This window comes from Ipomoea nil, unplaced genomic scaffold (assembly GCF_001879475.1).
Source record: "Ipomoea nil cultivar Tokyo-kokei standard unplaced genomic scaffold, Asagao_1.1 scaffold0146, whole genome shotgun sequence".
Taxonomy (NCBI): Eukaryota; Viridiplantae; Streptophyta; class Magnoliopsida; order Solanales; family Convolvulaceae; genus Ipomoea; species Ipomoea nil.
Genome location: NW_017616574.1, coordinates 1,712,392 through 1,778,856, shown reverse-complemented (window position 1 = coordinate 1,778,856; position 66,465 = coordinate 1,712,392). Strand labels below are relative to the sequence as shown.

At 37.1% G+C, this 66,465-nt stretch overlaps 5 protein-coding genes across 9 annotated transcripts; 1 reads left to right on the top strand and 4 right to left on the bottom strand.

Annotated features, from left to right (window-relative positions):
- Positions 1-10,659: 10,659 nt before the first annotated feature.
- On the bottom strand, positions 10,660-11,733 carry LOC109173976. The gene has a single exon (XM_019323297.1). It carries the CDS (start codon positions 11,731-11,733, stop codon positions 10,660-10,662), a length of 1,074 nt encoding a protein of 357 aa, XP_019178842.1.
- Positions 11,734-18,382: 6,649 nt separating this feature from the next.
- Positions 18,383-23,239, bottom strand: LOC109173061. Of its 3 annotated transcripts, XR_002052840.1 has the most exons (7): positions 23,057-23,239; positions 21,227-21,268; positions 20,278-21,075; positions 20,113-20,200; positions 19,571-19,998; positions 18,674-19,459; positions 18,383-18,561 (listed from the first exon to the last, which is right to left on the bottom strand). XR_002052840.1 is itself a non-coding variant. In XM_019322322.1 (2 exons), exons 1-2 carry the CDS (start codon positions 19,300-19,302, stop codon positions 18,552-18,554), a joined length of 639 nt encoding a protein of 212 aa, XP_019177867.1. In that variant the 5' UTR covers positions 19,303-19,549; the 3' UTR covers positions 18,383-18,551. The 3 variants fall into 3 exon arrangements, 1 of the variants encoding a protein (XP_019177867.1); XR_002052839.1 differs by having other exon boundaries at positions 20,278-21,268; XM_019322322.1 differs by lacking the exons at positions 19,571-19,998; positions 20,113-20,200; positions 20,278-21,075; positions 21,227-21,268; positions 23,057-23,239 and having other exon boundaries at positions 18,674-19,549.
- Positions 23,240-24,080: 841 nt separating this feature from the next.
- Positions 24,081-27,453, top strand: LOC109173966. The gene is made up of 9 exons (XM_019323288.1): positions 24,081-24,159; positions 24,235-24,676; positions 24,762-25,003; positions 25,115-25,454; positions 25,614-25,687; positions 25,775-25,973; positions 26,076-26,129; positions 26,337-26,626; positions 27,449-27,453. Exons 1-9 carry the CDS (start codon positions 24,081-24,083, stop codon positions 27,451-27,453), a joined length of 1,725 nt encoding a protein of 574 aa, XP_019178833.1.
- A 288-nt stretch (positions 27,454-27,741) lies between these two features.
- LOC109173028 lies at positions 27,742-31,892 on the bottom strand. Its single transcript, XM_019322290.1, has 6 exons — positions 31,116-31,892; positions 30,528-30,719; positions 30,195-30,434; positions 29,651-29,868; positions 29,138-29,392; positions 27,742-28,410 (listed from the first exon to the last, which is right to left on the bottom strand). The coding sequence occupies exons 1-6, from the start codon at positions 31,525-31,527 to the stop codon at positions 28,111-28,113; spliced, it is 1,617 nt and encodes a 538-aa protein (XP_019177835.1). The 5' UTR covers positions 31,528-31,892; the 3' UTR covers positions 27,742-28,110.
- A 4,687-nt stretch (positions 31,893-36,579) lies between these two features.
- LOC109173009 (bifunctional riboflavin kinase/FMN phosphatase-like) lies at positions 36,580-46,410 on the bottom strand. 3 transcript variants are annotated; one of them, XM_019322263.1, is made up of 11 exons: positions 46,208-46,410; positions 39,930-40,073; positions 39,197-39,383; positions 38,716-38,846; positions 38,515-38,584; positions 38,356-38,421; positions 37,812-37,966; positions 37,641-37,736; positions 37,190-37,341; positions 37,003-37,089; positions 36,580-36,918 (listed from the first exon to the last, which is right to left on the bottom strand). In XM_019322263.1, the coding sequence occupies exons 2-11, from the start codon at positions 40,003-40,005 to the stop codon at positions 36,775-36,777; spliced, it is 1,164 nt and encodes a 387-aa protein (XP_019177808.1). In that variant the 5' UTR covers positions 40,006-40,073; positions 46,208-46,410; the 3' UTR covers positions 36,580-36,774. The 3 variants fall into 3 exon arrangements, with proteins under 3 accessions (XP_019177808.1, XP_019177824.1, XP_019177817.1); XM_019322279.1 differs by lacking the exon at positions 46,208-46,410 and adding an exon at positions 41,961-42,095 and having other exon boundaries at positions 37,006-37,089; XM_019322272.1 differs by lacking the exon at positions 46,208-46,410 and adding an exon at positions 41,500-41,630.
- Between the last annotated feature and the right edge of the window lie 20,055 nt (positions 46,411-66,465).

Below are 66,465 nucleotides of genomic sequence, written 5' to 3'. Positions count from 1 at the left end.
AAACGGCGTTTGTCACGCCTGATGGTTTATATTGCTACCGGGTCATGCCGTTCGGTCTACGCAATGCAGGAGCAACATATCAACGCATGGTCAACATGCTCTTTGAGGACCTGCTAGGCCGGACGATGGAAGCTTACATTGATGATATACTGGTGAAGAGTCGAGACCGAGCGGACCATACTCGGGACCTCCGACAGTGTTTTCAGATCATGCGGACATACCAGCTTCGTTTGAACCCGACCAAATGTACATTTGTTGTGCAGACCGAGAAGTTTCTCGGCTTTATAATGACGAAGAGGGGGATTGAGCTAAATCCTGCCAAAGTTAAAGCAATCGTCGACATGGAACCACCCACAACCGTTCGGGAAGTCCAGCAATTGACCGGGAGATTGGCAGCCTTAAGCAGATTCCTCTCGAAATTGGCTGAGCGCGCTTTACCGTTCTTTAAAGTGCTCCGAAAGGTCAATGGGTTTGTGTGGGATGAGGAGTGTCGTCTGGCTTTTGATGAGCTGAAAGAGTATTTGATGTCCCTGATCGTGCTGTCTAAGCCCGAACCCGGGAAGTGCTTGATGTCTATTTGGCTGTGTCCAATCGAGCTGTAAGCGCGGTGCTGTGCCGGACAGATATAGAGGGGGTGCAGCGACCGGTGTACTATGTGAGCCACGCTCTCCACGGTCCCGAGCTTCGTTACTCCCAATTGGAAAAGGTTATCTATGCCTTATACAGAGCGGCGAAGAAGTTGGTTCCCTACTTCCAAGGACGAGCTATACGTGTTCTGACAGACTAGCCGATCGGTGCAGTCCTCCGCACCGCTTCATCATCCGGGCGCTTAGTCAAATGGGCATTAATGTTGACACAATATGCGATAGACTACCGACCACGCCCTGCGATCAAAGGCCAGGCTTTGGCCGATTTTTTAGTTGTGTGCACCGCTCGGGATACCCAACCTCCAATTAAAGAAGATCCTGAGGCCGCTTGGTGGTCGTTGGCTACTGATGGTTCAAGTAGCAAGAAGGGAGCGGGCGGAGGAGTTGTGATCACGAGCCCGGAAGGATTTAAAGTGTATTATGCCTTGATGTATCAGTTTTCCCCGACCAATAATGAGGCAGAGTATGAAGCTTTTGTCAATGGATTACAGTGCGCTCGGGATTTGGGGGCTGAGTACATCGAGGCACAGACCGACTCAGCGTTGGTGGTCGGGCAAGTCCTTGGGGATTACGAGGTCAATGGAGAACGGCTACAAGCTTATCACGACTTGGCCATGGAGAAGCTGAATTTTTTCCGGGCATACACTATCCGTCATGTTCCCCGACAGGATAATGCTGATGCAGACATCCTGTCGAAGTTAGCACAAGACGCACCCGAGCATATGTCAAAAATTGCCCGAATTTTGGTGATCCCGAAGCATAGTATTCACCGCCTACTGGTCGCACCTATCAACCGGTTGAGGAGACATGAATTTCCGATTTAATGGAGTATCTGCAACATGACCGTTTACCATATGATCCACAACGAGCTCGAAAGGCAAAGTTGAGGGCACCAAGATTTCAGGTGCAAGATGGCCGGTTGTATAGGTGGTCGTATGGGGGGTCCTTTGCAGAGATGTTGGAATTCCTTTGAAGCTGACTTAGTTATGAATGAGTTGCACTCAGGCATATGCTCGTCACACCAAGGAGGCCGATCGCTTGCCCGGCGTATCATGGTGATCGGGTATTACTGGCCGTCCATCCAGCTAGATTGTGAAAAGCTTGCTAAGAGTTGTGAAACATGCCAGTTGTACGCCCGGATGCCTGGTCGTCCGGCAACCTTCTATCAGCCGGTTATGACCGCCATCCCGTTCGCTCGTTGGGGGGGGGGGGGGGGGTGGATATTTTGGGGCCTTTTCCACAGTTGTCCGGGCGACGGCGTTTTGTCATTGTGGCGATTGATTATTTCTCTAAATGGATTGAAACCGAACCCTTGGTCACGATCACTTCTCAGCAATGTGCCAGATTCTTGTGGCGGAATGTTATCTCACGGTTCGGTGTCCCCGTTCACTTGATAAGTGATAACGGTCGACAATTTATCAGCCAATATTTTCAGAATTTCTTGGCAACGATCGGGACAACCTCAATCCGATCGTCGGTAGCTTACCCGCAGGGCAACGGCCAAGTCGAGAATGCTAACCGAACTATCTTGAAAGGTCTGAAGAAGAAGTTGCACTTGGCTGGTCGTAGATGGGCCAAAGAACTCCCATATGTGCTTTGGACATACCGCACGACCCCTAGAGAGGCAACGTTGAAAACACCGTTCGCCCTCGTTTATGGTGCTGAAGCGCGTTTACCAATCGAAGCATGGATCCCGACCGCTAGAGAACGATCGTTCAATGCGGAAGAGAATGAACATTCTATGGCCGTGGATCTAGATGGTGTGGAAGAAAAGAGGGAGATTGCGGCGAGACGCATGGCCGAGTATCAAAAGAGGGTGAAGAGCACTAAAGACGTACGGGTTCACCCGAGATATTTCCAAGTTGGGGATTACGTTCTACGACGACGAGAGGCAAGTCGACCTTTGGAAGGGGGCATGCTAGCTCAGAATTGGGAGGGACCATACGTAGTCACAGCGGTCGTTCGCCCGGGCACTTACCGGTTGGAAACAACGACCGGGCGAGTGATCGAGGGTACCTGGAATTCTGAGAATCTGGTTTTATTTCGACATTAATGTCGTCTTGTAACTTCGGATGGGGTGGGGGCTCCACCTGCGAGTGGACACGCTCATCTTTTGTTGTACAATGTGTATTACTATGTCCGTCTGCGAACGGGAATAAATTTGTAATGTCGATCGATGATTGGTCGCTCGTCTGTGCACGGCGGCTCGACCGACTACCAATATATGTAAATAGCAAATAGTTTGGTTAAATTCCAAGTTATTCGGATCGTGACTTCATCTGATCAAGATTCAGCATCAACGATCCAGTTGGGCGAAAGCCCAACGACCACAATGTCGCTAAAACTTGCCCGAGTATACCGGGATTAAAAAATTCGGTTATAGCCGATATAGGTTCACCTCTGCCTCGGGACCGACCGATAGGGGTAAAAGCCTTATGGATTTTAACATCCTCTACATTTCATTCGGGCGGATTCTAGCGTCCGGAGTAAAACGCTCATCATCGGCGAACGGTCGTGTCATGCCATCGCTCGGGAGAACAGGCCACCCGGGAGAGCATAGCCCGATCAACCTTCCTTAACTACTCTCGCACTGATTCGTTCCTCATGTCTTCGACAGTGGGGGCTAAGGAGAGTTATTAGGTTGATCATAAAAATCAAATTAATTAGGTTGATCGTAAAGATCAAATTAAAAACATTCATATCGGACGAAGTATAAGAGAAGCAAAAAAGTTCGTTCATTCATAATTTAAAAGTTGCCTGGCACAAACGGGACCGGGCTCCTGATCAAATGAAGTTCAACAAAAAAGAGATATACAAGACTGGTCGGAATCTACACGACCTTTCCTACGTCCTTCTCGCCGGCGTTCACACTGGTCTCGGCTGGGGCGTCCGTGGCAGATGTTTCAGTGGACGGCATCAGGCCGGGGTCGGGAACCTCGTCCAAGAGAGTGGTCAACACGGCCTTTAGGTTGTCACCATCGAAGACCTCCTCCATGATGGACCGGGTTTCCTCCTGCATGGCTCGTTGGCCGGATTTGTAAGCCCAGTGGCCAAACGACCACACCTTCTCTTCCCCGAGCTTATTCTTCATTAGCGCTCGGAAGAATTTGTCAGCTGAGGGCTCGTCGCGGCAAAGAAACTTTGCCAATCCTTCTAAATTACCTAACCAGGTCTTTAGCTCTCCAGCCTCCTTCAGCGCAACCCGGGCGGCCTTCTCTGCGGTCGCCTGGGCCTCCTTGGCCGCCTTCAGCTCTTCTTGGAGCTCGGCGTTCTCGGTCTTACGCCGCTCGACGACTTTCTTTATAGCTTCGGCCTCATTGGCCAGTAGCGCCCGGTATTGGAGGCTCTGGATCGCTCGGGAGACGTGCAAAGTTAGCCGGTTAGCTCGAGTGAATAAAGTTGTAGAAATAAAACCAAAGGAAATAAAAAGACAAACCTCGATCAGGTCTTGGGCACCACGCTCGGCTATCTGCGTCGGCGTCCACTTGCTTCTGTCTTCCCCGACCGGCCGTAGATTGGTCAGTCGGGTGATGAGATCTTGGTCCCCGGTCGGAGGGCCTTGCTTGCGATGGCGCTTAAGGGCGCCCGCCTCTTCGACCTCCTTCTTAGACGCCGGCTCTTTGCCTTTGCGCCCGGCCACTCGAGGGGCCAGTACATCGGTTGTGGTGTCGCTCGTCACCACGGTAGATGCACCGACCGGTTGGGCGGTCGGGACGTCAGCATCAGCGACCTTCTGCTCGGCCGATGCCTCGGCCTCAGATTTCTTTTTTCCGAGCGTTAGCTTAGCTCGGTGGGCTCTCAGGGTGCTGGTAGTCGGAAATCGACTCATCTCTGCAAACAAAAACACAAGGTTAAAATAACAATAATCAGTCGGCAAAAACAGTTGGGAAAATATGCTTAATGTTAGACCTTCGTCGGTTGGCTCGATTTGTGGCGCCGCTACGGCGATTGATACACCCGTCGGCTGGGGCTTGTACTTTTCCTCCTGATCGTATCAAGGTGGTGGCAACCGGGCGTTGTCGTAAGCCTCCCGCGACCGGAAGATTTTGTACTAATAGAACTCGCTGGAGATCCGGAAGGTTGCCTCGCGGAGTGCTCGGGTCTCGACCGGTTGCGCTTGTTTTCTGTAATGGGTACTCTAAGTCTGGTCGACTGGGAGGATCCATGGGTCGTACTTGATCAAGAAGATTCGGCTTTTCCATCCTCGATTATTCCCGGGCAGATCATCGATCGAGCATAAGTCGGCCCGGGATTGAACCACTAGGAATCCGCTCCCATATTTAGCTGCCAAAGGCTTGACTTGGTAGATGAAGTTGAATAGCTCCATCGAGCATGTAACATTGTGCCGGGAGCAGATCTATGGAAAGCATGCCAAGATACGGTGGGCGTTCGGGCATATCTGAGCGGGTAGGACTCGATAATACCCTAGGAAGGCGGTCAAGAGGGCGGTGAATAGGAATGTGATCGGGGCTAGCAGCGAGTCGTAATACATCCCGATCTATTTCCCCTGGTGCCGTTCCTTTATCCCGCCTAAACTTCTACGCGTATCGAATTGTACCCGGCCGCTCAGCCTTGCCGAGATTTTTGCCGCTTCGTTGGTAGTCAGCTGGCATTCTTGGTGGTCGACACTCTCACTGTTGAGAAAGATGAATTCTAGCTCAGTGGCTGTAGTTGCGGTCGGCTCTTCGTCGACCGGGTCAGGAGTTGCTTCCCGACCGTGGGAAGGACCAGGGGCCTCGTGATCCGCCCCGATAATCCTCGTTGGCGTTTCTCGAACGTCCTCGGTCGGAGATTCGCGACTGCTTGTCGAGGTGTCGCTGCTGTTATCGCTATCGCTCGACCCGCTCGAGCTAGATGAGGTCCCCGAGCTAGAAACACTCTGTTGCTCGGAGATTTTGCTCGGTCGTTGGACTTCCTCAACGACTTTGGCCGAAGACTCCTCGATCTCTATCTCTTCGCTCATTTCTTCGACTGCGTCGTCGTAATCCGCTCCCGAGATGTTCTGACTATCCGAGTCTGACATATCCCCTTCACAAAGGAGATGGTCGGTTCAGCGGAACGGGTCGGTTACTTTGGTCGGGGTTAGTAAGTTATCGGGGTCGATCATTGTGTGAAAACTAAAGAAAATAGCTTAAAAAAAGAAATGAAAGATGAATGAGAAGTGGCTTACCAATGTAGTAAAGCTTGTCGGGAGGTTGAAGGCTGCTGCTCGACTGATGCACAGTAATTTCTGATCGGGAAGCTCCGGTTGATTCTCACGGGGTGGTAAAAGTTAAAATGAACCTCAGAGAGGCCTATATATAGGAAAAATTTTGGCGGGAAAACGTGCAAGTGGGAGATTTGACCATTGCAGACCTCGAGACGCTTATGGGATGACACGTGGCATGGAGAATGATAGCTGGCCGGTCGGGATCGAAGCCCGAGTGACAAGGACTTTACATCCTGTCTCGTTTTCTCCCGGTCAGTCCAAAATGCCCCGGGCTGGGGGGGCTCTTGGTAGGATATATCCTGACCGATATGGGTTGGGCTTTTCTTGTTGTTTGTGCAGGATCTTTGGGTCGGGCTTCATTTAGCCAGAGCGGTCGGACCCGACCGCTAGACTGCCCGACCGATATCTTTTCCCGGTCATCGTGCCTTCACCTTATGAAGAGACGAAGAGGATGAAGAGAGGCACGTGGCAGTGCTATGCGTTGACAGAGAGGGCTCACCGGGTGAAGACACGTGGAGGCTACGTGGGTTACATGCCGGTAGGCCGGAAGTTTGTCTCCGGCCAAAGGCTATAAGTACCTACGGCGGCTACAGTGAGGGGGACTTTTGGACGATCAATAGGTTATTTACAGAGCTGCCCGACCGCAGTCAGTCGGCCCTTGGAATAACCATCTAGATTGTACTAGGACCACTTTTGATCAATAAAATTCCCCTTTACTACTATTATTTAGTCTCATTCAGTACTTTGACCGCACTACGTGGATATTTATACTATCAGATATCATATAATACTTATGTGCTAAAATATTTTGTGGACCACGGTCTACACAATTTTAACATTCCATGTATATTAGATACATTTTTTTAATAGATTCAACGAACGATATTTTTGTACTAAAGTCATATTACTTTTTCATTGAAGGTACATCTTTATAAATATAATTTTAGTTGAGGACTATTAAAAATTTACTTGTGACGGAATGTACTTATGTAAGGAGCTGATATACCCATTTTATATTCAAAATATGCTTTATATACTGGCCCACAGTCATTTGGACTTAGGAATTTTGTTTACAATTTTAAGTTGTCTAATCATTTCAAGATTACTAAAGTAAAATTTATTGCTCCCTAACGGTACATTCTATAAAATAATCCCACATTAGGTTATTCTAAATGTACTTGAAAATTATTTTACTTATGTAGTTAAATACGAAACACATTGTTGCCTAACAATATACTTTGTAGTTAGGGTGCACACCATATGGTGGACCATGGTCCATGAATTCATCATCGTAATTATGTTATGAGGGCTGCAATGAAAATTTTACTTTGAAATCTATGTTGTATAATATTGATCTAATTACTTATCTTGACTTACATATATCTCAGAGAATTTAGAAAATTTATCATCAACAAATGTTGACGCTCTCGGTACAGACGAAAGTACTTCAAGTATCCCTAGAAGATTTTCAAATGGAAACTGTTCTACTCAAAATGTTACACCAATGAGTACCATAACAAACGGTAAAATTATTACATATTATGAAGATGCACATTTAAAAATCTTTCAAATATCCATATCTAATTATTTTAGGGTCCAATTCTTGGTTTTTTTTTTTTTTTTTTTTCTCTTTGTCTATTCATAATTTGTGTTTAATGTAAATATTTATCTGTGTAATAAAGGTACTTGCAATATACACTTAAGTGGGCGGAACATAACACAAAAATTGGGCTCAAACAATTCAAAGGTTTTTATTTTGGGAGACTTACAAGACTCAATATCCTCCGTACCAACATCTATATTAACTAGTAACTTTCTATACAGATCAAAATTTTACCTTTTAATTTATTAATGTGAGACCGTAGCTCATTTGCTTTGAACATTGACTATTGGTTTTAGCACCCAACATAAAGGAGCAATGCGACAACTGTTACAGAACATATCGAATCTTAATAGTGGATGCCAAAAAATACTCGACGATACTAATTGTTGGAGTACTAAACCTTCAAATGCTGTAAATAGAGACTTGCTATCAGCGTTTGAAGAAGAATCTCTAGCTGCACCGATTGTTACAACAGATAATGGTTCAAGCGGTAATTAATTCATTCATATATATTTGCTGTGATTAGTTAATTAGATGTTTACTTTGATTATTTTTTAGATTTTAGTAATTATTTTTTCTAAGTCGATATTACTGAATTCTAATCTTTTCTAATCTTTGAAATTGCTTAACTATAAAAGTTAAAAAATTTCTTGATTGACATATGCTCTGAATTTAATTGTTAAACTACTTTCCGAACTTGGACAATGATTACTTAGCTGGTTTTTCAATTTGGTCTACCTATTAATACCCAGTTCTAATCCTTAGGCGATATTAACCAATTATGCTTTGAGTTAATTCCAACCATGGTCCTCTGACTATGTTAATTTTTCACAATTGGTTCTCGAGTTTTAATTTGAACAATTTAGACTCTTGACTTTCGAAATCTTTTAAATGTTGGTTCTTCCGTTAAATGAAAGTTAAGTGAAAGTTTGTTTGAGGGGTAAAGTAGTAATTTCACCTGTTTAGAGTAAAATTCATGATTGCCACTCTCCCTTCCATATTGTATACGGGACATGGCCCTAAATTCACTCTGTATATGCAAGCAACGACAACGACGATGACAATTGCGGCGAGGCATCCAACGGCAGTGGTGATGAAATTTTTTATCCCAAGATGTTGATTAGTTCGCTGCCATTCTTTCTAGCGTTGCAAACAAGTCCAGTCCGCCGGAAATCCCCGACGTCGTCATCCGACATAATTGAGACTAAGGTCCTTCCGCCCGAGAGTGTCGGAATAGAACAGCGATGGAAGATGGTGTTTCGCGTTTGGTGGAAGCAGAGGTTGGCGAATCTGAGGGATGCATTCGCGAAGTTTCCGGAAATCACACCCTCTCTGAACCGGACCAGCATAGTCTTGCATCTGGCGATAGCGTTCTTAGAAGACAAATTCCGGTACTTGTTGGAAGTTTTGAGAAACCAAATTTGGTTTAATCATTATAAGCAGGCAGATGAGGAGGCCAATGGTGGAGACAATGAGGAATATCCAGAGGATGTGGTGAGGACTGAGGAGAATGAAGATGATGGCCGGCGCCACATCCTTCTTGGCCTTCTTTTTATGCCTTTTTGTTAATACTACAAAATTATTTCTTCGACAAATTCCAAAGGCCGAGGATGTTTCAAAGCCCGTGAATCCGCTTGTGTTTCTTCTGGGCTTCATGCTGGGGTCCATGGCAGGAGCATATTATGTTTTGGTTCTGATATATATGTGGCTCAAATATCATATCACTCCAAAAGACCAACCAATATGAGAAATAGCAGAGAAGATCTCGTAGTTTCCTGGTTTTATAGATGTTAAACATATTAAGTTAGAGCTATTGTCGTAATAATAAATGTATTATTATATGAATGTAGCGTGGTGCTTGTTCCTAGTGGTCATTAATATGCTCATGTGTGTCATGTATCATACATGATGTATGTTCTCCCCGTATTGAGCTTCATGTCACAACTCAAGTTGTCTAATTTCCTAGTTATCTCTCCCATAGTATTTTAATCTGCTAGAGTTAAAAACTTTTCAGCCAGTGTGTGTATATATATATATATATATATATATATATATATATATATATATATATATATATATATATATATATATAGAGAGAGAGAGAGAGAGGGGGAGGGAGGGAGAACCCTCTCAAATACAGAAATGCTCATCCCCTATTCATAGGAATATTCGGAATATAATTCCGATCGATGGTGTGTTCAACATGGGGAAGGGAATGGGCGGGTGGTTTGATCCTCTGTATTTGTTGTTCCCTTTTTGTCATGATCAGGTTTGGTGGAGAGGGGAATCTTGTCCCTTTTGTATGGGAAGAGCATTGGGGTAATGGAGGTTATTGGTTGAGGATGATAGATATGAGGCTTTGTGAATGACTGAATCTAGTGATAAAAGATATGATGGCGGAGAGTTGGCCTTGAGAGTGGCGGTTAGCAACAATGGCAGGGAGGCGAGCATTTGTAGAGCTTTCAATTGATTATGGTGGGTAGCGAAGATAAAAATTTTCATCACCACTGCCATTGGATGTCTCGCCGCAATTGTCATCGCCGTTGTCGTTGCTTGCATATACGAATCATAAACAGGAAAGGAAAAAGTAGGATTGGTGGATACCAGAATTGTGTACATGAAATATTGGACCCTAGACAAGAAAATTCGACATTAGGGAGTCCGATTCTCTTATTATTGAAATTCAGAGTTTTCCAATCCGATTTAATTTTTTTTTTTTTTTTGTTATTCCAGATTCTTCTATGCGTGCGGAAATTATTGGAGACACAACTTATTCAATCTAAAATTCGGACGTCAATCGTCCGAATGTATTCATATTATTATTTTTGTTTTGTTCATCCCGACTTCATGTTTGCGGAAATAAATGGACTCCGAAATAAGAAGAAGGTTCATGGTCAGTATGTACAAGGTTCATGCTCAATATGTAGAATGTCCATACTTCATATCATAATTACAATTTAGATGAAAATTTTGGATAATTAAAAATAGAAACAAAGCATTATTTTATTGATGATTCAAAGTAGGACAGTTCGGGGAAGAATGAGTTGTCCTCCGACAATATCTATATCTTCTACTTCGATTTGAACCCAAGTCCATTTCATTTGGATACCTACGTGTTCGGCGCTGGCCTCGTTGATTTGGTTGCCTAGCAGAAATTGGTGGAAGGCAAGTAACTGGACCGGTACACTGAGTTCTTTCGTCTACGGGTAAAAATTACCGGCATAACAGTTCCTGTAGTTTTCTACCGAGTAAACTTCTGGCACTAATGGGCCAAATCCTTGCCCTCGATAATTGCATGCTGCAATCACATGTGCACAAGGTAAGCCGTTGACGTTCCACAAGCCGCAGTTACACGTACGTTCCGTCAGGTTCACTTGAAAGTGATTTTGTTGACTTTGGGAAACATAACCAGTATTTAGGGCAACACCATAGATTCCGAGTTTGTCATTGAAATGTTGAATGCTTGCACCGCTTGCTTCATTGTTTCGAGCTGACAAATCATCGGTAATCTTTGTCGTGAAAAGCAGGCCGTGTTGCTGCATCCCCTCTCCCGCAGTACGCCTGTCGGCAAACATAGTCCGTAACTTGTGAAAAGTCATTCGAACTATTTCCGTGATGGGTAACATCCGACAACACTTTAGTGAATTATTTAGTGACTCATATGGATTGGTTGTCATGATGTCGTACCTGTGACCATCGTCGTGAGATAATGTCCACTTCTCGACATCAATGTCGGCAAGATAGGCGTATGCAGCCGGCCATTTAATTTGGATTGCCTGCATGTGTCGAAGGAATTGATCCCTTTTCATAGCAGTACCAACTTCCCAAACTAATTTTCGTAACCGCCTATTTTTGGTCACCCTTGACATGACATTGCTGTGAATGTGACGTAGGCAAAACCGGCGTTTGACACGGCCCCCCTTCAATTGTTCGACGGAGTTAAACGCCGCATCGATTCCAGCGTGTCCATCCGAGATGATGCACATTGAATTGTGATGTGGAAAGACATTTTCGGCCAATAGTCGAAGAAACCAAGTCCAACTGGCATTATTTTTGGAGTCCACGATTGAATATGCCAGTGGATAGATTTCCTTGTTGGCGGTATATCCGCAGGCTAGTAGGAGATGGCCTTTGTACTGGTTGTATAAGTGGGTACCGTCAACACAAATAACAGGGATGTAGTAGCAGAAATCATCTATTGCGGGCTTGAACGTCCAAAATGCATACAAGAAATTGGCGTACCCTGTACCCCTTTCTGCGTTCGCTGTGCACATGATTTCCACAATGCTTCTAGGGTTGGAGAGTTGCAACTACCGGCAGAATTGTGGTAGCTCATTGTACGAGTGCCGGTAATTCCCGTACTGCATTTCAATGCATCTGTGTTTGGCATACCATGCTTTCCGGTAGGAAACGTAGACACCATATCGTTGTCTCACATCCACTTGGATGTGTCTGATTTTGTACTGTGGATCCGCAGTGATCTTTTGAAAGATCAAATCACATATTAATGAGCTGGTGCACAGTTTGTCCGCGGGCCCCTGGTTGTATTGAACTGTGCACTCGTGGGGCTGAAAGAACTTCGTGACCTGCCATTAGTAGATGCCCCATGTAAATTCTTTGCGGATAATGTCCACGGACAAGATGGTGTTGAGGTATAATGTGTACAGGAGACCTTCCAATTTGCCCTTTTTTGTGATTAGTGACGTAGTCCCTCCCGTGATGCATATTGTAAGTTCCTATAGCTTTTTTAAGTGTCGGAAAATCCGGCAATACCATTCCGACCGCAATAACATTTGTGGAGGGGTCGTATGGAAGCGTTTCATCATTGTCCCTCTCCGTAAAGCCGTATGCGAATGCAGTTGTTGGCGGTGGTATTGGTGAGTGGTAAGACGGGACTGCAGAATCTGGCAATCGTTGACCTCGACCTCGATTCATTTGAGTAGTTACATTCATTGAATCGAAGTCAAATGGAACTGACTCCTGTATGTGTTCGTCCTCTGTACTTCCTGAACTCTCGGACGATATGGAATCATCCGGTTGATAAGTGGTATCACTTTCTGATGAACTTTCCACCATTGTTGACTCAGATGGAAGTTCCTCTGGTGGATCGACATCGTTAACTCCGAATCCGCCACCATAAATATCTTATGTCTGAACGTACACATGTAACTCTCCATTTGGCATTGTTTGTCGTATGAAGTATTTCCAGTCTCTTTCGCGCGCAATGTGCAGTAGATAGTGTGTGCTACCCATTGTAGCATCCACTACGACTCTTCCAATCAGCTCAACATTGTCCTCAATGTTGATTCCCATTGCTTGTCTGATCATTAACTCCATTGGAATGAGTCCAATATTTGATGGTATTGAAATAACTACTCGAGGCTGTAGTGAGTAATTTATCTGTGGGGGTGCCCCACTGGTTTGTATTTCCCCACCCCAAAAACAGAATACATATGTAGATATTGCTGCCATTTTAATAAAATTGGAGTACGAGAATAATGAATTTGGCTCTTTCTAGATATGAGATTCGCAAAGTTTGTTGAAAGAAATGTATTACGGATAGAGAAGTATTGTGGTCCAGTTGTGGGGTTTGCTTTTGTTGTTTTTATAGTAGTGTGGTATGTATCCGTAGTTTTTTTTTTAAAAAAAAAAAAAAGAAAGTTGTTTATGTTATTCGTAGTACTAGAGTCCGAATTTCTTCATTTTAAATGTCTCTATCACCTTTATGATAGTGTAGTCACTATCAGAAATTACTTTTGTATAAAATAAATTTTCACAAAAGTAATTTCGTGAGACACCTAGTGTTGTCACCTAGTGCGAATTTAAATTATTTTTTTTTTCTATTCTGATAGTGTTGCACTATCAAAATTAACTTTTTAGAAAAGTAATTGGAGTATGGAAGGAAATTATGAATGTCACACTCTTAGTCACGAATTTTTGCATATATTTTTTGTTATTTTCGGACTGATAGGGTTGGTTTATGCTTACAAAACATTAAACTTATACACATGCAAAACAACAATGAAGTAAACTGATGCAAATATTTATTGAAATATTATGTTAACTTATTTTGAAAGTAGATGTTTAAATTCTTCAACGATTGCATCCACTTTTATCGCATGCTCGTGATTCTCACGTGCGAGTTCATCTTGCATACGAGCTAAGATTTCCTCATTCGAATATGTGTTTGTATTCGGTACGGTGGAGCTGGAACTTGAAGCGGAAGTAGAACTGCATGCTCGGGAATCATGTCGTTGACTACTTATGAATCTGTTGAAAGCTTGAATGGCTTCATCCCTCGAGTTATATGATTTATACAAATTGTCGCTAAAACGATGCACTTGACTTTTTGCATCCTCCCAATTGTCATATATTCCCGGTTGGCGACCAACAAACACAACATACGTTTTACCCTAATATAATTCATATTCCGGTTAAAGACGGAATTTAAATTAAAAAATAAAAAATAAAACTATAACGTACCATAGGAATTGTTCTGAAGAAGATGATGAATGCTTTGAAGTTGTAGAATGGGAACTGCAATCTGAGCAATTGATCTTCAATCTGAGCACGTAGCGGTAATGTATAGCAGGCTATAAATAAGACTATAAATCAATACGCAAAGATATAGGAAAAGATATTATGACAGAATATATTCCCTTACATTGCTTCTTCAGATTTGAATGTCATGAATAATTTGTTTGGACTTGGAAAGAATATATTCCCTTACAAGGCAAGAATGGTCCATTTCTTCATTTCCAAGACGAATATATTCCCTGATGCTATTGCTATTGTGCATCAGTATGAGAAGACTACTCGTTTAATATGAAATGACTATTCGTAACATTGCTTCTGTAATTTGAAACGAATATATTCGCTGACATTGCATGTTTAAGTTGGAAAGAATATATTCGCTGACATTACTTGTTGAATCGGGAAAAATTTTATTTATTCACTTAGCTGTTGGGTAGAGTCGGTAAAAAAAAAAATTTATATGTAAAAGTCGGACCATAAGGGTCCGACTTTTACTTTTTTTTTTTAAAAAAAAAAAAACTTATAATTCGGACCATTGTGGTCCGAGTTATAAATTATAATTTTGTGAAAGTCGGACCACAATGGTCCGACTCTCAGCTTTTTACATTTCCGAGGCAAGAATGGTCCATTTTTTCATTTCCAAGACGAATATATTCCCTGATTCAGTAACTATTGTGCATCGGTATGAGAAGACTACTCGTTTAATATGAAATGACTTTTCGTAACATTGCTTCTATAATTTGAAATGAATATATTCGCTGACATTGCTTGTTTAAGTTGGAAAGAATATATTCGCTGACATTACTTGTTGAATCCGGAAAGATTTTATTTATTCACTTAGCTGTTGGGTAGAGTCGGTAAAAAAAAAAATTTATATGTAGAAGTCGGACCATAATGGTCCGACTTTTACTTTTAAAAAAAAAAATTATAATTCGGACCATAATGGTTCATTTTTTCATTTCCAAGACGAATAGATTCCCTGATTCTATTGCTATTGTGAATCAGTATGAGAAGACTATTCGTTTAATATGAAATGACTATTCGTAACATAAATTATTGTATTCTTCAGTATGGAATCAGTAGTTTATACAACCATGACAATAAAAAATTTAACATCAGTGCAAAGATATTTTAATTACCAAAGATATTTTATTCTTCAGTTGTTTGTATACACTACGTTGTGAGAGATGGAAATGTGGGCATCATACAGTTCTAATGAACTTCAGCTACCGAACGGAGTGAATATTGTTACATATTTTATTCATACAATACACAATCGGTGTTATTGGATGTTCTCATTAATGAGAGAGCATGGACGAACAAATTACACGTTTATCGTTTCACAAACATGGTTGATGGTAATGAATGTTTTAGGGTTTTCCATTACATTCCCCACCAGATTAAACACTGGACGTAGAGCCGAGCAATTTTTGTAGAGTTTTATTGACGGTGAAGTAGCTTATCAGTTCCACAATGAGGAGATCCGGTGTACGAGTTACAAATATTTAAATTTTTTTGTCATGTTGTTTGGGGATGTACTCTGTTTTTCTAATAATGTGTTTCGTTTAAAAATGCAGTTTGTAGAATAACCCGCACACTCGGGCCTCATCACAACATTTTTGGCGGCACAATAAGTTGGTTTATTGTTCATCACGTCGCGCCATGGTTCTTTGCAATGCCATACTGCATGTTTGAACACCTTGTTGAGCACGTCAACCGTACTGCACTACTATACCACGGACCGTCCGACCCGTGGGAGTTGCATGTTGAAGCAATGTCTTGTTACGGAGACTGTGAAGAATTTCTTAATGCTTATGGAATTGAAGAGCATGACCAAATAGTCATGCGACACGTTGGTCGTTTTCAATTTCAATTTTTTGTTATAAGAAATAGGACTCAAGTTCAACATCAACATGTCCTAGGTGATGGGGACAGCCATGACATAGCTCCTGGTAGTGACGGTGGAATTATTGTTGTACCAACGATGTCGAGCATCCATCCTAGTGTTTCGATTGAATCACTTATAGGATGCCGGACATTAATGATTGATATCCATGAGTTTTCTCGTCAACAGTCGCTTCTAATAGACTTCATTGCTGTGACGGTGACTCAGAATGACTTCGTTGATGTGGTACATGGCACTACCACAACCAGATTCCACAACGGTTACTATCAACGTGAGTATATGGAATTAGCGGAGAACATTCGCCTCATGGACGAAGCTAACACTTTGTTGTTTTTGAATTTTGGTCTTGGGACTGGTCCGAAAGTCCTGTATAATCATTTGTGGGACTTTCAGATTTACGATTACGCACGATTAAATGAAGAATCGTAGAATGGTTATATCTTCAAAAAATTGAAAGTTTATTTTCATAAGATCAATGTAATGCATGAATCGGACACCTATTATCCGATTTACTTAAAATGCATGCTTCGGACTTCTATTATTGGATTCACAAAATTTTTTTTATAATTAATTTTTATTATTTTAGTTGCTTTTGTAGTTTGGTATTTTTTTATTCAGTCCATAATATATAATTTTTTATTATTTTAGTTGCTTTTGCAGTTTGCTATATATATCTAAGGCCACACCAACACATTGTAGTTCCCCTTCTATTTACTCTGTGAGAAAAAATGGATCTGTTTGATGATTTTGAGACACTCACTGGAATCACTCCTCTCTTTAATCAACGTCTGTTGTATCAGGCAATATCAATCCATGGAAGGAAATTTCTGTATGCACGTGTAGACCAAAGAGTCGGTGATACTTTTTTATGTTATCCCACTCGAACTTGGGGTTGATATCTACTGATGTTAGGTTTACCCGTGCCCAAGTCTAGGATTTTTACAAATCAAGAAGATGCAGAACGATATGCTCCGGTCATATTTCAAAGTCTGCGGCAATTATATTTCCGTTCACGTACGTTTTTTCGCATTTGGTTAATTTGTAATACCCATTGCAACCCACACTTAGGTCCCTTTATGTTTGTACATTTTTTTACTTAGCTTGCAACGATGTGATGCATATGCCTGATGTGAGAGAACATGCTACGACTTGGTTCATTATTCAAGTTATGGAAAACCTACACATGGTAATTCATTATAAATCTACTGTCATTTTAAAAGTACACTCTAACACTTCTTTCATTCTGACATACTATATCAACGTCTATAATAGAGAATTCCAAATTGTATGCATCGCCATTTAATGGAACATCTAACGACAAAAGTAATATTATGACATCATAGCGCATGGATAGAAGTTTATGTCGAAGATATGCAATTTACAATGGGAATTGCTGATTTCAAGATTGAAAATGTTTATACCCTGAAGACATTGTCCTATTTCGACATACAGGTTTCTTCATTTTTGAATGTTACTTATTTAGCGTCGACTCTTACAGTCCAAAGAGATAATTTAATCAATTTGGTCGAAGGAGAAATACTCGGCGGTTTGATTGCAGCAACATTACATTATTGGTGCATATGTGGTACATGAAATAATTGACTTTTACTTTCATACTAATTCATTTATATATTATAGCATCCTTCGGTGTGCCAACAAGGTCTACAATACGACCAACATATGAATTTGATCAATTAGAGAGATGTAGATCTTTATCACAATTTCGGTATGCTATTTGCGGTAAGGAAAATTTATGCTTTCAAATGACGTTTAAATACATGCCGCTTCTTATGAATATTGGCTTTCTTAAATATAGCGTGAGCAATTGAGTGAATTTCTCCGCGACTCCATTGAAGTAGATGCGCCTCTAATATTCATTGTTGGAGACAAGAAACTAGAACTCTACTTCGACTACACATTAGTTTTCTATGACGAACAGTGGGAGAAAATATATGATCACTTTCAATTAGAAGGATGTGACCGTGTTGTATTCTTCAATGTCGAGCAACACGTTATACTCATGCTATCAATTGCTATCTCCTGTAACGTCGAAAAGATTTATCTGTGGTCAGTCAGTTATCGAATCCAGGACAATGTATACGGCGAAATCCATCAATTAACGACCTCAATTAGATGACTTTATGTTAATCAATTGTTCCCGCAATTCGAAATGCGTTTAATATTTGCTCTTTATTTTCCGTGTTTAATGTACTCCGAAATAATTAGCACAATCCGAAATAATTTTTTTGATTTTCGATTGGCCGGCAATAATTAGTAGATTGAGTACTCAAATTAGATTATTTTAATTTAAACCGGACTGATAAACACCGGATAAAAAAAAAATCGGACTTGGCAAGTCCGATTTAGCACTATGCAAATAAAGTTTCGAACTGTTGAAGTCCGTGTTCAATGTACTCCATTGTGGTCCGTGTCTAATTATTATAATTGTTGTTGATACTATTGCTTTGAAGAATGTGTTTGAACAATCTGTTATGCTTTGATACATTGTATTCACGTTTGGGAAATTAACATCAAACAGATAACATCAAACAAATTCATGGCAAATTAAATTCAAATGAAAAAAAAAAAAAAAACAAAATGCTAAGCAGATGCTCTATCTCTCTCGCCTTGCACTCTTACACGTTGACAACTTCATATGTGCCTACAAAGGAATAAAAACAATTTCATTAGTCCGAACAAATTCATCATTTAAAAAAATTCATTAGTCACAACAACTTATAAAGTCGTATATATTTCTATGTTAATTTGTTTACCTGTGGTGTCGAGTTCCGGTTCCACACACCATGGGTCGCGTTGGTCTTGTAGACCGTCGTGGACGTGGCTGCTCCTCTTCAACATGCCCAATCGGCTGTTGAGTGGAGGCCAAATTGTTTTCACCACCGAACTGTGCCCATGCTGGGTTTCCCAATTGTAGATCAGTAATTGGGTGCTCCATAGGATAGGCGTTGAATGAAGGACGGAAAGGTTCATATTGATTGTGGGGTAGAGCATCGAACAACTGAAACGACGAACCACCCTGTGTCGGATCAATCATCGCACTAGATGGGGTGTTAAATGTGACTTCACCTAAGCCATACCCACTAGCGCCGGCGGATCCAAATCCACCAAATTGGGATCCTGACGCAAATTGAGCAAACCCAGAGTATTTGGCCTCCATAATTTGTCCCACTACTCTGACCGTAATCAAATCTATCACGTTCAGGTGAACGATCCCTAACAACAATCGGCAATGCACCGTAATCAACCGGCACATGCTTCTCATGCTCCTCATCCTCATCATCCTCTTCCTCGGCGCGCCTACCTCGACCACCGATTGCTGGACCACCACGCATGTTGGGCCTGTATCGACGACGATCTGCACGCGGAGGGCCAAATGGTTCATCCGGCATCGGGGCCCCAAACTATTGTTCCGGCGCCACGTGCAAAAGGAATTCAGTATTGACTAACATGTCAGTACTCCGCTGCTGAACATCCCTAAGGTATGCATCGCGATCGATGTCAGGATTGTCAAGGACTTGGCTGGTATCTAGCCTCAACCGCTTGAAAGCATGCATCAAAATTTAATCAAATGCATCAGTAATTATTACAAATAAAATAATAACAAATGTAAATCTATTCCAATTATTGCAAAACATTTGTAATATACTAACCGCATCGTTCAGTGATGCTGCACACTGCACGAATCCCTGGATACTATAATGCGTTGGGTTACCAATAAGACATCGACCGTGCATGTAGTACCATGTGCGGTACCCATCAACCACCTGCGGTCGATCAGTTATATGCATGTTGATAACCCAACGATACCGATCATTCCAACGGGCCACGTGGTCTGCATGTTTCTGTAACCAATTAGTTCCAGACTTACCCCGTTGGTCCATATCGTGCAACCGTTGGTTGTATACCACGTCTACTGGCACAACCTGCAAACCATTGAATTGCCTGCAGAACCGGTCAGGCTGGTGATATTCTACCACATGGTAAAAAATAAGCAGAATATGGACAGTCCACAAAATCCTCCCCGCTTTGCAATAGGGGGCAAGGCATCGAGATGGTCATCGTAAGGGGTGAAACCAAACTGCATAGAAAATATTAATCTCACGATGTTAACATAAAATACGCAGTGTATAAAATATGAACTGACTATAATAATATTCGAAGTAAAAGTATTCATAGTCGTCAAATTACTTACTCTATGTTCAGCTAGGCGATCTAATTGATCGCGATAGGCTACGACAATGTGCGTAGGCACTGCTAACCAAGAATGCCGACAAACCCACCTACAACAATTTCAAAGTAAATAAATACTACTACTTCAATATTAAAACATTGATGCAGCCAATTTAGATATCGTTACCTGTATGCAATAGGGTAGTCAGCGATTTGGTCGCTCGGCAATACACCTCTAGGCCTAAACATAGGCAGCCTCTCCCATGCCCAAATCTGAACTAGAAGAAGACACCCCTAGATTGTACGTTTGTTGTGTTCGGAAGCTCTACACAACGCCCTGTAAAGATATCCCAGAACAGCCGAACCCCAGCAATATTCGTCACAAACGTACAGATTACTAATGTAAGGGAGCAAGTATAGTTTATATTTCCCTTTAGTTGAGTCGGGAAATAAAAAACCGTTTAATAAATGAAATATTAAACGTCGTGTTACCAACAACACATCGTGTTCTCCGCTCTCCGCAGTAAGAGCCTGAACCTCCGGGACAACTGACCCGTGAATCATGGTCGTTGTCAGGAACTGATTGGCAGGCTCAAACCCAGCAACTCAAGGCACATTAACTTTACTTGTGCCGTAGTGCCAATTGTATCATGCCCCGTCACTAAAAGTCCATCGACCTTAAGGCCGAATAACACTTCTACATCTTGAAGAGTTATTCCAACCTCACTGAAGGGCATGTGGAAAGCGTGGACCTCCTGCCTCCATCGCTCTAAAAGGGCAGTAATAAGCCCATGATCCAACTGTATTTTGGTGAGCTGAGAAACACCATAAAAACCAGATATACGCAGCCACTCTTTCACTCTTTCATCATCCACGGCTGCACACCTCGTTAACGTATCATATTTCACAGCTTTGAGTTGGACGTTATAGGTTGGATCCGTCCAAATTGCTCTACTACGGTGACGGGTTTGAAATGCTAGCGCACCTGACTCTACGCAGCCACTCTTTCACTCTTTCATCATCCACGGCTGCACACCTCGTTAACGTATCATATTTCACAGCTTTGAGTTGGACGTTATAGGTTGGATCCGTCCAAATTGCTCTACTACGGTGACGGGTTTGAAATGCTAGCGCACCTGACTCTAGTGGCCCGGGATGCACTCGGTCATTTGCCATAACTGTATCAAAACAAATCATAATACTTAAAAATTAAAAACATTTAAACAAGTTCGAATAACAAGTTCAGAGATTAAAAACATTTAAATTCGAATAACTCAAAAAATCGGACTAAAACAGTCTCGACGCCATATATATATTTTTTTACGGACTACAACAGTCTACATCAGTCCGAAAGTAGCAAGTGTATTTTTTTTATATCCGGACTTCTACTTCCGATTATAATAATAAATCTAAATTGTGTCTAAATTATGTATGTAATTGTTGTTTAAATTACTGTCCAAATTTTAATACAAATATGTCTAAATTATGAAAATAATAAGCTGAATCTACTTAATGCATTTTTTAAGACCTAACGTCATTTTAAAAAAAAAAAAAGGAATAAGAGTCAAATAGGCCATTGAACTGCACACAATAATGCAATTAGGCCATTGAACCTAAAAAAACAACAATTAGGCCATTGAACTAACCAATTTCTTTCAATTAGTCTAATTTACAGGTTTTACAGGTTAGTAACAGGTCACCCAAAAATTTAAAATATTTTTTAAAAATAATAAATTAAAATATATTTTAAAAATAAAAACGTTTCTTCGTATCCGGCCATGGAGACGAAGAAAGTTTCTTCGTCTCCATGGCCGCCGAAGACGAAGAAACGTTTTTTTTTTTTTAATATATGTTAATTTATTATTTTTAAATAATAAATTTTTAAAAAATTATTTTAAAATTTTTGGGTGACCTGTTACTAACCTGTAAATTAGACTAATTGAAAGAAATTAATTAGTTTAGTGACTTAATTGTTGTTTTTTTAAGTTCAGTGGTCTAATTGCATTATTGTGTGCAGTTGGATGACCTATTTGACCCTTATTCCAAAAAAAAACATTTATCAACGTAATTGTTGATAATCCTTTCAATTACCCAAAAAAAAAAAAAATTCAACAAGTTTAATGAAGCCAAAAACTTTTAAATCGGACTTCAAAAGTCCGAAACACCATTTCGGACTGTGCTAAATCGGACTTGCACAGTCCGATTTTTTTTTTTTTTTATTCGGACTTCCACACTTCGGTTAAAATTATAATTGGCAAATCGAAAAAAAAACTGACTTAACAAATACATAAATAACAACTGCATTTAAACATCAAAAAATACATATAAACTGCATTTAATATATATATATATATATATATATATATATATATGTTTTAAACATCTAAGAAATAAAATACTTGTGTTGTATATAGTTGGTTGGTTTATGATGAAAAATACACAATACACCTATTATAACATGCGTTGTACCAATATTCATTTTTCAAGTGCATAAATAAAATATTTTTTGAGATTTTACCTACGCTTACGTTTTCTTTTTACATATTTATATGACATTGAACATATATAATTATACACTCCGATTTTTTTTTTTTTTTTTTGGTTCGGACTTCATCAGTCCCGTTTAAATTATAATAATATACTCAAATCGAAAAAATTAATTCTAACTTAACAAATAAATAAATAATAACTGCATTTAAACATCAAAAATATATATAAACTGCATTTAAAATATATATATTTTTTAAACATTTTAATCAGACTTGAGAAACCCGATTTTTTTTTTAATTACCACTACCTTGATATTTTTTTTAAACAATAAACGGGTGATCTATTCATTTGTTAAACAACTAACATCCTCTTTTCGTTTTTTTTGTTTAACAACAAAAAATATATACACCACATTTAAAAAAATTACGACGAAAAATAATAATTCTAGTAACTGAAATATAATTTTTTTTTTTTACCTCAATATGCACAAGTGTAGATAAAGGAAAGCTTGGGAAGATGTTGTGTTGATTCTCACTTGATTTTTCAATGGGAAGAAGCTTTGAAGATAACAGAAATAATTTATGACACAAATGGCGTCCGAAATGGGAAGAGAGAACAATTTTTTATTCTCACTTGATTCCACAATTTCTGTCGTTGTATGTGAGGTTTATGCTAAGATGAAAGGTAAAGAACTCTCAGATTTATGGGTGAAGTGGGGGAAGATGGATGGAATTTATTCTCTCACATTGGGAACAAAAATTTCATTGGGAAGCCAACACTCTTCTGCAAAAAATTAAAAAATTAAAAAATTAAAAAAAAAATAATTGATTCTCTCCCTTTTCTCAAAAGTCGCACTCGGCTGACATAGAAAAAAAAAATTAAATGCTGACACATCCTCTCAACCATCAAATCTCGCCTCAAAATCTGCATAGAATAGTTGAAGTCTTCGATTTCGCTACAACCTCTCTCGCCTAGCCTAAATATCCGGATATGAAAACTGAAAATCGGACTCCAAACTCCTGATTTTATTTTGGCAGAGATTTGGACTCCTTATGCTCGGATTTCCCTGTATCGTAGCCAAGTTCTCATGCTAGTGATTTGCGTATCCACATCAATTTTTCTGCACTGCTGGCAAATCCACCCTGCATATACAGAGTGAATTTAGGGCCATGTCCCGTATACAATGATACAATGATGGAAGGGAGAATGGCGATCATGAATTTTAATCTAAACAGGTGAAATTACTACTTTACCCCCTCAAACTAACTTTCACTTAACTTTCATCTAACGGAATAACCAACATTAGAAAGATTTCGAAAGTCAAGTGTCTAAATTGTCCAAATTAAAACTCGAGGACCAATTATGGAAAATCAACATAGTCGGAGGACCATTGCTGGAATTAGCTCGTATGCTTTTGTAGAGACATTTATTATACGTATAATTCAATTTTTCACAAAATTTTGTCTATCAGCTGTTCAATTGCCTACACAAGGAACTATTATGGCTACAAGTTTGGTTAGAAATGTTGACAAAAAATTACAAAACAACGATATTGCTACCACACCTACGGTTTCTAATGGTACGTAGCACAATATAATAGTTGTGGTTGTTGCGAATACTTAATAGTGCCTACTAAAAATTCTTTTTAATGCAGTGGAGTATTGTGATTTGGGGGATGCAACAAATAGTTGTGAGCATTGTGGTGCGTTATTCTGGTTTGAGGAGAGACAAAATAAGACAGTCACTAAAGGATCACCTCGGTTTTCCATGTGCTGCAACAATGGGAAGATTACGTTGCCCACATTACTCTTACCACCCAAAGGTATCATCGATCTTTTTTTCGGCAATTGTGAACTATCCAGAAAATTCTTACAGAACATCAGAACGTACAACAACATGTTTTGCTTCACATCCATGAGAGGTAGGATTGATAGAAGCGTGAACAAGGGAGGCGAACCTCCTGTAATCAGATTAAATGGACAAAATTATCATTTAATGGGGAGTCTACTTCCAGAAGAAGGCAAGTCACCCCATTTTGCCCAACTGTACATATACGACACAAGCAATGAACAAATTAACCGTATCAATGTTGTGACGTAAACAAAATCTTTGGTTACTTATGTTATTATGTTTTTGTTTAAACCCATTATATAAAAAAACTATTTTTTTTTATTAATGTAGGGATGGTTCTGAGCAAGATGACATTCATATAGAAATAGTAAATGTCATTCACAGTGAGTTGGATAAAAATAATGTTTTGGTTAAGTCATTTCGTATGGCTAAAGCAGAAATGGATAGAAATTCATGCGTTGAAGTCAAGATCAAATTGCTAGGCAAGCGCAAGAAAGATGCAAGGACATACAATTTACCTCAAGTGTCTGAGGTAGCTGCATTAATAGTCAGAGATCTTGATACTAGTATTGGTGAGCGTGATATTGTCATTCAAACTAAGAGTAGCCAATTACAAAGAATAAGTGAATTAAACCCTTCCTACTTGCCACTTCAATAGCCATTGTTGTTTCCATATGGTGAAGATGGTTATAGGGAAGACATTGCCTTCTCTAACATAAAATGCAACGTCGGTGGTGGTGGCAGACAAAGGATTAGTCTAAGAGAATTGTTTTGCTATCGCATACAAACAAGAAATTCGGTGGCCAGTACAATACTACATGCCAAGCGGTTATTTCAACAATTCGTTGTTGATGGATACACAATGGTTGAGTCAGGACAACTCATTTATATAAGGACACACCAAAAAAGCTTACGGTGTAAATCAGATAGTGGACTGACCAATGCTTTAACTAGGGGAGAAATAAATCCAGCAACGCAGGGGCGTAGGATAATACTACCGTCGAGTTTTACAGGCGGATCAAGGTACATACAAAACTACTAGGATGCGATGGCTATATGTCGATGGATTGGATATCCAAATTTATTTATAACTTTTACATGCAACCCAAAGTGGCTTGAGGTGCAACGTTTCCTGCATGACCGAAGTTTGAAATTAGAAGACCGTGCTGACATAATTTGCAGGTTGTTTAAGATGAAGCTAGATTCGTTGATAGCTTATTGTAGAAAGAAAAAACTGTTTGGATCTGTTGCAGGAGGTAAACCCCTATTTTTTTTTTTTTTTTTACTTATCCTAACGTCATAAGATTGTTCCTGCTTAACTTTATCTTTTTTTTTTTTGCCAGTTATATATACCATTGAGTTCCAAAAAAGAGGTCTTCAGCATGCTCATATATTGCTGTTTTTGGAAAAAAGAAATGAAGTTAGGGAAGTTGGTGCTTTGGACAAAATCATTTCAGCTGAGATACCTGATGAAAATACAGATGTAGAATATTACAAAGATGTTGAGGAATTTATGATGCATGGGTCATGTGGAAAAGCAAGGTTGAATTTTCCGTGTATGGTCAAATGAAGATGTTCAAAACATTTTCCCAAGACATTTGTTGATTGTTCTACTTTTGATGATGATGGATATCCCTTATATAGACGTCGGGAAAATGGGAGGGCAATTACAAAGAATGGCATTGCCTTGGACAACAGGTATGTTGTACCGCACAATAGACATTTATTGCTTAAATACAAGGCTCATATAAATGTTGAGTGGTGAAACCAGTCCCGTTCAATCAAGTACCTTTTCAAATATGTCAATAAGGGACACGATAGGGTAACAGCCGAGTTCTACAAAACCAGCAATGGTTCAGATTTTGGAAAATCCATAGATGAGATTAATATGTACTATAACTGTAGGTACATATCACCCTATGAAGCGGTCTGGCGGTTGTTTGATTTTGATATACAACTTAGGGCTCCCTCAGTGGAAAGGTTAAACTTTCACCTACCCAATCAACAAAGTGTGGTTTTTGCCAATGACGATCCAGTTGAGAACATTGTTAATAGACCAACTATAGCACAAAACTTCTTGGAATGGTTTGAGGCTAATAAGACATTCCCAGAGGCAAGAAAGATGACTTATGTTGAGATGCCAACGAAATTCGTGTGGAAGAAACAACTTAGAAAATGGCAGCCAAGGAAAAAAGGTTTCGCAATAGAAAGGATTTTTTATGTCCCACCTGCCACCGGGGAAATCTTTTATTTAAGATGTTTGTTGAATAAAGTCCGTGGTCCTACAATGTTTAATCAAATTTCGATTTTGTGGAGATTTTTCTTTTATTACATTACATAAGCTTTAGTACATAATGTATATTACATAAACTATACATATGGCCATGCATCGCACGAGTGCAACTACTAGTTCATGAAAAAAAATGCTATAAGCATATGATTTAAGGGACAAAAGTGTCAATTTTTCTATAAATAAATAACACATAAACTGGTACACTATTTTTTTTTTAATATTTATAAATAAAAAAATTTATAGTCAACGATGGCTACAAACCATTAACTTAACGCAAAACATGTAATACATTTATTAAAAACAGTTTTGCAGTTCATAACCTATACTTTTTTTTCCTTTTTATTTCATAAAATTTTCGTGTTTTTTTTCTCTCTTTATTTTATTATAATATATAGTTATTAAATATTACATTTATTTAACTTAACTTTACTAAATATCAACCTTATTAAACAAACATTATTATATTTAAATTCATTAAATATTGAACTTCTAGACAAATTTATTGACTAATGTGATTAATATTTTATTACTTTATGATGATATCAGTTAATTCACAGGCATATATAAAAAAGTATTTAATGCATTATCCATGTTATATATGTACTATACACCAGTATTAAATCACATTCTGCCGCATTATTTATTAAAAATAAAAGTTAATATCTAACCAAGAGAAAATATCTGATACATACCATTAAATATTTTTCACTTCTTCTCCCTACAGGTTGAATCTCCAAGACTCCAACCCTAAGGGCCCCTTACATCTCGATAAGAGAGTGCATTTTAGAAAACATAAATTACAGCGACTTAATGACTCAGCAGACATGATCAAATGTTGGTGTGCACAAGAGATCTGTCTACTTTGGACATAATCCCCACATTACCGCCGCCGATATCAAATCTTAATCTCTTATTCTAAATACGGCCTACTGAACCATTAAACTAAATCCTCGCGGACACTGAATATTTTTCTCGTCATTTAATTAATTAATGCATAAACAACGTACAAATGCATGCTACTTGGGACCTTCAACTGTGAAATAAAAATGCCAGTGCCATTGAAAATGAAGCAACTGATCTCGAAAACCTTTTAATTTTCTTTCCTGAAGGCAACATTCTTGCAACTAATCTCTGAGACCATGATTGAATCTAGGCTCATGATCTTCCTATGGCTATGATAATCATGTAATTAAGCATATATATTATATAGATACTACTATACATAAAATATTGGCCATGAATATTATTTTATCTCCTGTAGTCTTCTAAGTGTATCCTGTCTTACTGCCTAATTATCCACATAGATATATGGATGAGAGTTGCAAATAGTGGCAGGATCTGCAGGGTGGGATGTTGTAGCATATCTGTATAACTGTATCGGAAGCGTCATACTGGATTAGAAACAATCTCTGCATCTGTGGCTATTTCTCCAGAAACTATGTTGTCTGTCTCTTCGTCATCCTCGTTGATTGGACTTTCTTCGTTGATGGGAGTTTGAACTACTTCAGGGATGAGAGGGCCTTGAGGATCTCCAAAAATGGTGGTAAATATCTGTCTATGGCATTCATTACAGAAGTAGAAATAGGTGAAGTGACCCTCGTATAGGAGTTTGTGCACCATGGCATCTGGTAGAACTCGCTGCAAAAAAACACTTGTGGATGGAGGCACCACCATATCTTCCATTCCCTAGTAACATTCGAAAATTGAAGATGCAGGAAAATGTTAAAAAACGTTTTGTCCTAATTAGTATGAATATGCATCAGGTGAACCAAAGAACACAGAATTGAAAACGATATTTATCAGACAGATAGATAGAGAGAGAGAGAGAGAGATCTGCTTATTAAGAAAATACACCCAACATTAGCACACATTTGGCTGCCCGTTTAAGTGTAAAAAATTAAAATCTTTTGGGTGTCTCACGCAATAGTAATATATACAATATCTGTAACACCGAGAAGTAGGCTTACTAGATTTTTTATTTCCTTGGAATACATGGGAGGCCTATACTCTTTCAGTACAACAGTCCATAGGGAAGATTGTATTTCGACCCAAGGCGTTACCCCTAGGATACTTCCAACTTCCATTCATCAAATAGTTTTATACATGGGAGGGCTACATATCAGTTAAAATGAAAATCTTTGACTGGCCTAGCTAGTTATTGCCTCTAGTGCTGAAAAAATTGTAGACATGTTTTGATTGTGTAAAGGAGTTAAATAAAATCAATAAACTTTGACTAAAATTAAATGCCAGGATGGAGCAAGTAAACTCAAAAAGATCAAATAGTCTTTGAAATGAATGCACCCATTATATGTTTTCTTGACAGGAGATTTGAATTAAAAAGTAAACAAAAAATGACCTTATTTGAGGGAATGCTAAATGAGGTTTGAAAAAGGTAGTATGGAGTAATACTGACCAGCCATATATGTATTGGGCCAAGAAATCCACTCAAACTTTCTTCAGCTTGACCATATAAAGATTTAAGCCACTTAAGTATGCCTTTACCCAGGGGCTTCCTATGCACTTTGAGATCTGCAAGGCTGAATCCCCAGTTTGAAACCTGTAAGGCAGCTTCCTCTACAAGAGGTTTTACATTTTTCTGTCGGACAGATTCTTCGACATCTCTCTGCCAGAACTCTTCAAACAATGGGCTCTCTATCAAAGCTCTATCCTATAGAATTCATCATTGTCACCAACAAAGGCATAATGAGTCAAAGAAATAAGTGCACTAGCATTAGACTCTGTTTAACAATAGTGTAGTGAACTACATCAAAATTTCAACCAGCTTTCATTTTGAGATTCTTTTGATGATTGTTGTTTCAATTTCTTTTAGTTTTACATGAAATTCAATAATCTAGGGATGGTAATGTTAAGATGTTGTAGGTAAATAAGCCGGTATAGCATTGCGGTAAAGTATCAGCTGGCTTACTCTTGTTCCTAGTGACAATGAAAGTCGCTCATCTATTGGACCATGGATTCCAGACAGGAAGGCTCTACGATAGAAGAAAGGGAGTAGCCTGGGAAATTTTTGAGCTAGTATATACATAAATTTCTTCCTCATCGCCCATTTCTTCCACATTCTATTTCTCTCCTGCTTTGTCATACTTGGTTCATATGGACTAACCACTGGAGCAACCATGAATGCACCTGCAAATTTAATGAATAAGGATATGAAAATGAAGAGCAAATGAGAATATAATCTATGTCTTCATTTTATCTTAATGAAACAGAATGAACAATGCAGCAAATTATGAGTAGCAAAATAAAACGCAGTAGCACAACCAATCATTTTAGTATATTGTGTTATTTTACTGATTTGTTGAAGATTTATGTTCTTCTCAACTCATTGGAAATCACCTAGCCGAGGCACAACTTCAAAATCATTGCTGCCTTGGTGGTCTAATTTAGATGCATAAAATAAATCTAGGACTTTCATGTTCAATTCACAGTGAAAGTAAAGACATTTTACTTACCAGCAACCCTATCAGGAATATATCGAAGTGCAGCCCAGGAATGCAGGCTTCCACTAGAGAACCCTACCACCCAGAATTTGCCCGTAATATTCACAGCATATGATAAGTGTAACATATCCATTGCTGATGACTCGAGGTTCCTATTGGGATGAGGATCACTTTCTCCAAATCCAGGAAGGTCATATGTCACCAAGCGAACACCAAATTGTTGCAGTAGTGAAACCTTGATGCCAGGTATTCCTGTTTGGAAACGAAACACAATTAAAACATATCAATAACATGTGTACAATTGATTAACAATTAACACAGTTGTAGAGATATTAAAAATCATACCCGCAAGCCTGGATGAAAGAAAAGAATGTGCAGCAACCACCGAAAATCTGGCTTGATCAGCTGGAACACCTTGTTCCTGATAAGCCAAATATCTACCATCTGGAAGCAAAATTCGACTTGCACTAGGAGGATGTATATTCACTTTCTTTACCAGAGCCGATGTTGTATCAGCATCGTTATTCACAATCAATGCTGCAGATCAGTAACCATATGCATGTAAAACAGGAGATTGTGTATTGTATATTTGTATGTGTTTCAGGAATTCATGTTGAAGAACAAACAAATTATTTTACTAATAATAATAATAGCTACAACACTTGGAACCTCCAATGTTCACAATTCAACACTAATAAAAGAAATCATCCTTGAAGATGTGATTATGTGAAATTTCTATATATTTTGTTCATGAAGTAATGATCAGCACTATGAACTCCCAAGTAGTTAAGAACATTAGAAGAAAACTATTTGAGGAAAGTCGTATTAACTTATTTTCACTAGCCGTGGTAATAAAGTAAAAATATATACATATATATACATCAGCAGTTAAAACCGACTTAAATATGAACATTCCAGAGAATTGGAGAGTACCTGCAAAAGCAATAATGGCGACGAAGAAAATCACACTCCAGGAATGAACTGGATCGCGATCCTCCGGTAAGTATTCATTCAGGAATCTCAATTTCCTGCAAATTTTCCCGCACGGACCTCGAAGCTTCTTCGCGATCACAGAGTCCTCTGTCGCCACCGTCTGCATCACCACATCCCTAACTCCCTTCCCGAACTCCACACTCATCTCCGCAAACCCCTTGGCGAACTCCACCACTTGGAACCTCCAATAGTCTCCGCCGCTGCTACCAGGCTCCGCCGCCGTTGCTCCCATCCCGCTTCCACCCGGGCCGGCGGTGGCGTAGTAAGTAGAATTGTACCCAACTCCGGCATCACCGCCTACTCCGGCGAAACCCTCCCCCCACGACGGCCTTGACCCGTTGACCCGAGACATGTTTGCTGCACTCAAAATCGAATTTCTCAAATGGCGTGAGTTTCAAGCTCAATCAATAAATACATATCACAACCATCCTCGTGTGTCATACATATACGCATACGTATTCATTTGTAGCTATGGCTTAAGATAAGTTAGAGTGGTTAAGATACAGACAGCCCATTAATAAACAACTTTTCATGCTTTTCTTTTGTTTTTTTTGGTGTGCTGCCATTGATGACGGGTGATGACAGAGAGTTGAAAATTAAGAAAGAGAGAGGGGACTTAGGTGAAATTATGGAAAGTATGGGGTGTTCGGTGTAAGGATTATGTGAAGGTTCGAGATTAAGGGTGCGGATTTTGCCACGTAGGCAGAGCGGCGTCAGAGTCAGCGTGGTGGAGTGATGGGTTGTGGCAGCGGTGGTTACGAAGTGGTGGGGGCCGTGGGGTTTTGGTGGGCTACGCGAAATAACGACCACTGCCGGGCATAACCCGTTAGCCCTTTTCCTGGGTAATTGTCACCATTTTAATAATTTAATTTTCTTTCTCAAAAATTCTTCTTTCAAAAAGTTAAATCCTCAATCTCAAAGTCCTCACATTCTAGTCCAAAAGAGTATTTAAAAGGATGTAAATTACTGTGACTCAATGACTCAGTAGACAGGACCAAATACCGAGAGCACAAAGAATCTGTACACTTTAAATGTAATTCACACTGCTACTATTGAGAAAATTCTTCCAATGCAATTGGCGCCAATCCTGATACTTTTTTTTTTTTTCTTTCCTTTTAAGTATGGATTATGTATGTTAGTGGATAACAAATTTCATTTTAGACTTATTTCTTGTGATTGGGTGTAATTTAATTCCTACTACAAATATCAGAAGTTTAGATTTGATTGAGTTTTTTTGTGTTCAGGAATGTATAATTTAATGTTGAGTATTAAAACTCGATTTTATTTTTTATAGGTCTGAAATTCATGAGGTTTATAATATAATTTGACGAAAAAGGAAAATATGAATTATAAAAATAAATAATTTTTTTTTATCATATACAATATAATATAAGCATTTATGCTGAATATATGATCGTCTTTCAATATATAATGTGGAGTATTGAATAACATTATATGAATACTTCAACAATTAAGATCACAAAACTAATACTATTTGTATTAAGTAAGACTTCAAAGGTAACACTACATTTCCTCATAAGTTTATAATAATTAAATTCTTTAAACTCAAACTAATGTTTGAATACTTTCAAAAAAAAAAAAACTAATGTTTGAATACTATTTTTGGATATAACTAAAATCACCTTATTATCTAAATTGGAAATTCAAAAATCTTGTACTAAATTGACACTTTCACCTAGCTACGATCTAAAAAGAAAAAAAGAAAAAAATTTTGCGTCAAATTCATGATCATAGATATAATACTAAGTTGAACTAATAATAGAATCTGCTTGCTAGCAGCATTAAATACTGCCCGAAGAGCTTGCGTGAAGATGGGAAAAAGTGTATAAAATGATGACCAACAAATGCTCTCGCCTGCCTTGAAATGGGTTATAAATTAGTGAAGCATGTTTTTTGTATTAGAAGGTTACTCTTATAATTAGAATGTCCGTTAGTTCAAATACGATAGATCAAAAAGAATTGCAGAGAAGGAGTAGATAAAATTAAAGAACAAGAAAGGATGACAATGTTCATCTTTACCATTTCATTCCAAAACAAGATTATATATATACAAGGTATTATGGAGTGAATTAATGATAAATAATTACATAGTTGTTACAAATGTTACAAAAGTAATTATAATCTTCACAATAATTATAATATTTATAACAGTTACGACTACTGCAAGGTTAAAAAAATCGCTAGGCGCCCTCTAGGCGCCTGGGGACCGTCTAGGGCGCCTAGAGCGATTAATCAGCGCCTAAAGCGCCTAGGCGGGCGCCTAGGTGGCCAACCGCCTAGCGCCTAGGCTCGATTTTTGCAACTGCAGTTACGAGTTTGATTATTGTTAATATTTTATTAGTCAATTCAATTGTCCATGGTTTTTATAATGAAGTTTACTTCTCTTGTATGGGCTGCAGATTATTATACAGGAGCGATATTTATTCATGCTATATATAATCTCAAATAGTGGTTGCATTCACCATTTAATTAGTTTTTACTATTTCGTCCCATCAATGAAGAACACATAAAAATACTTAGCATTTTTTTTGATACAAAAAGGAAAATAACAAGTAGATTTTAAAGAATAAAACTCTTGTTACATTGTCTCCAAATAGAGCTAATTTATCGAACGATAGAAATATATAACTACTATACTGGATAATAAGGTCTCGACTAGAGAGCATTAGTAAGAATTGAACTCATGACCTTTTCATATGAGAATCATATTACACCCACTCGTCCACCCCTCTCGAAATAATTGAATTATATTTATTCGATATATATGATATGCGGATACCAATGTAATATGATAACATATGTGTAACATTATTTGAAAATAAATAATCGTGGAGAGCTTACAAGTTGTGTGTGGAATCTCATGCAATGTGGGTAACAAATGGGCATGATGAATTTGTATGGTCCAACTCAATAGTGATGAAAATCATCAATATATATTCTCAAAGAACCACACCAACAGACACAAACAACTCATCATTGTGTAGTGACTATATAATGTTAAAGACATAAAGGTGTAGGTATGGCGTTGTGGAATTGATACCATTTGAAAGATGCTCTTATCCATTTTTTTTTTCTTTGGAGGAATTTTGGCAAAATGAAAGAGGGTACAAGGGGATAAGAGGACAAAGATTCCCCTATTTGATCAATTTGTGTACAAGCAGTGTTTGGAGAGAGGACATAACAATATGTTTTTGCAAAATCACATCAAAAGTCAAGACATCAACTATAACATTTGAAATGATTTAAATAATTGTCAATATAAATAATTGAATGATTAGATTTCAAGCAACTTGTTTTCCATCTATAGTTAATCCTTCTAGCTCATCATAGTAAATAAAAATAATCATCCATAATAGGATAGCAGGTTACCCAAAAAAAAGTTGTTATCTAGAGTATGAAATAATTTTATGCATAATGTGATCACCAATTATTAAAATAAAGAGACTTTAAAAGCATCTTAATGTTCTTCATTTTAAAAAAAAAAAACAAAAAAAAAAAAAAATGGAGAAAAGTTAGACATGATATCCAATTTAAAGAAGCGAGGAAATGGTTGAAAAGACCTTCTATCGAACCTTAACAACAAATCAACAATATTTTTTGAAAAGACCTTCTATCGAACCTTAACAATAAGTCAACAATATTTTTAATTTCTTTTTTTCGTAAGTTTTTTCTCTAACACCGTCTTCAACTTTCTCTTGTCCGAATCTGTGTTTATAATTCCTGAATTGAGTTTTGAAAATGAATTTAGAAAATTGAAAAACCGAAGTAAACATGGTTATCTATTTTACTTGATGAAATTATATATTTTCAGTAATTTCTTCTAAAACAATTACTTTGTATTTGTTCTTATTGTCATTTTTAAAAAGATTTTAATTGAAAATTGATAATAAAGACAAGATATTGCCACTTTTGATCCGTCAATTATTATTTACTTTCCACATTTGATTCTCAACTATTAAATTTGTCAAATTTGGTGCACAAATATGCTTTTGTTGCCACATTTAATCTTGTCGATCAAATTCAAAAAAAAAAAAAAGTGTAAATTTTCTCTAATATGGGGTTGTTATATGAGAAATATTATCCATTCAAATCTAAATATACAATAATATTACTATAATTTGCTACATAATTAAATATAACAATAAAATTATACTTGTACACATAATATGACAAAATTAATAGTTGAAAAGTCAATATAAGAAGTGAACAATAGTCAGGTAACTAAAAGTGATAACCTATTCTATCTATCTATATATATATATATATATATATATATATAGTAATAAGAGTCAATAAAGCTAGGTTTATAACGGAACAAAAAATATGTCCGTCCAATTATATGAAATGAATGGTTCAAATTACTTTTTATTTTCCTATTTTACCCTTTATTATATGATTTTCTTTCTTTAAATACTCATGCATTCTGTTAGTATAAACATTAGTAACAGAATATTCCGTTAATTATTTATTATTCTTAACTTATTCATTGATTTCCATTAGGAAAGTCTTAGGTTCAAATCACATCACAATTAGAGTTGGCATAATTGTTGAACATATACTATGAATATGTTATAGTGTATTACCATACCAATTACAATAAGCATTTAGATAATTATTTTTAAAAATTACAAATTAAACATTAATTTTAATAATTATAATTAACTTCTCAATTGATATACTTTGAATTACTTATTTAAATATAAACATTGTGCATTAAATCAACATAAAACTAGTATAACTCTAATACAAATAATGTTTTCTTAAAATGTCGGTTAGTACTTAGTACGGAGGGTAGACTTATTCGCTTAGAACGTTCAGCTCCGAGTCATCATACGATAAAGAAGGCGTCATGCCCACAGCTTAAGTCTACCTAACCAACCCAATTTCATCACTGAGAGAGACTCCACTATTCAACCACTTACCAAACATTTCATAATTCACTCTCATACTCTAACACTTCGTAAATGCTCCCACCAAAAATCTTTATATTTCTTCTAAACAACTATTATTACATTTTTACAAACAAGCGTAACTTTAGGTACCACATTCATTGGTGCACAAGGTCTAAAAGCCACATTATTTATGATCTTCAAGTATAAGAAATATGTTCCACTCATTCAAACATTGTTTTCACGGTATAAAATAATTAACACTAAACTATACACTTTTATGCACAAGAAGTCCATTACAAACCCTCATAGCATGGATTGAACCCCTCGAACCCTACACTGCCACTAAAAGTAAATCACAGCAAATCATTGCAAATTATATCGTAGACAAATTAATATATTATGTATCAACATATTATGTACATATATTCTTAAATCTACCCTTGTTCTAAATTCATAATATATGAGCTATAGGTAAATAAACTAATGTACATATAATGCATTAACTACATATATATAATCTAGACCAGATCCACAACGCATATGGTAGACCCTAGTCTACACTACAATGATTGAAAAATAGAGAACCACCAAAATGGTTTTTATAAATTTGATAAATAAAGGGCAGTTTTTTAAATGTGATTTATATTTGTAAAAATGCCCACAACTATTTTCTGCTTATCGTACATTCATAAATTGTTCTGGAGTAGAGGACTCTTAAGGTAGGGATCATCTCTGTACTTTGAGTATAGAGGAAGCTCAAGGGCATTCTCTGCAACTCTTCTATCCTCATGAATCTTTGCTATCAAGCTTTCAAGCGTTGAAAAGTTGGCCTGAAATGTCATGTGCAGTAGTTGATAAACAAGATTTGCCATAACAAACACGATAAAAGGCGCGAAAAAGAGGCTAATGTGTACTACCTCAGGCCGTATATAGCCCACGATTACAAGATGCAATTCCTCCCCATAGAAGTCCTCACTAAAGTCATGTAGCAGCCACGGCTCCTGAAAGAACAAGAAATTTTTTGAGAATTATGAACTGATCTGAGGAAAGGTATGTATAGATCAGAGTTCTGTTTGTATGTAATGTACATATCACACTCACTATGGTCTTCTCTGTGTTATTGAAGTATGGGTTCCAACCGATGCTCATGACCATTTTGTATATACCATGATTAGATAATCCAGCCCACCCGAAATATACGCCTGATGGATATTCCGTAAGGAGGTCTGAATACCCAGTTGTGGATAAATTGGCTGAAATAATAAGTAAAAATGATAAGAGTAACTTCTTGTTTTTTTTTGTTTTTTTTTTTGAAAGGAAGTAACTTCTTGTTAATACTGATGCTGATGAATAAAAAAGAAAAGAAATCTAGCAATGGATTCTCCAATATCCTCAATGCCCCCTCCATCAACTATGATATTTCAAGGCCCGTAAACAATGAATTTTACCGACTAGTTTACAAGATAGTAGCATCTAAAATTTTATGGAAATCCTACTAATATCCAAAGGACAAGTGTTGATTCAGCAGAAATTAGTAAATTTGTTTAGGCACCTGTTGGGATCCCAAGCACCTTTGAGCCACGACCAAATCCTCTAACGACAGGTCCACCAATGTGCCAAGTTTCTATAGGTAAAATTCCTGCCACCCCTGCATAAGTTTGATTGTCAGAAATGACAAACTGAACCATCACTTAATATGCATAAAATGGTAAGAAACACATACAGTCTTGAAATGCAGGCAGGCCCCACTTTTCCGGATGCAAATCAAGAAGTGAATTGATCACCTCATCAGCCGAAGTGAATAGATGAGACTGTTTAGGAAGGGATGGTACAGCAACCACTTCCATTTCAGCAGCCTTACCAGCAGTAACACCAGGTCTGACATAGGCATCATTCCATTTAGAAATCAGTCTAGCTATTGGTAGTTTATAAAGTCCGCAATTCTATTGTTGATTCAACAAATAAAATTAAGAAAACTATGGTATATGTTGATTAATTAATATTGATCAAAGCCATAACCTGAAAGTCTACAAGTCATATCTTAATTAGTATTATGCACAGGTACTTTGTAAGATGCTGTTTTTGAAGTGTATGCTTTATTCGATATAATTGCTACCGCAATAAACTTTCTGACTATGAAAACGTTATATCATAAATAAAAAATAAAATAAAATAAAATAAAAAAATTGAAGTAGTATATTACTCCAGGTTATCACCTAACTAGCATCAAATTCATATCCACAAAAAAAAAATCATAGAATACTCACAATGAATCTTCAATGACAAGACAGTTGGATGGATTTATACCAAGTCTTTTAGCTACTTCAAGAAAACTTAAACAAGAGAAGAACACAATATATAAGGCTACCACAAGAGAATATCATGTAAAGCATGTGAATAAGAAAGATCTTTATATTCAATCTTACATTTCAGGATTTGGCTTTCCAGCTGTAACTTCATCACCTCCAACAATGGCGAAGAAGGATTCCTTCCAACCTATAGTATGTAAATCATACTCTAAAATAAGCAATTTCATGCAACATTCTTGACGTGTCATATTTGCATTATATTTACCTAAATTATGAGACAGACCGACAAAAAAAAGAATAGGTTTGAGTGCCAACTACCTTGATGATAAGAAATTTTTGTCTCTATGTTTGACTTCGGAGAATTAGAAGCCAAGGCCATTAGCACACCATGACTTTTGAGATGATTAATCAATCGATTGGCACCTGGAAGAGCTTTAATATTAGACCACCTACAATTAGAATCAGAAATAATGATTACTCCCTCCATCCCACTTTACTTATCTTGTTTGCTGTTTTATTGGTAAATAAAACTAAATTTTGAATTATGTTTAAGTTTTGAAAATAAAAATTAGATATTAGGAGACTATATGTTTAGTTCTAGTAGCCCCAAGATTCATAACTTCAAATTACCAAAAAAAAAAAAAAAAAAGAAGCTTTAAAATGTTGGTCAAAATTAAATTGTGTTGACAAGTGAAATTGGAAACCTTCTAATAATATGATAGATTTTATGCCCAAGAACATGAAACCTTCAAAAAAGGCTGTACATTATTCAGAACAAGAGAACATTAACATATATTACCGCTCAGAAAACATTGGAGTAATTTGTGTAAGAAATTCTTCTTTTGTTAAGGGAATCTCATAATCTTCAACAACCACAGCTGCAGCTTCTACAGGTGTCTTCCCTACTATTTTATGAGTTTCTCTGCCATCCCATTGCTTTCCATAATTAACTAGGGCAACCTTTAGAACATCACTCACAATGCCATCTGTCAGGAAATTAAGTTCAATTTGAAACTGGTATTCACAAAGCAAAAGAAAAGGAAAAGAAAGTAAAACCTCACATGTACAGAATATGTTACTTCAGATAGGTTGTTCTACATAACTATGTCATGTTCAAAGTTTATCAAAGATGTTCAGGTCTAGCATTGTAGATCATTTAAAATCTCAGGAATAAATGGTCAATCAATTCTCCCTACATGAATTTCAAGCACATTAGTATATCATTTGACATAAAGCATTCCACACAAAATGCAATGATGTAGATGAAAAACATGTAGAATGGAAAATTCATCGTACGACAAAAATATACTGCATATAACACATGAACATGTAATGGTATTGAAGGAGAGTTCAGGAAATCATATGGTCGAAATAAATATTATTTTAAATTTTTTAACTTTTATGGTTGGTGCAGTTTAATTTTGGATCACAAAAATGCCTAAAAAGGAAAGGGATGATTTCTAGTCTACTGGCTCAGAAATTAGTCTGTTCATTTATCAAGCAATACATACATAGCAAGAGTTACAAATCACCTGTGTTTAGAAGTGTACCATCCAAATCAAGAATAACACAAGAAACAAGCTTCTTTAAAGGTTTCACCAATGACATTGTGAAGAGTGTCAGAGAAGCCCAAATCAAGGTACTTGTGCTCTTTTAGGTAACATATAGATCACCTCCTGTTATACCACAAAGAAGCAAGATTTGATTGATAAATATACCATAAGATCCTAATTCAACTTCATAAACAGTAACATTAACTATCTAACTGGAAAGCCTTATTGCATACACATAGAAGCCTTATGCTATCAGCAATTGATAAAGGTATTTATACCACCAAAGCATTTGGTCTTAAATATTAGGAATTATTTGCAACAAGCACAAAAGACATTGTGAAGAAGTGGATGGAAGCCATCATTAACAGGCCGCGAAGCAATGCTTTGCCTACCAAAACACTAAGCGGTTTGGGATTCTTACTTATTCAAGTTAGTTGATAATACCAATATGTAAGTGGAAAATTACAATAACAAATTCTATAAAAAAAAAAAAAAAAATCAACTCCTCAAAGTGCATGATACACAATGCCAAGTCCACTACCAAGGAGAATTGAGTAGGGGTGGTCACAGGGCGAGGAATGGGATATTCCCGTCCCTGACCCCTATTCCCCACCCTTGCATCCCTGTCCCTGCAGGGAATCCCCAGCCCCAATCAACACCCCATTCAAAATAGTTGAACACTGCACATCTGAGACCCCTCTTTTGCACTTGAGTGAGCACAAAACTTAAAACATAAGCTAAAAATTTCTTACTTGTCATTCTAGTAATTTCAGTTCACTATTCAAAATCAGTAGCCATCTCTAGAGTCTAGAACAGAGTAAAGTATGGGGATAATCACAATTCAAGTTTTCACAAACCAATCACTTATGAAGTTATGATACAAATAAGAAAAATGAGTTTAAAAAAAAAAAAAAAAACATGGTTCTAGCTAAAAATGAAAATTCAATGAGAGAATTTAACCCCAATCATCTCTATTTGTTCCTCAAATATTTGAATAATTAAAGCAAAATCCTTAACAATCAATTTCAACTCATCTATGGTGGAAAATAGAAAACGTTAACAGATTAAAAATATACTCCGTAATATAAAGCCTCCCTCAAAGAATTACACCAACGAAATTGAAAATTATAAATAACACTAAAATATGAACTTACATAGAAACTGATGGCATATACTCCATAAAATTAAGAGGAAAAGGTGTTTAAAAAAAAAAAAAAAAAAAAACATATTAAGCGGGCAAGGAGGGAGAGCGCCAGAGGCAGTGGCGAACAAGGGACTACTAGTTAGTGGGGGCAAATTTCAATGAATAGCAGTGTAACTTGAATACGAGCTTGTGTACTTGACACTTCGTGACTACCAAAAATATATATATATATATATATATATATATATATATATATATATTCATATCATTAATTTATAGCATATAGACATTAAGGGCATATTGGAATGATAAACATTGGGGAAATAATTAAATAAACATACAGAGACATAAACATACTGGAATGATAAACATTGGGGAAAAAACATACTAGAAAGATAAACATACTGGTCACTGGAAGCAGAGACACAACAATCAGCATACTGGTCATTAATAGATTATACAGAAATTGATAAACATTGGGGAAATATACAGACTACAGTCATATAGAGACCCGGCAATGACAGCATACTGGAAGCCGAGCAGTGTAATAGTGGAATCATTGATAAAAATTGGGGAAATATACATACAATATAAATTGAAATCACGGAGTTACAGAGCCAAAGACCTTGTGGTTGAGCAGCATAGCTGTGGCCCCTCAAATGAGAGGGGTCTCAGGTTCGAACCCCAGTGCAGGCAGTGACTCTTTGTGCTTCAGTAAGTTGAGAAAGTATGTATGAACAGATACTACATTCTAATAGAGTCAATAGCATTCAAAAAAAAAAAAAAAAAAAAAAAAAAAAAAAAAAAAAAACTACGCAAATTTCATAATTAAGCGTAACAAGTAAATTAATTTTAAAAAGGCACACCAGATGGATTGGTGAATGAATTTGAGCAAGTCTTCAACCAAAGTGGACTCGAGTTCAGGAAGTAAAGAACCCAGAAAATCAATCGTTCATAGGGATTTGTATGCATATAGCGACGAGATTCTCGTCTCGGATTTTAAAGGGAAGCATTATGGGTGAAAGCGCTCAGTAAGACAGTAACGGGCTTTTGGATTTATTGCACTCATAACATTGGTGTCTAGAGAATGAGCATGAATGGGACTTTATTCTTTGTAACAAACAATGTTCAAATTAGCTACTAAATTATATGCAAAATATAATTAGGCCATTCAATTAAAAAAATATAATTGAGCCCTTTTTTTTAATAATTGAGCCTTATTTAAAATTATTATGCAATATCTGTTTTTTTATTATCATTGATGTGACGATCATTTTATTAAAATTTTATTTTTAAAAATTTATTTTAATAATTTTAAATAATATGGAGTATAAAAAAACCACCATCCCTTTTTTATTTTATTTAAAATTATTAAAATACTTTTTAAAATATTTTTTTAATATGATGATCGTCAAGTCAGTAATAACTAGAAAAATATGTCAATTTTGGTTAATAACTAGAAAAATAGGTCAATTTTGGTTGAATAGCGTGACTTTGGACAGTTCAAAGACATAATTATACTTTTTAAAAAAAAAATTAAATGGCCAATTACATTTTTGCCTGTAGTTCGATGACTAATTTAAACATTTTTATCTCGTTTCGACCCCAAACTCACATAACTAATCCAGGCATTATGCAATGCTCTAACTCCTGGACAAAGTATACCATGTGGGAGGATGTAAATCACGGTAACTCAATGGCTCAGCAGACAGGGCCAAATGTCGGTGCGCACAAGGGATCTGCGACTTTGGGCATAATCCCCATACTACCGTTGCCGAGGTTCGAACCTTGGTCTCTTCTCCCAAATACTACCTACTGAACCAATGAGCTAAGCCCATGCGGGCATGTGGAAAGATAATACTTATATCGGCTATTTGAATATAAATTACATATGTTTACATTGTCAAAAAAAATAAGAAAAATATGTAAAGAACAATAGGCAAAGACAAACACCTTTATTAGAACATAACATACACATGATGAAACTTGAAAGAGCTAAAAAAGAAAGAAAAAGACTTTAGGGGAGTTGAGCACTGATTGATGTAAGGCTTTAGCAAAAGAAAGAAAGAGAAACAGCCCAAATGGCACATCATCTAGTATTCTAGATTTCTAGCCATAGTTAATTCACCAGCCCATATAAAAAGCAAGAGAACAGAGATACAGATAAATCACACATAACAATACATGAAGAGTTTTACTCTATGTTATGCTAACTAGTAGGCTCATAGCAAGGAAATAAATTATCACAAAATGTAATCCATATTAAACTGAAATTGAATAGAACATGCATTAAACATACATACATAGAATCAAAGTATGCCATATATCTTTGCAAATGCTATTCTAATGGGAAAATATTCCCTGTTTAAACTACTCAATAGTGTTTCCGGTTTCCTTTGCACAGAAGAGAATTATACTTTCACCTTGAGAAATAGTATCTTCAAAGTACACCAATACAATAGATAATCTTCTGTTCTAGTCTATACTCTATAGCTCCATTTCAAGCATCATTACATTACACAATTACAATGTTATTATTAATCTATAGCTCTAATCACACACTTTGATGATTACTTGAAACCTAGTAATCAGGGTTATCAAGGCGTCGCCTAGGCGCCGCCTAGGCGTCTGGGCGGTCACGGCCTTGCGCCTAGTTCGCTCGCCTCGCCTAAGTGCAAAATACAACCCAAAACCCCACAAAACATACATGGGCAAAACCTACACACTAAGGCGAGTTGACCGGTGTAATTTTCAACTGGAGAAGACGCCGGAATCTGCCTCACGCGCCGGCGCGTGGCGTCAGAGCAGCGGCGCAGCAGCAGCGCGTGGAGGCTCCGATGGCGGCGCGATTCGAGCTCCGGCGTCGTCCTCCTGTTCCGAGGAAAGCCCACTACCTCACCCTGACATGTTATCAATAAATACTAGACTTCTCACTACTCTAGGAAAAACTATTCATCTTCTCAAAGATGACTTGAAGTAAATAGGGTTCAAAAAGGCTTCCCAAGACAAGGTATTTTCAATATACAATAAATACTAAACTTCTCATTATTCTAGAAAAAACTATTCATCTACTAAAGGCAACTTGAAGTAAATAGGTTGCCCAAGACAAGATATTTTCAATATATATGTATATATTTTATATATTTAATACTCATCGCCTAGTCATCGACTAGGCAAGTTGGTGGCATCTCGCCTAGAAAGTCCGCCTTGATAACCTTGCTAGTAATTACAAATACAAATTCCCTCACAAAAAAAAAAAAAAAAAAAGGATGGAATTTCCAGTCTTTGACTGGCCTCGAAGGCCGGATTTTCCAATCTTCAATGCTAGAAAATCCGGAATTTGTAGCTTTTAAGGCCAGAAATTCCAACCTCCAAGGCCGGAAAGTGTAAATTCAAACATAAATTGCAATAAACTAGAAGAAATCATTCAAAGTTCAAAGTTCAAAGTTCAAACAATGGCGAGACAGGAAGCAGGGCAGGTGGTCGGCAGGCTCGGCGCTGTCGCAGGGGAGGGGCAGCCACTGGATGCACAGGCTTGTGGAGCAGTTATTTTTGTGTCTGGTTCGTTAACAAAACTTGACTGAAGTTATTTTTAATTCAATTTTTCATAATATTAATTTTAGTATTAGCATACAAAATTTATATATTTAGAAACTACATTAAAAGTACTATTAAACACAAAAAAAAAATAAATAAATAAATAAATAAATAAAAATTAAAAATAAGTAAAAAATATTAAAGAAAATAAATAAAGAAGAAAGTTGGTTTGACCAATGAATAGTAAGTAAGACATAAATGAGACAAAGGGAGTACAGAGTACTAATATTGGACACATAATTTGTGCATCACGTATAGAAAATAGAAAATACTAATACATTTTATTAAAAAAAAAAAAAAAAAACAAATGGGATTCGGTTCTGTTTAATACTGAACCGTTTGGGTTACAAAACAATGTTACCAAATGGGTTTTCAGTAATATACTGAAGTGTCCACCCCTACCCACAATGCAAAATAGACCCTAATCAATGGTATAATTTGACGGGTCCCTAGTGAAATCTTGAATACAAACCCATGCAGAATCATACAGAGCATCCCACTGTTAATACAAACCTTTATAAACCAAATTGTTATGTGAGCCCAATATCAGTCCAGTCTGAAGGTTCTTACACCAAGAGGATATTGTGAGCCCAAGCTTGCTGGGTTTGGGGGCAAATTATGTGGTGAACCATGATATATTTTTCAGCATACAGCACTAAACAATCATTTAACAAATCATTACTCATCCCTACTAAGTTTTATTGCCAGTATTGCCAGTACTAAGCTTTATGCCTCAACATACTTAAATCAACTTCCGGCCTCAACATACTGCCAGTACTAAGCTTTATGCCAGTAAATCATCACTCATCCTTAGTTCTACTTCAATGTTTATTCTGTAGTTTTATGCCAGTACTAAGCTTCACAGAGTTTCAATAAGCACACAGACAATAATTAATGTTCAAGAGCATAAGTGCCTAACTCTAGTTAGCAATTAATCATCCAAAAAGCACATACATTAAGAACAATATTAAGGATACTCACATACACATACTCACAACTCACTGCTCACATTCAATTATTCAAACAATATTAGACATACACATACTCACATTCAAACAATAGTAGACATACACATACTCACAGTGAGTAACTCACTGCGCACATTCAATTATTCAAACAATATTAGACATACACATACTCACATTCAAACAATAGTAGACATACACATACTCACAGTGAGTAACTCACTGCTCACATTCAATTATTCAAACAATATTAGACATACACATAATCACATTCAAACAATAGTAGACATACACATACTCACAGTGAGTAACTCACTGCTCACTTTCAATTATTCAAACAATATTAGACATACACATACTCACAGTGAGTAACTCACTGCTCACATTCAAATAAAACCTGTAATTTAGACATTTAACAAAACAAATTGAGATCTATTACACGACAACACCCATAAAATTCAGTATTGAGTCTAAGATTTTGGGAAATTAGGGTAAAAACAAAATTAGGGAAATTAGGACAAAAAATAATTAGCTAATTAGGAACTATGAACCTGAGATTATGAACTGAGAACGTGAGGCGGCGACCGGTCACTGGTTTTCCGTCACTTTCGTGTTTGGTGGCGACTGGCGATGCCGCGAGGAGCCAAAGACAGTCTGGACAGAGGCGATGTGAAGAGCTACAGCCGACAGAGGATCCCGAGTCCTGAGAGGAGACGAGAGCGACAGAGAGAGGCGGAGAGCGACAGAGAGAGGCGGAGAGCAGCGAGAGAGGCAGAGAGCGAGAGACGAGCGGTCAGCCGGACACGATGAAACAATGAAAATTTTAAAAAACAATCTAGAGTTAATTCCAGCAATGGTCCTCCGACTATTATGATTTTTCAAAATTGGTCCTCGTCTTTTAATTTGGACAAAATAGACCTTTGACTATCAGATTTGTTCCAGCATTGGTCCTTCCATTAAGTGTCAGTTTGTTAGGCATTAAGTAGAGGGGTAGAATGGTCATTTTCTCTTATTGCTTTCTTCTTCCTAATGCTGGTGCATATATGTATCAATCCGTACACACAGATGACCATCACTACACCCAAAACTCCATTTGCAAGTCTCTAGGCAGCTTCCGCCTTGATGGAATTCCTCCTGACCCACAAGGAGTTCCTTAAATCGCGCGAGGTCAAATTTGACATTGATGCAAATGACATTCTCTCTGTTACGGCTGTTGATAAGGGCACTGGGAAGAAACAAGACATCACCATTACAGGCGCCAGCACCCTTCCCAACGATGAGGCATGACAGTTTCCATTACTAATTTGGTGCCTTTAGAAACATGTTGATTGAAGATACACTAAACTATGATGCTTGTCTTTTTGCATATCAACAATAAACCATTATCTTCAAATGAACTGGATTTGCAATTCAAGATATATTTATTTTAGATGTTCGTGAGTTGTAATTGATTCTCAGATGAACTGCTGCTGATCTTGCTACAGGTAGATATGATGGTCAAGGAAGCTGAAAGATCTGCCCAAGAAGACAGGGAGGAGAGAGACTTCATAGACAGTTAGACACAAAGAACCAGGCAGATTCTGTTGTTTACCTTGAGGAAATGACCCTTGTACCCCTTTACTCAACCCCTAACAAACTGATGCTTAACGGAAGGAACAAAGCTAGAACAAATTTGATAGTCAAGGGTCTATTTCGTCCAAATTAAAAGACAAGGACCAATTTTGGAAAATTGCAATAGTCGGAGGACCATTGCTGGAATTAACTCAATCTACAAATACAAATTTAATAAGAGCCAATAATGTTAGGCCTTTAACTGGAACAAAAAAAATGTCGGTATAATTGTTTCTTAAAATGAATGTTTCATATTATTTTGATTTAGTATTATTTAATGATTTTCCTTATTTACGCTCTATTATATTATTTTCTTCCTTTAAATAACCCTAAATTCCGTTAGTATAAACTTTAGTAATGGAATATTCCATTAACTATTTATTATTCTTAACTTACTCATTAATTTCTATAAAAAGGTCTTAAGTTCGAACCACATCCCAATTAGAGTTGGCATAATTGTTAAACATATACTACGAATATGTTAAAAGTCAGGTTCCTGTGAGGTCAGGTCTTCCCGTGCGGTCAGTGCGACATACACCATTAGGTATGCATAAATGCACCACACAGTGTTCGTAAATACACTATATGTGTGGTGTATTTTTTTTTTTTTTTGTGTGGTGCATTTTTTGGCATTTCATTTCGGTGTATTTTCGAACACTGTATGGTGCATTTATGCATACCTAATGGTGTATGCCGCACTGACCGCATGGGAAGACCTGACCTCACAGGAACTAATATATATATATATATATATATATATATATATATATATATATATATATATATATATATATATATATATATATATATATAATTTAACATAAAGTTTGGCAAAATAATTAGCCCGACTAAATACATAGCATTCAAAGTTGAGCATCAAAGATCATAAAACAGGAACTTTAAAAATCATTTGATTTCCCTAAATTCCGTTAGTATAAACTTTAGTAACGGAATATTCCGTTAACTATTTATTATTCTTAACTTACTCATTAATTTATATAAAAGGTCTTAAGTTCGAACCACATCCCAATTAGAGTTGGCATAATTGCTAAACATATACTACGAATATGTTAAAACGTATTAATATATATATATATATATATATATATATATATATATATATATATATATATATATATATATATATATATATATATATATATATATATATATATATATATATAGACTTGCGTTCAAATGAGGACAAGTATATTATAGAGGACTGTGAGGACAGATGTAGTGTGTGCCATTAGTCGGTATGTCGTGTGCATGGCCGAATGTAGTCGTGTGCCACAGTTTGTATGTCGCGTGCATACATTTGTTAATTAATAGAGCATGGGTTCGAAACCTGATGTTTACATATATTCTTGTGTGCCATTATGTATTAAATTGTGTGCATGATAGTAATTTATTGTGTGCCCATTATTTGTCCTCACAATCCTCTATATATTGTTATCCTCATTTGAACTCAACCCTATATATATATATATATATATATATATATATATATATATATATATATAATTTAACATAAACTTTGGCAAAATAATTAGTCCAACTAAATATATAGCATTCAAAGTTGAGCATCAAAGATCATAAATCATGAACTTTAAAAATCATTTGATTTTGTTACATTAAAAAAAAATTAGGTTAAGTTTTTTTTTTTTCATTTAATTAATCTTCTTTTGATTATTTAGAATCAAACTTAATATTTCAATTATGCTTTTGCATAATTGGAATGATTTAGGTCATTATGGTATTAATATTTTCTGTATGTATTTTTATAATGAGTTAATACCTCCAATGGTCCTCCGAGTATTAGGGGTTTACCAGCTGTGGTCCTCCGAGTTTTAAATGACCTCAAATAGTCCTCCATGTTTTGAAAAATAACCACTCGTGGTCCTAATTCTTAAAATAACCCGAGTTTAAAATGACCACGAGACGTCCTAAAAGGACCACGGGTAGTTATTTTTTAAAACATGGAGGACCATTGGAGGTCATTTGAAACTTGGAGGACCATAACTGGTAAACCCCTAATACTCGGAGGACCATTGGAGGTATTAACTCTTTTTATAATTGTACAATTGTACATTACTTTACAAATATTATACTATTATTTGTTTATCGGACAAAATTGTTCTTACATCATTGTCAGACCTGCGCGACCTAACTACAAAATTGTTGATCATAAATACAATTACACATGGACTCTAAAACGGTACGACCATTTTCAAAGAATTGACAATGTTAACATCCCACTGGCCCCAATTGAATAAGTTTACACATCAGAATATTATCAATGCATGAAAACTTCTAAAGAAATTTGTAAGTTAATTTAATTTTTACTATATCATTATAACAATATCCATTGTAACCATATATTTTGAATTATTTATTATCAATTGACAACAATTGTAGCAATTGTCATTGACAAATTCTCAAAACAATTTGTCTCAACAACGAATGGAAATTAAAAAAAAATCAATAATTTCATTATTGTTGATCAAAAGTATCACTACTACATAAAGGGCGGCTTTAACGTTGATTTTATGACCCCATTTAACGTCGGTTATCTTTCGACACCATTTTTGAGACATCGTACATAAATGATACGACATCAGTTAAAAAATTGACGTCGTATATTTTTTTAAATTAAAAAATTAACTTATGACATCGGCTATTTGTATACAGCCGACGTCATATTATTTTTTTTTTTAAATAATTAATATACGACGTCGGCCTTTAAGATAAGACCGACGTCGTATATATTTTTTTAAAAAAAATAATTTACTTAAGACGTCGCTTTATAAAAATAACCGACGTCTTAAGTTAAATACTTTTTTTAAAAAAAAAAATAATACGACATCGGATATTTACTAAATATACGTCGTATATTAATTATTACGATTTTTAATTACTACGACGTTGATGTTTCACAGAACCTGACGTTGTATAGTTATTATTTTTTTAATATTAAAATTATTTTATGATTTCTTCCACAACCTGTATCAATTTTCAGAACATGTGCAGTGACTTAACATTCAACTTCAACTAATTTGAAATTAATATACATAAGATAATTCATTAAACTAATTCAAACTACTAAACATGAAACTAATATAAAGAACACAATTCATCAAAATTACTAAATATCAAGCCAATAAACATAAACTAATTTTAAACGTAAAGTATCAACTAAGAAGCATTTTATTAACCCATTCATCAATAAAAAACTTAGACCATTTGTCTCTAACTTCATCAATCTCTTGTTTGTTGTAGGGCAATCTTCCTTGTCTTTCCAAAGTCTACAAAGTTCAAAAGAAATAAAAATATAAATAAGCAAGTATTTTTATACATTTGAAGAAAAAAGACATATTATTAAATTACCTGCCTTATCCATTCCTTTGCCTAGGTTGTTGGAAACAATTTTCAACATGAATTTCATCACATAATAATAACCACATTCGGTAGTTTCCTTTTGTATAGCACACTACATTTGAATTACAATAAAATAAAAAAAAAAATTAATAAAAAAACAATAAGTTTGCATGTTTTACAAAGTGAATGAAGTACTTACCGAACATGTAGTCCATTTCAGTGAACGATTATTTTTCTTTCCATTCAACATGCTTGTTGCAGCCATACACCTATTAATACAAGACATAAAATATATGTAAATACTTTGCATCACTAGTTTAATAATAACTATTAATTACTTATATAAATTTACACACGTTTCCATTATATGTTTAATGTCTTCACGTGACCCATGACACCCCGTAAATCCAAACACTAATCAAGGATTAATTAAAGAATTAATCCAAGTCCCTTTGCTAATGTATTCCTAAAAATCCTGAAATTTAATAGTCGAGGGACTAGATTTTGACTAGCCACTTAAGTCAAAGGCTTGTACCTTGTGCTTCTTGAATTGTGCCCTTGTTCCCTTATTTTTCCAACATTAGTAAGTGTAAGAATTTCTTTCTACCTAAGGTTTGTGATTCAAGCAAACCTAGCAACACTCTTTCATTTCATTCACCCTTCAACCTAAAACACAAAAACCTCTAGCCTCTCTCTAAAATGGTCTAGCTTCTTCTCCAAGCTAGAATTTGAGCATCCAAGTCTTGCAAGATTGTCTTCCAATATTCCTATTTTCTTCATCTTGAGCATATGAGAGGGTAAGATCCTTGGTCTTTTGGTGTTTTAACCTTCTTTTAGGTGTCTTTTTCTAAAGATATGATCTTTGTTGTGTTTTGGTTTGTGTATGAAGTTGGTGTGGAAGAGGAGCTTTAGGAAAGGCTTTCTAAGGGTGAAAAGAGGAAGTTAATAGGCTACAAAGGTAACCCATGCTTTACAAAACCTATTTTTTTTTTTACTTATATGATGATTCTTGGCTTCTACTTGTGATTCTTGTGTTGGTTTGTGAGATTTGATGCATTGTCTTGTGGTGATGCATGTTTAGAGCTTGTTCTTAGGGTTCTTGAATGTCATTGCTTGGCTATTTCTTGGGTTCAAGTCATATTGTTGTTGTGTGTGATATTTTGGGTATTTTAGACTTGTTGTTGAAAATCCCCGAAGGGATATTTTTGGTGTACAAGTGGTACCCGCGGGCGGAACGACGAGCAGAGGCCTACCCGCCGCCCCACCCGCGGGGAACGTAGCTCTCGGGTGTATGTACCCGCGGGTGGTTGTCCACCTGTGGCCCCACCCGCGGGGAACATGGTTGGTGATGTGCGGGGATTTATTCCCCGTGATTCTTTTGACTCGATATTGATGTTTTGACCTCCCGATGTTGTTTTATTGGGCTATTTGTGAGTCTTCTTGATGTTTCGTATGTCTAGAACGGTATGTTAGGGATCCATGTAGGATTTGGTGTCTTGAATCGTGCTAAGGGTCCGACATTGTGATTTGTTAGACTAATGTGAGTCTTGAATGTTCTTTGGAACTACTTTTGGTTTACCCGTTTGTTAAGCATGCTAGTTTGATGTTGAAATGCTAGTATGTGTGGTTTGTTCCTTCCTATTGGGAATGGCAACTTGTGTTGACCATCATTTGGTGTTGGATTGTGATCCTTTGTTGTTGAGTATGGTCTCATGTCCTTGTTGTGATCTTTGATTGATTCCTGTGATGTGAACGTATGTAAATCGTTGTTCCCTTTGATTGATACTTGATTAAGGTTATTGTCGAGCCTTACTCCTCTTGGTATGATGATGATCTTGTGTGACTATGATTGAAATTGGTGGTGTGTTATCTAAGCTTGGCTCATATGTTGGAGGCTATGTGAATGAAATTAATGGTACCCTCGTGTACTGAGAGTTCGGCGGTATGTTGGAGGCTATGTTGGAGGGGGGACGACGGTCCCTGGCGGTATAAGGTTGGACTCAGAAGTACATGGTGGCACTAGGAGGTAAAGGTTAGAACAGAAATAAGGCCGGGGGTAGCCATAAGGTTAGGACAGGGCATAAGGTTGGAACTATGATACTTGTGACATGTAGTTGTCACTGCGGCTTGTAGTTGCCACTGTGTGAATGTGAATTCCTTGCTTATGAGCATGTCTTGATGTATTCTACTTTGTGATCAGTAGAATGCATCCTGAGTTGTTTGCCTTTCATGTTTGATGTTGTTAGTGTTTTGAAATGTTCAAAAACCCCATATTATAATTGACAATATTATTATGGCATACTAAGATAGGTTTAGAGTTTGTCCGTCCAGCGCTACAGACGACTGATCAATCAGAAGCAACAACAGAAGGACTGACACTGAAGATCTGATTTAGGAAGCTGATTTCTAAAAGACTGTACGCGGTATTATCAGACAAGTTTGGAAAGAAGATCAGCGTATATTTTTAAGAAAGGTATGGACCTAATCTTCGGAGATTACATTCCTCTTTTATAGTCCTACCTTCTACAATCAAAGTGATCTATGGAGAGTGTTTATTGAAGAATCTATAAGTACTCTTATTCGAAGAGAATTAGGGTTACGCCGAAAGTAAGATGAAACACTCCCTATCTGCTATATGAGACTAGATCTTTGATTGTCATGCATCTTCTCAATACAATATGTTCATGGTGATTAAGATGATGAACTTGAGAAGAATCACTGCTGCTTAAACGAAAGGACACTGTGATCACACTGTTGTGGGAACAACTGTAAAGAGCGTCATTGAAGTGGACTGCATCAGAGTGGGCTCTCCAAGTGAAGGGATTTCATTGGACTTCTGTATGCATGGCTCTCCATCTTCAACAATCCACTAAACCTGTGTAGACTGGGTATGTACCTTGTGTGGGGCACTTGGGTAAGATTATTGTATATCTACCTTTGTACATTGGATTATGATTTAGTGGATTAGACGCCTATCTGATCGTCCCCCAGACGTAGATACACACTGTATCGAACTGGGTAAATATTCTGTGTCGTTGGGTTTGTGCTGTTATCTTTCTCTTACATCTTCTCCATGATTTATTATTACTGACTGACTTCGTAACTGAATCAATCAGTAATCTCTGACAGTTGATTAATCCTGTTAATCTATCTAAAAAGAGAATATGCAAAATTACATGTGGTATCAGAGCTTTTAAGTCTACATAGTGACTTGATCCGATGGGTTGTTTTTAGTTTTGCATTCTCTCTGTCTTTCGCAAGTTTTTCTGTGTGTTCGTTGGCTGGTTGTTTGTATTCAGGATGGATGCAAGTATGAAACCACCAGAACTAGATGGTCATAACTACTCCTTCTGGAAGGCTCGCATGGAGATATATCTGCAAGCACAAGGTACCAGGGTTTATCGTTAGGGGTGAGCAAAACATCGGTTAACCGCCCGATAACCGAAAACCGATAACCGAACCGACCGAAAAAATCGGTTTTCGGTCGGTTTCGGTTATTGAACTAAAAATATTTTCGGTTTTTCGGCTTTTTGTTTTTTTTTACGGTTATTGGGTGTCGGTTTCGGTCGGTTAACCGATAACCGATATATATATATATATATATATAATTATATATAAATAATATTTTAATACTTAATGTTTTGACCTATTTTGACTTGCTTCTATAATCGTGCTAATTACCTACAGATCTGTTTCAAAGAATAGGCCTAAATTCCTAATTCTCTTTCAGATCTTTTATTTTGTTGGTACGCAATCGGCAATCCACTTTCAGATCTGCTTCAGAGCTTATGGTAATAGCCCAAATCGCCGTCAATCTGCTGCTTCTCGTCTTCTCTATGGTGCCACGCTTCATCTTCCACAGCTACAACTCACAGACGACGCAATTGCGACTGTGACCGCGACGAAGGTTCTCCACAGTCATCTGCTCCTCAAGCCCTCCGGCGACACTCCGGTCAGGCAGTCTGCGACTCTGCAGTCAGTACTCCCTCACGCCTCAGTCTACTTCTATTATCTTATTATAATATTTGCGTTGGGGATCATCAAATCCCTGTCCACCAAACATTGCTTGAAGTTGTGGATCATCAATTCATCATTTTCTTGTTCGGTTTTTCGGTATAACCGATATAACCGACCGAAACCGACGGTCGGCTATAACATTTAGTTCGGTCGGTTTCGGTCGGTTAGGACACTCTAAAATTCCCATCGGTTTTTCGGTCGGTTATGTAACCGACCGACCGTTTGCTCACCCCTATTTATCGTACTGTCATAACTGGGTGGAGTCGTCCCACTACTCAGAATGCACAAGGAGTTACTGAAGATAAGCCCATGGAGACTTGGACAGACGATGAAATGAATGCCTCAGATCTAAACAACAATGCATTAAATTCAATTGTAGGATCTTTGCATGAATTTGTTTTTACCGCCAAATTCGGATAAAAGGGGACACGTACCCCGAATTGGTGAAGGAATTCTACCACCACTTGGTAGCCACCAACGCGGGGACAAGTTGGAGATCACCTCCAAGGTCCGGGCGAAAGAAATAGTGCTAACCGAGGCCCGCTTAACTAAGCTTCTGAAATTGACCGTCACGGGCGTGTCAGATTATGACCGGAAGGCATGGATTAGTACCCGAGACGTGGGGTACGAGGATTACCTCAGCTAATTTTTGGGAAGGGAAGACGGTTTCACTTTGGCCACAAGGCCAATTAAGAAGTTGTTAACCGTAGAACAAAAGCTGCTAGTCTTGATTGTGTCAGATAACCTGTTATCCACTAACAACAAGAACAAAGATGTGGGAAGCCTAGAATACACCTTTGCCTATTTTCTTAAGCATAAGGTCAAATTCAATTTACCCGCTCTAATGTTGAAGCACATGGAGTTCTGCAAATCTAGCAACCGGCTCAGTTTACCCTACGGGATGATCCTAAGTTGGATCATGGAAAGGAAATGGGTGGACATAAGCCGAACCGAAGTCAGGCCCATGAGTGGGATGGTTTTCAATGCTAAAAACCTCCGCCGCAACGACATCTATCATGTTAGAGATGGACATTACATTACCCTCGAGGAGATTTGCTTGAACGGCTGAACAGAGAATGTTAGTGGACCAATTGGGTATCTCGAACAAGAAAATGAAACGAGTGATGCAAGAAAGCGAGGAACAAGAAGAGCAAGAGGAAGAGAGCGAGCCAAGCCGACCGGAACCCGCGCAGGAAAGGGGAAACATAGGGGATCGAGACGAGAGGTCCACCAACAATATCCTCGCGCAGCTCGTGAGGCAAAACCGGATCATGGATGAAGAATTCTCGTCCTTGATTCTCGCGACGAGCTCTTTGGACAGGAGAGTGTCGGCAATCGAGGCCATGCTTGGCGCGCGCGGAGCTTCAACCTCGGGAGCAGGAAACCAAGGTACACCTAAATCTCAATCCTTACTTGCCTTCTGATTTGATCAATCCCCACCCTACGCTTATTAGAAAAAAAAGCATATCCTACATTTCCCTAATATAAAGATCAAACTGCATCATATCCGAGAACGAGGGGAGTGACACGTGTCTAAGCTTCGGGGACGAAGCTTCTTGTAAGGAGGGGAGGGTGTAACACCCCGTGTTACGGCCTCTAAATTCGGATTAAGTATGGAATTAATTCCGTTAAAATATAATTGAAAAGGATTTAATTGGGCTAGAATTAATTAAGTGTGGTACACAATGGATCATGGACCCTTATCCTTAATCAAGCCTTTAATCCGTTAGGAATAGGGAAAGTGGGCCTTTACTATTCAGATTCTAGTTAGGACTCCTGAATCTATATATATGGGATTCGAAAGCATTTAGAAACCCTTCCACAATTAATTCTACTACGCGAGACATTCCCTGAGGAAACCTAGCAAATGAATTCCCCACCACCAAACCTATGAAGATCAATTGGAGGAGGATCTTAGAGAAGAACCTTAGTAGCCAATGATATTGATTAGGGCTAAGAGGTAACCCATGTCTTACAAAACCTATTTTCCTTGATATTGTTTATTGATTGGCTCCGATTGAATGATTGATTGTGTGATTTTGTATGTATATCTTGTTAGAGCTTGTCTTTAGGTTTATATGGTGAATTATTGCTATTCTTGATGGCCTTGTATGGTTATTGATATGATCTTGCATTTAATTAAGTCTAGAGCTTGTCCCTAGGGTTTATATTCTGAATCTCGTTGTTGTGATGTTCTTGGTGTTCTTGGGTGGGTTTATGCATACTCGGGTGTTGATTCTAGTATAGGACTTGTCTTTAGGGCTTTGCATATAGATTTCTTGATATTATTGAGGTTCCGGACGCTCCCGAACCGTTATGTGATTTATGTCGAGTCTTGGCACGTTTAGGAATCGTGTTAGAATGTAATTGGAATGTTCTTGGTCCAATCTTTGTTAATCGAAACCGTGTTGTTGTTGATACGTGTTGGAATGTGTTTGGACATGGTTTTGGGTTCCACGGACGAACCCCGAGTCGGATTTCTACCCTCGTACCAGTGGGGATGTAGGTGGGGGGAACGTGTCCCCACCACCTACCCGCTGCATGGTCTGCCCATTTCCAGCGGGCAGTCGACTGCCCACCGGCCACCCGCTGGAAAGTGACCGCCCCACCGGCGGGTGGTCCACCACCCACCGCCCACCCGATGGAATGTGGTGGCGCGGCGGGTCGTTTTCCCCTGTTTGGTGTTTCCCCGTGTCCCGTTGTACCCCGTTTGATGTTTTGAGTACCGTTCTAGGAATTTGTTTGTAGTGTGTGTCGTTCGTTAATGTACCTTGATTATTATAGTTGATTAAATGATGATTGATTGAATGATGATGAGTGTTGTGATCATTGCGCAATGATTGATGTGATTGATGAGAATGAGATTGTGATTGGTGGAAATGAATTGTTGGCGAAAAGCACAGCGAGTGCTCGGTTATCGTGCTAAAGGCACTGACCACCCCTTAGACTTGCTGGCTAAAGGCTTGGGTCAGGGTATAAGTTCCGCGGTGTCATGTCAGAGCTATATGCGCTGACCCCTTGGTAGTGGTGCCAAAGGCACAGACCATGCGAATGACACTTCGGTGCTACCATGTTGGTGGTTACGGAGTGGGGCATGTAGTTGCTCCGGAGGGATATGGGAGGCGCTATAAGGGTGGCCTGGAGGTACAGGTTGGAGCTGATATAAGGATGGAGAGGAGTAAAGGTTGGAACTTGGTATAAGGTTGGAAGATGGATTGTGTGTTTTGATGATTACTTGCTAATCGATTGTTATTGGATCCCATTGTTTGCCTTTAATTGTTATCTATCTGCTTGCCTGTTTATTATGCCTTGTAAACATAGGACGCATGTTAGTGGTATTCGTGATGTCGATTCGTTGATATATTTTGAGTCTTGATCCTGATTTGAAAGCTAGTGTTGCTTAAGACTATATATGTATTCCAATTTCAAAATAATTTCCTATATTTATATTTATTGTACTTAACCCGTGGGAGTGGGTTACTCAGCATTATTCGCTGACGGTTGCTATACCATATGTTTTACATGTGATGAGCATTAGCTATGGAGCGCGCTAGTCAGACCCGTGGACTTAGCTCAGTTAGCTCTAGCTTTAGTTGATGGCTTGCGTGCCGTGGATTATATCTGAATATTGACTTACAGATTACACACGTTTTGATAGTTTTGCCTGTACACCTAGGTTCTCAAACCTAGGTTTGGCATAGCACCCCGACTCATATGGATAGTTTATGCTCTGTTTGGATTATTATTATTAGCATGCCCTTATTTTATATAAGTCTTTAAATATTTGGGGTGTTACAATACTCCTACACCAACTAAGTGTCTTGCACACAGCTACACTTAGCAACTACGAGTGTTTTACACACAACTACACTCTTTAGAGTATTTTGCACACAACTATACTCTTTACAATTACAAATAACAGTAATTGTTTTTCTCTCCAACTACTTTTGAGACTTGTTCAGAATGAGCATCTTTTCTAAATAATTCAATGAATATTTTGACTCAAAGTTATTTTTGCACTTGTATATTTTCTCTTTGTAAGTTATTCGTCCATGACTTTTTGATCTTCAAGTCTTCATGGCTTTATATAGATGATCAAATGTATCCCTTGGAGCGGGATAATTTGATTTTTGAATTTTGAATCTTGTAGCCTGATATTGTTGACAATAGGATATCTTCATTTTGATTGATTGCCAACTTGTTCTGACAAGATAATATTTTTTATCAAACTTGATTTTCAAGTTGTTTCTAAAAAATAATATCTTCTTCTTCTTTGATCACCAACGTCTCTCTGACAAGAATTAAATCTTCTGGCTTGATTTTCAAGTTGTTTCTAAAGATAAGAATTTCTCCATGCCTTCATGTTCCTTGTCATAAAGATAATATTAATTTTATTACCGTTCTGATCATGCCCTCGGGCCTTTGGAATTGTGTGACATGTGGATGAACTTAATAATTCATTTGAATTATTTAGCATTCCCCCCTTTCTTGTAGTTTCTGATCATCTTGCTCATTTGTCACATACATCTTGCTTGTTTTAATTAAGCCACGTCTTGCTTCTTGCTTGATTGCCTTGATTTTGACCGTGCATCTCAGATGTTTATCTTGTGCAGTTAGCTTCTTGCTTGTATATATCAGGTCACTTCTTGCTTGTCGAGAATTAGTCTCTTGTCGCTTGTTTGGTCTTCTTGCTTATTTGACTTGATTGAGTCATAGAGCAAAAATAAGTTTTTGCTTGTTGTGAATTAGTTACATCTTGCTTAATTTGACAACATCTTGCTTGAACAAATTTGACATATTTTTGCTTGTTGTGAATCAGTTACATCTTGCTTGAACAAATTTGACCGCCTCTTGCTTGGACACATCTGCCACTTCTTGCTTGTGACTATAAGACTTTTGAATCTCCTTCTTATTTACTTAAAAAAGATGTCTTCAAAGAGATTTAAACCTGCGTGTATGTTAAGAATTTCAAAGTCTTCTACCATTTTGCAAATAGGCTCATTCGATTATACATTGTGAGAACAATGTTTAACAACTGATCTTCCGAATGAATACTTGTAGAACCAAAATTAATTCTCCAAATTAATTTTTTTCTTCCACAACTGACGAACATATAGTAGAATTTTTTGGCTTGACTTTCTTGACTATGATGCTTATATCAAAATCCTAAAATCTAAGGGGATCTAAAATACATTTGCCTCATCAAAACTATATTATAAAAATATTCATATCAATTTTGCCCCTTTTTGATGACGCCAAAACCTATACTCAGTCATTTGGCTTAGTCTTTGAACAATTGATTTTTCAAAAAGATTTTATTCATTTTTAGACATAGCCATGATGAGTTTGACATTGGTTTTGAATCTAGGAAAGATATTTTTAGCAAAAGGTTTCCTATTCGCATTCATGGATTTTTAACATTAAAATTTCTTTTGAAAATTCTTCCAATTATGCGATTTATACAATCTAAACTAAAAATTACCTTTCAAGCAAAAACTAAACGAATGATAATAAACAAAACACCATAAGCATCATGTAATTAGATAAGCCAAAAGCCGTAGCAAAAATAATATTAGCCATGCTTAGAGTTTGCAAGTCATGTCAAAATAATGTGTCATAACTTACACATATCACTTGCTTATTTAATCCTCTTGTTCCTTTTTCCTTCTAGCATGTGATTGATATGATTCTTAAGATCCATGAAAGTGTTACCAATATTATGTTCTTCGCATACTTGCCCAGTCACATAGTAATTGTAAGCTTCCGTGATGTTTTCTCCGAGCAATATTCCTTCCTCGTACCATATGATGCACTTTTCGAGACTTCTTCCTTCTTGCAATTTGCTCCATTGATTTCAATGTAGTCTTGAAGTACCATCATCATGATTGCTCTCGTACTCCTTGATGCGTCTGAAATTCTCTTAAAAAATCCATATGTTTTGATCACATGAATTGCACTTCTTCATTCCTCTTGGTAAATCATTTTGATTCACAAATCTCGGCAATTCAATTTTTTCATCTCGTGTGGATTCCAAATATAAAGTCACTTTGTTGAGCCAAATTATTTGTTCTTAGTTTCCACCTGCATGAATAATATCACGAAAAGATTTGCTAGTAGTATTGCCACTACTGGATCCTCCTGGACTGCTTAAATCTCCTCCAAACCAATATTCAAGTCCTCCTCTTCGTGTTGCATTTGTTTTTCCTACTCTGCCTCTGCTGCCGTGACCACCACCACCATTTTTAGAGGCTAATGCAGTCATCAAAATCTCCATCATGTTCTCCAAATGACTGAATCTTTCTTCCCCTTTTTGGCGTAATCAACCAATTCTTTAACTGAAACTCTAAGGGAGGAAACAGATTTGTCAATATTCTCATAAGAACCACGTAAACATGCCACTTTGGTGTTAATTGCATCAACATCTTTGTGTACATCTCGGATTGGTCCTCATGTTGATGAACCACTTTTAGGATGCTTTGGCTTTGTTCACAGTGAGTGCCTCACTGACCCTTCGATCATCACCAATGGCTTTAGAAATTTGCAAGAAAAATTCATTCAACAGCCCCTTGATATTCAAATTTAGTCCACCAACTTGTCTTTCCATTGCTTGGTGTGTGTCAATCAGATGTTGTTGGCTTCTCTGGTTATGAACAAAAGAGCCTTCAATTTTCTTGGACTGATTATTAACAACACTGTCAACATGAGTATAGACACCTTGAACCATTTCTTCTATTCTGTCCACCAATCTTAGAACAACAATTTCCAAGTTTTGTAATCTTTCATTTGGCATATTTTCTTGCATTCTGATTCGGCTTTCATGATGATTTTCTTGGATATTTCTTACTGCCTTAGGAGCCAGAATGTCTTTAAATGTATGAGACTGTGCTTGATCTCCAAAGTTTTGCCTTGCTCCTTCTTGAGCATGATCTTCCAAGACAATAGTATCACCTTGACCACTTCCAAGGTGATGAGAAAAATCATCTCCGGTATGTTGACTACCATGCATAACTTGATCATCCCTCAAGTTATTGTTGATCTCCACATCAAATAAGCCACCTCATTAACAGTTAGCTCAGTATCAATTCCACAATAATTCTCAACTAAGTTTGGGTTAAGTTGATCACTAAAATGGACATGTGCAGTTGAAGTGTTACCAGGGTGTCTATGAGTGTAATGTTGTGATATCTTAAGAACCCGATCAAAATTTTCATCTTCTAAGAATTCTTGAGCCGTAGGTAGATCTTCGTGAACTGTAGTGGCTTGGTCCTTTCCAATAAATTTTCCTTTCAATTTTGCTAGAAAGGTAGCATTTATGCATGACAGTTTTGTGGCTTGAGCAACCACCGAACATCCAATCCAATCTAATGCAAATATCTCCTCATTCTCCATATCTCTTCCCCTGGCAAAGAAATTGTGTCGTTTGAGGAGTTTTATAATGTTAAGGATTCTGTCGTTTGAAGAAGAATTAGATTTTGTTAAGAATTCTGTAACGTTCATTTAGAAACCAATGAATGTTTTGTAGATTCGAAAGGACGATGTGTGGTAAGGTCGGAGAGCAGAGACGCCAGGGGGGAAGGATCAACGAAGCCTAGGCGCCAATTATTTTTTTTTTAAATTTAATATCTAATAAATAAATGTTTTAAAAACAAAAATAAAAAAAAGGACACGTGTCAAGTATGTTGAGATTTAACCTGCTAAATAAGTCATTTTGGACTAATTGAACATTTTTATAGGTTTAGGGGATTTGAATGGATCTATTTTTACTTAAGGGATCCAATTGCACTATCCGATTGACATACGGGGCCAATTTGACCCTTTTTCCTAGAACAAAAAGTATATATATATATATATACATATATATATATATATACATATATATATATATATATATACATATATATATATATATATACATATATATATATATATATATACATATATATATATATATATATATACATATACATATATATATATATATATACATATATATATATATATATATATATATATATATATATATATATATATGTATATATATATATATATGTATATGTATATATATATATATATGTATATGTATATATATATATATATATATGTATATATATATATATATATATATGTATATATATATATATATATATATATATATATATATATATATATATATATATATATGTATAGGGACGCACTCAGGTGCGAATAAGTGCCCAGGAAGGAAATGCAAACGAATCAGCGCGCGACACGTGTCCAGATCTAATAAATTAAAAAAAATGCAGTGGCATTTTCGTAAATAATTGAACATCTAGGTGTAAGTAAAATCATTTACAAGTGCATCTACTTTCACCTATTAGTGCATGTAATTTTGCCTTGTTAACATTTACTTCCCTCAACCATTCATTCACCTGGGTGCACCTACTTATACCTACAGGTGCAACTACTTATACCAACTGGTGTAAATACTTATAACAATAGAAGCAACTACTTATGACTATATGTGAACTTCGTATTGATGCCCGTTGTAAATTTTACTTGCACCAATAATACATTTTACTTGTAATTCAATATTCAATTATTTTCGAAAATGCCACCGCCTTTTTTTTTTTATTTAAAAATCAGTGTTTCTCATCGATTAGATCTGGACACGTGGACGGACAGACATTATCGACAATCCCAACACACGAAAGGCCTTTATCGACAAACTTTAAGCTCAAAAGTTAGAAACCGTCTTCTTCATCTCAAAAACCTCCATCGACAACGACGAACCCGAAAAAGACACAGAAGAAACTCTCAAAAACACTCTAAAAAAACACACTCCTTTTCTACAACGACCGAAGTTTGTTCGATTTCACTCAAGAATATAGACGAAGAACAAAGCCCAGTCGTTCGTGCAAAAAAAACAACAACTAAACGAGGTAAAACAGACCTATTTTTCTTGTTTCTTCTGCATTTTACTTATATTTTTTGCTATAATGCTACAATGTGTAAGTGACTTTGACAAAATAGTTAAAAAAATACACTATTTTTGCATATCCAAAACCCTAGGCAACATGTAGACCATCTGATCACTTTGCATGGTACCAAACAATAATATTTTAAGCTATATGCATGCATCTGTGTTTACTGCACTATAAATTTCTGTTCATGCAAGTATTTTAAGCTATATTTGCAAGTACTCCTCTGATATTGTGCACCTAATTTTGTGTTCCTATTCTGTCAGTTAGTATGTATTCTGCAACAATTTTGATGTATTCTTATGTTTAGATTTCAACTTCCGTGCGACTAAATGTTAAATAATGTTCTCTGTTTTTGCCCTTAATTGTCATTTAAAACAAAATGATGTTCTCTTGTTTCTTCTGCATTTTACTTCTAATTATAATTATTGCTATAATGCTACAATATGTAGGCGTCTTTGACAAAATAGTTAAAAAAAATACACTATTTTTGCCTATCCAAGGCCCTAAGCAACATGTAGACCATCTGATCACTTTGCATGGTACCAAACAATAATATTTTAAGCTATATGCATGCATATGTGGTTACTGCACTCCAAATTTCTATTCATGCAAGTACTTTAATCTATATTTGCAAGTACTCCTCTGATATTGTGCACCTAAAGTTGTGTACATATCCTATCAGTTAATATGTATCCTGCAACAATTTTGATGTATTCTTGTGTTTAGATTTCAACATAAGTGCAACTAAATGTTAGATAATGTTCTCTCGTTTTGCAGTCTGCCTTGATTGTCATTTAAAATAATTATGCAACAACTTCACTCTACTGATGCATCTAGATGACAATATACATGCACCTACTATAACACAATTTACCTTTTAAATTACTTTAGTTTATATATGAGATTAACCTTTTTTTTTATTTGAAAAATAACTCTCACAGGACAAAAAAGATACAAAGAAGGCTCCAGAAAGTCTAAACGACATGCTAAAAAAATTAAAGAAATCAACTGAACATATGGTAATTGATGACTCACCTGATACTACAAGAAAAATGCACATAGACAACACTAGAAAGACAACAGTTTTTAAGAAAAGTGTTGTCTTTTGTATAAAAGACAACAGTTTGGTCCAAAACCGTTGTCTTTGATGCAACACTTTTGTCAAAGACAACGGTTTTTACTTCATGAAGAGTGCACCCCTGAAGAACCCCAACCGGGAGAACCTGATCAAGAAGAACCCCAGCCGGAAGAAACTAATCAAGAAGAGCCCCAACCTACGGAATCTGAGCAATTTGAACATGAAGAACCAGAACAATTCGAACCAGAAGAACCACAACGTGCAGAATCTGAACAGGAACAATCCCAAGCTGAAGAACAAGAACAAGAAGAATCCCAAACTGAAGAACAAGAACAAGAAGAATCCCAAAATGAACACAATGAATCCACAGAGGGGTCTGATGATGAAGAAACCCAACTTGTTCAAGAAACAAACACACAAGCAGAAGACAAAACATACAACGCTGTTTCTTACCCATCCTTAACAACAAGAGCAACCCCATACCAACTTATAAAAGCTTTTGAGAAATTCACCGATCAACAATGGCAGAGTGTAAGAGAGATGGGGTTTGAGCACCTGCGTCATCAACACATTTCAAAAGTCCCTAGCAAAATGGGATGGTGGCTTGTAAACAACTATGACCCACTCAGCTCTTGTTTACGTGTGAGGGATGGAAAGGAGCTGCACATCACAGTTAAGGATGTAGCCCAAGCACTGGGGTTTCCTAATGGAAGAATCAAAATTGAGAGAAGATGTAAAGGAGATGACAATAACACCTTACTTGAGGAATGGAAGAAAGTGTTGGCCAGAAAAGATTTGAATATAACACCTCAGAAGTTGTGTGCAACAATGCTAGCTTGCAAGAGTGGCGGGGAATGGTTCAAACGTCATCTTGCCATACTGATAACAACAATGTTTGTAGAGGGCAGTACAACTGGCTATGTCAACACACACCTGATAAAGAATTTTGCAAATGTGGATGACATTAGTAAGCTCAATTGGTGTGAGTATCTACTGATATGAACCTACTCCAAGATTCAAATAAATGGAGTATTGTCCCAAGATTACTCTCAATACAAAGATAGAGATGGATCAAAATACCTTAGACCTCACGAGAAACCCTTTGTCTCGAATCCTCAAAGACTTGGAAGAATCCCATGTAGCTTCAAATACCTCGATGTTGCAATCTTCAATCAACTAGAGTCGGATCTAGTTTCCTTCGATTCAAGAACGAGTCCACGAACCTAAATCTAAGGTTGAAGAAAGTAAGATTGATTTGAGTCCACGAATCAATTTGCTAGTCGAGTCCACGACTAACCACTAATTGAGTCCACAATTAGCCATAAGGTTTCTTACACAAGTGTAAAGAAAAACTTAAGAATTTTATTGAATTAAAGCCTGTCTAAAACTGATATGGATGTGCCCTATTTATAGGTATAGCGCAGCATTGTAATCTAAATACAATGGGAAAAAGAGTCCTAAACCTAATCTAGAAAACAAGTAAATAGAGTTTTATTTAGAAAAGGATTTAAGGAATCCTTTCTAAATACAACTAGTGTTTTCTCTTTTATGCCAAACAATTTAAATTAATGATGACCAAAAATAATAGGGCTGATTTGGGCCTAATTTAATCACCAAAATCAGCACTTAAACAATTATAAAAAAGCCTTGAGTTATTCTTCATATTTTGCAAATGGGCTTGACTTGGATTTCCACCATCTTTGAACATCACCAATGAAGAATTGCCTTAATTGTTTGGACTTGGGCCTTGTGATTGCCCCAATTA

Coding starts and splice junctions, on each gene's coding strand:
- LOC109173976 (XM_019323297.1), bottom strand. CDS start 11,733: ATGTGCACAGCGAACGCAGAAAGGGGTACAGGGTACGCCAATTTCTTG.
- LOC109173061 (XM_019322322.1), bottom strand. CDS start 19,302: ATGAACCATTTGGCCCTCCGCGTGCAGATCGTCGTCGATACAGGCCCA.
- LOC109173966 (XM_019323288.1), top strand. CDS start 24,081: ATGGCTACAAGTTTGGTTAGAAATGTTGACAAAAAATTACAAAACAAC. Junction 25,688..25,774: donor GTTTGGATCTGTTGCAGGAG/GTAAACCCCTAT, acceptor TTTTTTTGCCAG/TTATATATACCATTGAGTTC. Junction 26,130..26,336: donor GGCATTGCCTTGGACAACAG/GTATGTTGTACC, acceptor CTATAACTGTAG/GTACATATCACCCTATGAAG.
- LOC109173028 (XM_019322290.1), bottom strand. CDS start 31,527: ATGTCTCGGGTCAACGGGTCAAGGCCGTCGTGGGGGGAGGGTTTCGCC. Junction 29,869..30,194: donor TATTCCTGATAGGGTTGCTG/GTAAGTAAAATG, acceptor TTAAATTTGCAG/GTGCATTCATGGTTGCTCCA. Junction 29,393..29,650: donor CATTGTCACTAGGAACAAGA/GTAAGCCAGCTG, acceptor TGAATTCTATAG/GATAGAGCTTTGATAGAGAG.
- LOC109173009 (XM_019322263.1), bottom strand. CDS start 40,005: ATGTCATTGGTGAAACCTTTAAAGAAGCTTGTTTCTTGTGTTATTCTT. Junction 38,585..38,715: donor AAAAATTTCTTATCATCAAG/GTAGTTGGCACT, acceptor TACATACTATAG/GTTGGAAGGAATCCTTCTTC. Junction 36,919..37,002: donor GCTATATACGGCCTGAGGTA/GTACACATTAGC, acceptor ATGACATTTCAG/GCCAACTTTTCAACGCTTGA.